The sequence below is a fragment of the Nicotiana tomentosiformis genome, chromosome 7 (assembly GCF_000390325.3).
Source record: "Nicotiana tomentosiformis chromosome 7, ASM39032v3, whole genome shotgun sequence".
In the NCBI taxonomy this organism is placed as follows: Eukaryota; Viridiplantae; Streptophyta; class Magnoliopsida; order Solanales; family Solanaceae; genus Nicotiana; species Nicotiana tomentosiformis.
This window is the reverse complement of record NC_090818.1, coordinates 29,817,385-29,889,473: the sequence shown is the minus strand read 5'-3', so window position 1 is coordinate 29,889,473 and position 72,089 is coordinate 29,817,385. Positions and strand designations below refer to the sequence as shown.

At 37.0% G+C, this 72,089-nt stretch overlaps 2 protein-coding genes, 1 long non-coding RNA gene and 1 pseudogene across 3 annotated transcripts; 3 read left to right on the top strand and 1 right to left on the bottom strand.

Annotated features, from left to right (window-relative positions):
- Window positions 1–2,521: 2,521 nt before the first annotated feature.
- LOC104094959 (F-box/kelch-repeat protein At3g06240-like) lies at window positions 2,522–3,508 on the bottom strand. The gene has a single exon (XM_009600983.4). The coding sequence runs from the start codon at window positions 3,506–3,508 to the stop codon at window positions 2,522–2,524; it is 987 nt and encodes a 328-aa protein (XP_009599278.1).
- Window positions 3,509–6,363: 2,855 nt separating this feature from the next.
- On the top strand, window positions 6,364–11,759 carry LOC104094958 (cytochrome P450 CYP72A219-like; annotated as a pseudogene).
- An 11,979-nt stretch (window positions 11,760–23,738) lies between these two features.
- Window positions 23,739–25,809, top strand: LOC117279282 (uncharacterized). Its single transcript, XR_004509697.2, has 3 exons — window positions 23,739–23,804; window positions 24,577–24,637; window positions 25,244–25,809. It is a non-coding gene; the product is annotated as an uncharacterized lncRNA (long non-coding RNA).
- Window positions 25,810–52,116: 26,307 nt separating this feature from the next.
- On the top strand, window positions 52,117–62,660 carry LOC104108547 (cytochrome P450 CYP72A219-like). Its single transcript, XM_009617613.4, has 5 exons — window positions 52,117–52,440; window positions 58,633–58,853; window positions 59,240–59,484; window positions 59,641–60,025; window positions 62,095–62,660. Exons 1-5 carry the CDS (start codon window positions 52,173–52,175, stop codon window positions 62,518–62,520), a joined length of 1,545 nt encoding a protein of 514 aa, XP_009615908.1. The 5' UTR covers window positions 52,117–52,172; the 3' UTR covers window positions 62,521–62,660.
- The last annotated feature ends 9,429 nt before the right edge of the window (window positions 62,661–72,089 follow it).

Sequence of the window (72,089 nt, the reverse complement as noted above, 5' to 3'; positions counted from 1 at the left end):
GCTATGTATCTCGACCATGCTGGGCTCGCTCATAGGCGCTCGGCCACAGTAGGCTCGGTATATAACTTTCCATCTGATCAGAGGTTGCCCAATAGGGGCCTGCCCATCGATTATAGCTCGATGGTAATGAAAATACTGTAATACTGTATATATAGGCTTGCTGCTCTCTTGACTGGAAGAAGACAATACTAAAATTGAATATAGAGTCTCGATAAGGAATAATATTGTAACTTATGAGACTAGAATAGTGTGAATAAATTCATGAATATGAACTTCTCTTTTTGTCTCATTACTAACACATGTAGCTACGAGATCATGCCAAAATGAAGGAAGGCTTAGCCTTAACATACCTTATCACAATCTTTGTAATAACCAAGTTGAACTCACCTCTTCGCACCTTAATCTACAAGAATGATAATAATACTATCGTTAAGTTACGAAAGGTACAACTATCGCACAACGAACGACAAACTTATTTTGTATTAAAACGGGCAGCATCTCCCCTATAATCCTTACTTTCTCCAAATTCAAGATAACACCAACAATACAAGAACAGAACAATAACAACATATATACATCATTTTCCAGCCCTATATACACCATCAAATACTACAAAACAGCCCAACACACCCCAATCTCTTCATACACAAAACGATCACCGTAGTAGTGTCAAACGACGCGGAAATGTTATGACGAATGACCAGCCAATCACCCTACATTTATATGGTGTTTATAAACCCCCTTCCTCCTCCAAAACTCCACAAAATAGTAGTAAAACACGCAGCCCAACAGCAACACAAAACAGTCCACAAAACAGTCCGCTACAAGTGAATAAGTCGAACTCACGGCTTCCGATCACCGTCCCGTGAGTTCTTACAAGTATAGAACGACTTACCACGAATTTTCAGAAGAAAAACTGGATGAAAGAGAGCAGTAAACTCACCTTATTTGTTGGATAACTCAGCTCCTATCTTGGTTCTTCAAACTCTAGGTTTTACCTCCAATTAGAACTTGAAAGGGAGTAAAAATCAATTAGGGTTTATGGGAAATTTTTGGGAGGATTCTTTGCAGAGCTTATGTCTGGTTATTATGCTCTATTTTAAGTCTAATATATGAAGAAAATAGGCCCTTAAAAGGCCTCTTTGGACGACCATAAATGGCCCATTTTTGGGCTTTCATTTAAGCAAGTAGGTGACACACCTACTTGTCACCTAGCAGCTTGCGCAGTATCGCACAAATGCCCATATCTTTCTACTCCAATGTTGTATTGACAAACGGTTTAATGCGTTGGAAAATAAACTCATAGATCTTTAATTTGATGGGTGGAACACCCTATAACTCTAAGTATATTGGGAGAAAATCGCAGTTACATTTGACCCAAAATTTCAGTAAAACCTATGAGTGTAACTTGTGATGACTTTCATCGACTTTTGTTCCACAACTCGCTTGACATTAAAACATAACACACGGATGTCATACGACTAATATAAATCATAACATAATCTCCTTATCATGTTAATCACCCTAGTCTCACCCCAAAGGTACATGTTATAACATTCCCAACTTGTCGACTTTCGACGAAACATTATTTTATTTAATTGCTTTAGCTTCTGAACTGTCCAACCCTCTTTGTACTTGTTGTTCATGATCTTCAATATTTGTAACCTCAGAGGTAACATGATTAACTTACTTTATATACTTTTAAATATTATCTCATTTTTGGTCCTACATTAGTTTGCTTACGACGCATTTTTACGTACGAAAATATAGGGTGTAACATCACTCCCCCCTTGGGAACATTCGTCCTCGAATGTTTACTCTTAGAGACTTTGGAAAATTTTGCCAAAGTATCCTTCGTACACTAGGTTAAAACCAACCTGCACGTAGCCAGAAACATACTATGCATGCCACATATGGCCAATCTTTATAAATAGCAGCAATTTGCCTCACCGACCGTAAATCATAAATATTGAAAGTGAAAAATAAAAGCTTACCTGATGACCTGCTAGCCTACATAGAGCTATGTTGTAGCGTCCCATCTCGAACCATATCTTCAGTTTGAAATAGGTGGGGGTATTTAGACTTCATTTCTTCCTCCGATTCCCACGTCATCTCTTCTACATTCTTGCTCCTCCATAAAATATTGTTGCATGTCGTTGTGGCAAACTCTGATGCGAAAAGTATATGCGACATGAAAAAATGCTGCTGCTAAAAGCTAAATTAAGGCAACAAACCATAAATTATTTATTCTGTTATTAAAAAATCATGAAATTGTGGCTAATTAGAACCTACACGCTAGTGAGCTTTATCAAAAAACTTATTGGACCAAAGGAGTTGAACAATAGTATTCTTTAGTAGGTTTGCATTAGTCTCATGTAAAGTATGTCAACTCAAAAAATCAACTCAGCTATTTTATTTATTGTGCATTTAGCAAAAACCTCAAGACAGCGCATGCTATAGATTCAACTAGAGCATGACTAGAGGCTACAATAGACTATGCTAATCTTTTTGATAAAGTAGGCTAGGAAGGTCTTTTGACTTGCCTCTTCTTCTGTTTTATCTTGCTCGGCCTCTTCGCTTTCATTCTTGACATGTACATCAATCTATGGAAGGAAGATGCAATTTGCAATCTTCTTTTAGTTTTTCCCTTTAATAACTTCTTCCTCCCACCTTTCAGCTCCTTCTTGCGTAATTCAGATGACTCTTCACAAGCGTCTCCACCATAATAATCTGTCCGTTTGTCAAGTAAAACAAGGCTCTCTTTGTAAGTATTAACATAAAGTGCATTGTCAAATGGTTCACAGTCAGTGCTATAAATACAAAGACAATTCATTTTTTTAACTTCAAGATCATATGAAACCAAGAATGGATGGTAGGCCGTCCACAAAATTTCTCCATTTTTCCTTGAAGCCATTGGCTGAAACAAGTAATGGGTAACTTGATGCTCATCTGGAACAGAGTCACCATAAAGCATCGAGAAAAATTCATCGGCAACAACGCTGAATTTAATGCCTCGACAGATGCTGAATTGTTTCACCCATGAATATGATTTCGGGTCACCATTCCCTTTCATAATCCAAATATCAATTGTTGTCTCGCCATCTACCAAACCATGAGCCAAACAAAATGACTCCTGTGATTCAAAAAGGGCAAACTCAAAATCATAAAACCAAGGCTTTTCAACTAAACTAGCGGGTAACATTATCTCCCGGAACATCTCATCATACATATCAAATAGGACAATCACATGCTTACACTTTCCTCCGCTCTTATGTGCTCCTTTCCCTTTAGAGGCAACCCAATGACAAGCCCCATTTACATAAACTCTTGCTGGTACCCGCGGCAAGATATCATAAAAAGGAGCAACAAGAGTAATGTCTTCCCAAACACCAGTGCTTAACTTATAAAGCTCAACATTAGGTGATCCCAACTTAATATTATGACAAGTGTGGGCTATTCTTACCACTTTGTAGTCATTAGTAACAGAATCAAATCCAAACCCCAGCATATGATAAACCGGACCAGGACGATGATGTTCCTCTAAAAAATAAAACCATCTGTCTCAGAAACAAAAATTGGTTTAGGGAGTTCTACCGACTTTCTAATGGATGGGTTCCAAAGATAGATAAGGTTTGCATAACCATTTTGCTGGTCGAAAAGGCACAAAAGACCATTACAAGTTTACAACTACCCACAACATTAAAGTGATGGTAGTGGCATTCAAATGGCACATAAAAGTGGGCATACTGATCAAAATTTTCATTGTCAAGGAATAATTCATATTTCTCTTTAATGGGGTCTCCAGAGAAACGTCGTACTAAGATGTGATCGTCTTGGTTTCGGTTGAGGTGTGTGGAGATAAAAGTAGGGCTATTAATAAGAGAATACCATGACTTACACACACACATCTGAATCGAAGGATGGAGTTAATGGGTAGTCTCCGGATGATTTCAATCACCAATTCTTGCGGCAAATACTCGGACATGTTGAAAATCACTTCAAAAAAGTATCAAAATTCTTTATTTCCTTTCTCCTACTTATGTGTATTTCTAATGCTTGTCTGTGTTCTTTACTAAACCCTTATTAAACCCAGGAAACGCGGCTGCTATATATGTTCTTTACCGACTACAGTTTTTGTTTTGATTATTTTCCTTTTAACCCCTTAAAACGAAGTTCATACTAATTGGAGTGTTCTAAAACCAATTGAAAATTTTCGAGAGGAGTAAATCGGAAAATAGAGAATTTTTCGCTCAACTACAAAAAATTATCAAATGGAGAAAATTTTAAATTTTCAGAAAAAATTCCCCTCAAGCAGATATATTATGTTGTTGTTTAATGTTTATTGTTTGTTTTCACTCCTCTATTTCTTTTTATGCGTTTATATCCATTAAAAGCAAATATATTATTTGAAAAAAAGTTAAAATTGACGAACGTTATTATTAGTGTTTTATTAGTATTATTTTTTCTTTTTTCGGGTTAATAACTTAAAAGAGAAGGACCTTCATCAAGTATTTGACGTATTTTGAGTAGTTTCAGTTTCATTAGAAAGTTTATTAAAGATTTATATTTCATAAAATTGTAGTTAACTTTGAAATTATTTAATGTTGAATTGGTAAACATTATATGTGACTAAATCAAATTGAGTAAGAAGAAGGATTACGCTTGTTCCTAATCATATAAGCAATGGTCGGTACTGCATCGCATATGGAAATGTTTTTTAGTCAGAGTTAGATGTATATAACAGTTGTTCATGCATTATATGCCCACAAAAGAAAAGGAAAAGACATGACCAAATAACTCGATCCACAAAGTTTATATATTGGGACCGTTTGTGCATTGGTAAGTGGTTATATATATAAAGAGAGAAAGAGAGAGGCTAGGAGATACACATATTTTTGATTGAACCGCCAAATATGTAACTTTAATTCCCATACAAACAATTGCTAGGTGCTTAGTTGCCGCCTTCATACCTTTTTAGTATATTTTTTCGTCATCTTCCTTAGATCCTGTTACTTTTACTTCTTCGTTTTTGTCCATCCTCTACAAGTCTACAGCTGTATCTTCCTAGTTCCTAACATTAGAGTAACATCATTTTATATTTAAAAATCTCAAGCCGGACATTCTTAAAATTAAGAGTTAATATCCTAAAATCTCTTATGCTATCAATTTTTTGGCATTTACATATTTAAATTATTGGGTGTCCCAAAACCCTCTTAACTATATTTTCTTTCATATTAAAACTCTCACATTGCTTACCTGGCATAACATGTATAATAACATGCTTGAGAACGTATGACTTGTTGAAAAAAGCCATTAAGATATTTCACCTAACAGAATATAACGACTAATTAGTCACTTTTTCAAAATTAGTTTTTAAATTTTCTCCTTATTTGCTTTATATTGACCTTTCGGCCTCAATTTTTCGTCATTCTTCCTTCTTTTTTCATCTTTCTTCTTCATTTTCTCATCTTTCGTCTTCTGCACTCCATATGGGTTCCCTCTGAATTTTTTTCTCCCTCTCTTATTTCCTCTTCTTAACCATATTGTTGAAAGAATACCATTTAAATCTTCTTATTAAACCTAATACCTCGTAGAGAATAAAGTTGAATCTCTTGAGCCTTGTTTTGTGTGATCTAGAATTAGAGATTGTAGTTGCTGGCCGATTGGTTTCTTATTTGTGGAATATTATGTTGTGTAATCTTGTTTATGAGATGGGTTTTTCATAAATGTAACATTATATGCCCTTTTTTGTATGTGTTGCAAAGTAAATATAAACAAAGACTTATTCAAGTGGAGTCTAGTATAAAACACAATTACAATATTGGATCTAAAAATAACACATTATATTATATCCTATTTTTGGCCAAAACTCGTAGAATTAATCAGTCATCCGAGAGTAATGCATCATGAGTAAGCTACATCAAACTTTAGTGCAAACTACAAGTTAATATAGTTATACAGACGCACCTCTAATAATAATTCGATAGGGGTTTTCAAATATAGGAGAATATAGTTCAAAGGAATTTTGAGGACACCAGATAGTTTAAGTAGGCAACTGATAAAAAGTGATAGTTTAGAGGGGTTTTAGGCTGAGTTAAATAGTCACGTGTACTGTTGCATGACACATTTTTTTGATAATTAGGAGCTTGTACTAGGCACACCTCTAAGATGCAACGAGGAGACTTTAATATGAAGGGCAATTTAGTTTAATAGGATTTTGGGGCACCCGATAGTTAAAGTATGTAACTGCCAAAAAAATTGATAGTTTAAGGAGGTTTAGGATATTAACTCTAAAGTTAATTAAGAGGATTTTCTGTTATTAGGCTTTTAGTTATTCCTCCTCTCTTCCCCGTGGGACGACTTTTTCCACTCGAACTGCCAAAGATTCCAATCGGCATGAACATATAAAAAGATAAGTTACAAAGTTCCTTTTCAGTCAAACTTAAGATCTTCTCCCTCCTTACTCCTAAAATTTAGTTGCTCTTAAGTGTATATATTTATTGAAACGCGAATGATCCTCTTGCATGATACAAATTAAAACACATTTTGTCGTTGTTGCTTCTTGGTCCGCTCATCAACTTGAGGTTGAAAACCGAGTATTTGAACATTGAAATTGGAGTTGAAAAAAGAGTATTAAAAGTTGATATTGAGTTTTGGAGGTTAATTTCACTTAGAAAAAAAAAAGTTTTATATCCAAACGGCTGGCTTGATCTGTCTGTTGACTAAGTCCCTCATCTGTGGTTTTATAGGTTCAGTAGTTTCTGCCAGAGTCAAGTTTTTTGTCTTTGGAACTTGTCCGAGTCAAACACAAGGAATCTGGATTTCAGCAAATCTGCAGATGCCCCTGTTGTTAGCTTATAATCATATAGTATTAAAAATAAATGTGGTCCGAGGATTAGAAGGTAACAGGGAACATGAGCGGATTGCTCAACCAGTCCTTCCATCAGACTTTTGTTCTTAAGGATTCCGAACAAAATATATGATTATTTTTAACATCTATATCCAACATATGTGCCGAGGTTAACGGGGTCCGATCACCCCTCTGCTCAATACATAGGAATAAAAAGCAGAGATCACAAAGCTATTAAGCCTACGTTTCTAGGGGCCGGGAATGAAAATGGAGAACTTCTACAGCATGTTTGCAGCAACAATGTGTGGGATCATTTTCTTAGTATATACATTGAAAGTGTTGAATTTGGTATGGTTTAGGCCAAAGAAATTGGAGAAGTTCCTCATACAACAGGGCCTCAGGGGAAATTCTTATAGGCTCCTCCATGGAGACTTGAAAGAGCTCTCTAACAGCATCAAGAAAGCACAGTCCAAGCCTCTTAATAATCTGTCAAATGATATTGCCCCAAGTATCATTCCTTATTTTATTCAAATCATTAGTAAATATGGTATGTGTAGTTAGTACTATGTAATAATGTCCTAATTTTATTGGGAAAAATATCACTTTTACCCGAAAATATTTACATTCGATGACCGCAAAAGTGTATAAAATTTATATATTTTTGTATATAATCATACATAAATATATATATATATACAAAAAATATATATTTTTCGGCTATTATTTTAAGAGCAGCTATATAATATCATTTTCCCATTTTATTGTTGTAGGAATAGGAACTATTTGGATTTAAGTTGTGAATAGAAGCTTTTGCTGACTCAAAGATTGTGTATATATATGCAGGGAAAAAATGCTTTGTATGGTTTGGACCAAAACCAATGATATTGATAATGGAGAGTGAACTAATTAGAGAGATATTTGCTAAGAATTATGTGTATCAGAAGCCTCACCACAGCAATCCAGTGGCCAATCTGATGGTTAGAGGCATTGCAAACTATGAGGAAGATAAATGGGCAAAACACAGGAAGATCTTAAAGCCACTCTTCCATATGTAGAAGTTAAAGGTTCTACTACCTTAGCTTATCTATTCTAATGCATGATATGCTTTTTTTCATCCTCCTACTTGTTGAAAATAAAATATGTAAATTAAGCACTACTTAAAAAGTAGTATTATGTTCTTTCTAACAGGTTAAACTTTTAAAAATGACCATACAATCCGCAAGGTAAAAGAGTGAGCAAAAGATCCTAGGTTCAATTCTCTTCGCCACCCAAAGCAAAAATTATTTTATCGTATGACCCAAGAAATGAATCAGACCCGTACGTGAAGGGTGTGATGAGACAAAACATAATTAAGGGGAAATTGTGCGCTATGTAACGAATTAAGCCTTTTAATGAATGGTTACACAATTCAAAATTACTATTATTGGACTTTGGAGCATTATAGAGTAGCTATTAATATTCTTTGAATTGTAAACTTATACAATTAAGTGAAAAGTCTGATTTATCTCAAAGATTAAGCTTTTAGATGAGATGATTGTACAATTCAAAACTACTAACGGACCTTGTAGCATTATATCATACTGCTATTAATATTCTTTACACATAATGAAATTATAAATAAGCTTTCTACATTAGCTTGTCATTAATAAGTTACACAGACGAAATGAATGATTTCTATAACTAACGAGATATATACATTTTGCTTTTGTTTTGCAAGTAGCTTATGCTGCCAGCTTTTTATTTAAGCTGTATAGAGATGCTAAATGAATGGGAGCAGATTGTACCAGGGCAAGGATCAAAAGAGTTGGATGTTTGGCCTCATCTTCAGAAATTAACAAGTGATATGATTTCTCGCACAGCATTTGGTAGTAGCTACGAAGAAGGCAGAAGAATATTTGAACTTCAAAAAGAACTAGCTGAGATTATTATGAAGCAGTTTAATTCCATTTATATCCCAGGATCAAGGTTATTTTAGCATCTACTTTGTTTAATTTTATTATTGCTGCCACTAATTAGGACAACTAAACTTTTTATCATGACTAGAATTGTCTAGAGTTTATCTTACTCGAGTAGAGTTATGGGAAGTATACGCTTTTTAGTCCCCAAAATATCGATAGATTCTGATTTTGATCCTGTTGATGTTTGGTTAAACACATATACCGTTCAATAAATTGAAATGTGAACTTTTGATCCTTGTGCTTGTGATCTTCATAAATTTAATCAATTATTAACAACTAAATCATTTAATTGTCTGTGTTATGTCAAATTTGTAATGTTATTCTGTATTTTAGGGCAATATAGTTCTTGAAATAAAATAAATATAACATATTTCCTATACAGAATGACGAAAAACACATATTTTGCTAAATTGAAGGCTTAATACGAATATCCAAAGGATCAATTTTGCAGTTATGTAGAGCTATTCACTTTGCAAAGCCAATAATTGTTACATGTGTGATTTTCTATTGTTAAGTTACAACTTTAATTTGCAGATTTTTGCCCACCAAAAGCAACAAGAAATTGAAAGAAACTGAAAGGGAAGTTCAAGAATCGATTAGGCGTATTATTGACAACAGACTAAAGGCAAAAGATGCAGGGCAGGCTTTTGGTGATGACCTATTAGGTACACTACTGGAATCAAATTCCAATGAAATTGAAGAGCAAGGAAGCAAGGAATTTGGATTGACTATTCCTGAAGTAATTCAAGAGTGCAAATTATTTTATTTTGCTGGTCAAGAGACAACATCAGTGTGGCTTGTTTGGACTATGATTTTGTTGTCTAGGCATCAAGATTGGCAGGCAAAAGCTAGAGAGGAAGTTTTACAAGCCTTTGGAAATGATGAACCAGCTTTTGATGAATTAAGCCGGTTAAAAATTGTAAGTTCTTTCACCATAACTTGGAAAAATAACTCATGCATACATAGACCAGAGGAAACCTAAGATACTAAGCATGTGTTTGGCCATAGATTCCCAAATTTATTCTGAAAAATCTGATTTGGGTGAAGTTTGGTTTGAAGATGAAAATGTGTTTGGACATCTGTTTCGGGTGAAGTTTGGTTTGGAAAAACATGAAACATGACTAATACATATAAGTTCTAAAAACTATCACAAATACCCAACATTACCATTATCAATAATATTCATTATATTATCGCAAACCATAGTCCTGAACATAAATAAATTTGATACAAAATTATCATTTTTATAATGAACTACATGATACACTATTAGATGACCGAGAAGACGAAGCAACATCATTATAAAATAATAAATGATGGGCTCTTTTATAAAATATAAAAGTTTGGGGCAATTTTTAAAAAATATAATAGTGATATTTTAGCCCAAAACCAGCTATTGGGATTTGGCCAAACTGTAGGCAAAATCTATGGCCAAACATGTGTTTGCCAAATAAAACTCAAGTTTATTTTGGCAAAATTTATGGCCAAACCCAAGTTTATTTTGGCAAAATCTATGGCCAAACCCAAGTTTAAATTGCAGTCATTATCGTAATCAAGATTTGGTATATCAGTTGGAAAATTTTACTGGTACATAGAGTCATCTAAGCAGTGGCAGAGACAGGATTTCCTGCTAAGAGGGTCAAAAAAGAAAAAAGTTAAAAAATATTGTAGCTAGTAGGAATTGAACCAATAACCTTACAAATGTTTTGAACCCCCTTGACTATTAAGCTATGCTTTTGGATTGTGTCAAGGGGATACAAAACATATTATATAGAGGTGATACAGTTTAGTTTTTCGACGAAAGGGATTGGGGTGAACCCTTCCACCCCTAGATCCGCCTTTGCATCTAAGTTGTAATGGCAACTTGCCTGGCGAGATAAGTGCGTAAGAACATTTTGTCTAAAGTTTAGCTTCTATAGACCGAGAGCGTTACTTGGAAAATAAAAAAATTTCAGGTAAGTTACATGTTACAACTGGTTAAAATACGTAAAAAGTTCATTGTGTATATGAGCTAAATTCATCTTTTGTTTAAACCAGCATATCTAAGGACAATATCAAAGATCATCTATTAGCTTCTAGTTACCTACCATATGTTATAAAGGATTAATGCTTCTCTTGACTTAACCATCATAAGCAAACATATACAAAGGACTAATGGGCAGTCTGATGCACAAGGTATTCCGCGTCACGCAGGATCCGGGGAAGGGCCACACCCCAAGGGGTGTGATGTAGACAACGTACCCTAATGCAAGCAGTAGTGGCTACTTTCACGGCTTGAACTCGTGACCTATAGGTCACACAGAGATAACTTTACTGTTGTTCCAAGGCTCCCTTCACCAATAGAGAAGCTAAATTAGGGGATAAACTTTCTTAAAGTTCTGTAGTATACTTCTATTGACTACGCTCGTTTTAGTTTATTGCAGATTGATTAATGAGAGGATCATTTCTTACCTCGATAATTCAATATATATTTTCAGGTGACAATGATCTTGTACGAGTCCTTAAGACTATATCCACCACTAGCAACACGCATCCGAAGGACTAATGAAGAAACTAAATTAGGGGATGTTCATCTACCAACTGGATCACTGCTCTTCATACCAACAATCTTATTACATCACGAGGAGGAAATTTGGGGCGAAGATGCAAAGGAGTTCAAGCCTGAGAGATTTAACGAAGGTGTCTTAAAGGCAACAAAGGGGCAAATGACATTCTTTCCATTTGGGGCAGGACCGCGAATATGCATTGGACAAAACTTCGCAATGTTAGAAGCGAAAATGGCTATAGCCTTGAGCCTACAACGCTTCTCTTTTGAGCTATCTCCATCTTACACACATGCTCCACATTCTATTGTAGCTTTGCAACCTAAGTTTGGTGCTCCGCTTATTCTTCATAGGCTCTAGTTTTGGCGACAAACTACCCCACTATTTTGTCGTATCTAGGGCAGGAAAAATTGAACTCGTTACTTTCGACTTAAACTATGTATGCATAGAGTTAATTTCACTGATGGTCATTGAACTATCTTTTAATTTCACTAAAGTTATTTAACTATTTTTTATTACTTAAAAATAACTAAACTTTATCATTGTCACTTAAAAGTCATTTTGCCTCAAACCCCTGCCATAAATATTGTTGAGGTTTTTGTTATTTAAAGATGAAATAGTCTTAAAATGAGGGTGAATGGAAAATGGAGGAAAAATAAAATTTTTAAGTAAAATTTTAAGTTTTTCCCTCTTGACAATGAGACATTGTCCCATATTGGAAGAGGAAAAGATCACGAGTGGATATGTATTCACTATTGGTGGAGGAGCGGTATCTTGGAAGTCGTCCAAACAAACATGTATTGCCCGCTCTACAATGGAGGCTGAATTCATAGCCTTAGATAAAGCCGGTGAAGAAGCTGAATGGCTCCGGAATTTCTTGGAAGACATTCCATTTTGGCCCAAACCGTTGACATCAATATGCATACATTGTGATAGTCAAGCGGCAATTGGAAGGGCTGGGAGCGTCATGTATAACGGTAAATCTCGTCATATACGACGAAGACATAAAACCGTTAGGCAATTACTCTCTAGAGGAATTATCACAATTGACTATGTAAAGTCAAGTGATAATGTGTCGGATCCACTTACAAAAGGCCTAACTAGAGAGGTAGTTGAGAAATCATCAAGGGGAATGGGGCTATGGCCGAGAACAAGTCATTGTGGCGGTAACTCTACCTAGAAGACTGGAGATCCCAAGATCTAGGTTCAAGGAGATCAAACAAAGTCATTAATGACGGTTCAACATTGTCAAATAAAATTTTAGTCCGTTCTCGTGATGAGACAATGTTCAGTACCAAGGATAAAGCATTAAGGCTTTTTAATGATTTCTAAATTTGATACGGGGTATATCAAATAGTGTATCTACAGGATGACACGTTTAGGAATCACCTATGTAAGTGTGAAGTGTTAGCCGCTTCAAGGAGAACTTTGTAAGGCCAGTTCTCTACGCACTTATGAAACCAGGCGGTGTTCATGGCTGAAACGAACACAACAATGAGAACCAAAGACGGTTAAGGGTTGATTGTGTGACTTATGGTTGTCTAGGTATACACCAAAGATCGACGGTTCAAAGATAGCCATTCTTACGGCTAATCGAATATTAAATCGAGTGCCCCATAGCAAAACACAATCCATTCCATATGAAAAATGGAAAGGAAGGAAGCCCAACTTGAATTATTTTAAAGTGTGGGGGTGTTTGGCAAAAGTGCAAGTTCCTAAACCCAAAAGGGTAAAGATAGGACCGAAAACCGTTGATTGTGTTTTCATAGGATATGCGACAAATAGTAAAGCATATCGATTTCTGGTTCATAAATCAGAAAATCCCGACATTCATAATAATACAGTTATAGAATCAGATAATGCTGAGTTCTTTGAAAATATATATCCGTATAAAAAGGAATGTGAGTCGTTTGGTGAAGGGTCTAAACGACCTCGGGAAGAAGCAAAAGAAAGTACATGTAATCAGGAGGATCCAAGACATAGTAAACGTCAAAGAACTTCTACTTCATTTGGACCAGATTTTGTGACTTTCTTATTGGAGAATGAGCCTCAAACATTTAAAGAAGCTATGACTTCTTCCGAATCATTGTTTTGGAAAGAGGCAGTCAATAGTGAAATAGAATCCATATTGAACAACCATACATGGGAATTGGTTGATCTTCCTCCTGGAAATAAACCTTTGGGTTCTAAATGGATTTTTAAGAGAAAAATCAAAGATGATGGCACTATTGATAAATTCAAGGCAAGACTCGTAGTCAAAGGGTATAGACAACGAGAAGGTCTAGACTACTTTGATACATACTCTCCAGTTACAAGAATTACGTCCATACGGATGTTAGTAGCATTAGCTGCAGTGTATGGTCTTGAAATTCATCAAATGGATGTTAAGACGGCCTTCTTAAATGGAGAGTTGGAGGAAGAAATTTACATGGAACAACCTGAAGGGTTTGTGGTTCCAGGTAAAGAAAAGAAGGTATGTAGACTTGTTAAGTCTCTTTACGGACTAAAACAAGCACCCAAACAATGGCATGCCAAATTTGACCAAACAATATTGTCAAATGATTTTAAGATAAATGAATGTGATAAATGTGTGTACATTAAAAATGTTCCAAATCACATAGTCATTATTTGCCTATATGTGGATGATATGCTGATAGTGAGTAATGACATTGCCAACATAAATGCTACTAAGCGTATGCTCAATAGCAAGTTTGATATGAAAGACTTGGGATTTGCTGATTTAATTCTGGGAATTAAGATCCATAAGACTCCTCAAGGTCTGGCATTGTCACAATCTCATTATATTAAGACAGTACTTGAAAAATTCAAGCACTTGGGCTTTAAAGTTGCAAAGACTCCAATTGACGTGAATCTTGCATTAGCAAAGAATAAAGGCCAAAGCATATCACAATTGGATTATGCTCGTGTGTTGGGATGCTTAATGTATATCATGAATTGTACACGACCAGATATAGCTTGTGCTATAAGTAAACTGAGTCGATATACGAGCAATCCAGGCCAATCTCATTGGATGGCAATGAAACGAGTTTTGGGATATTTAGAACATACCCAGAACTTTGAATTGCACTACAGTAATTTCCCTGCGGTGATTGAGGGATACTGTGATGCAAATTGGATCACCGGTTCAACTGATTCTAAGTCCACGAGTGGATATGTATTCACTATTGGTGGAGGAGCGGTATCTTGGAAGTCGTCCAAACAAACATGTATTGCCCGCTCTACAATGGAGGCTGAATTCATAGCCTTAGATAAAGCCGGTGAAGAAGCTGAATGGCTCCGGAATTTCTTGGAAGACATTCCATTTTGGCCCAAACCGTTGGCACCAATATGCATACATTGTGATAGTCAAGCGGCAATTGGAAGGGCTGGGAGCGTTATGTATAACGGTAAATCTCGTCATATACGACGAAGACATAAAACCGTTAGGCAATTACTCTCTAGAGGAATTATCACGATTGACTATGTAAAGTCAAGTGATAATGTGTCGGATCCACTTACAAAAGGCCTAACTAGAGAGGTAGTTGAGAAATCATCAAGGGGAATGGGGCTATGGCCGAGAACAAGTCATTGTGGCGGTAACTCTACCTAGAAGACTGGAGATCCCAAGATCTAGGTTCAAGGAGATCAAACAAAGTCATTAATGACGGTTCAACATTGTCAAATAAAATTTTAGTCCGTTCTCGTGATGAGACAATGTTCAGTACCAAGGATAAAGCATTAAGGCTTTTTAATGATTTCTAAATTTGATACGGGGTATATCAAATAGTGTATCTACAGGATGACACGTTTAGGAATCACCTATGTAAGTGTGAAGTGTTAGCCGCTTCAAGGAGAACTTTGTAAGGCCAGTTCTCTACGCACTTATGAAACCAGGCGGTGTTCATGGCTGAAACGAACACAACAATGAGAACCAAAGATGGTTAAGGGTTGATTGTGTGACTTATGGTTGTCTAGGTATACACCAAAGTTTGACAGTTCAAAGATATCAAATCTACCGATTGACCGAGTATATCTGACATAAGTTCACTACGGAAAGTTCAAAGGGAAACCTACTTATCCAGATGCGATTAATCCTTGATTGCAAATCACACAGTTTTTCCATGCATACTTCCGTGATATAGCCATTCCCCATTCATGTGGGGGATTGTTGAGTTTTTGTTATTTAAAGATGAAATAGTCTTAAAATGAGGGTGAATGGGAAATGGAGGGAAAATGAAATTTTTGAGTAAAATTTTAAGTTTCCCCTCTTGACAATGAGACATTGTCCCATATTGGAAGAGGAAAAGATTTTTGGTGGGTGTATATATAATTGCTCTTCTTGTAGCTCTTAAAGAGTTAAGAAGAAAGCAAGCCTCGTGCTGTCGTCGTCGCTCGCTCGCTCGGCTCTGCTTCGGCTTCGGATTTGGATTTGGTCAAATGATCGATTGATTGATTAATTTTTTGGACCAAATTTATTTGTTAATAGTAAATATTAACGTAAGATTATCCTCATTTGTAACGGATATGTTCCAATCCATGTATTGACCACCAGCTGCAATAGCAGCCGCCTAATGCACTTCCCACCATGACCAAGTGCTTGCTCCACAAACAAGCTAGTGCATGCTCCACCATGGAGGATGGAGGGTCGTTCATCTTCAAAACTGGCTGCTATATATATGTGCAGCAGCTGTTGAAGAAAGACACGAACGAAAAATGAAAAACACCAACAAAACTGAAAAAACGCTCAACTTTGGCTATACATTGCACTCCTTCCTCTCAGCATTTCCATACGAATTTCTGAGTTTCTACTCCTTCGTTCTGCATTGTTTTAACTTCAAACAAAGCAACTGTAAGTGTGATTTGCTACCGAACTTTGTGTTCGCTGAAACACTGGGGTTTGAAGTACCGCTACACTAGTGTGTGATGCGTTCTATCCTGGGAAAAAATAATCCATTACCTTGGGTGCTAGGAGGGGATTAAATTCCTTAAGGAAACACTGTGAATTCAGTGGGCTCGAATTAAAAACTGTTTCATTACGATAACTTATATTTTGCAGAATTATTATTTACAAATACAGCAATATTGGCGGGACTAACAATCTTAAGGAATTTAATATTTATTTCTGTATTTGTGTTATTCTTATTATTCTGCAAACTAAAACCTTTGTGGTTTTGTGTACTCCCGTTTTGGAGAGTAAAGCCTTCGTGGCGTTTTGTTAGAGATTAAAATCTACATGATTTTTACTCTAGTTTGAAAACGTTTATTAAACGTTTGTTTGTGTCATTCTTTTACAGGAATGACGACTGAAAGCGAAAACCAAGCTGTTCTGACGGTAACTGCCAACGCATCGACAAGTCGAACACCGGCGTTAGCACCGGTAGAAAAACTCAGAAAATTTTCCGGGATTGATTTCAAGCGCTGGCAGCAGAAGATGTTCTTCTACTTAACTACGTTATGTCTACAGAAGTTCATCAAAGAAGATGTTCCTGATCTGCCAGATAAAACTCCAGAGAATGAACGCTTTATCGTGATTGAAGCGTGGAAGCATTCTGATTTTTTATGCAAGAATTATATTCTTAGCGGACTGGATGATAATCTGTATAATGTATACAGTAGCATGGAGACGTCAAAAGAATTGTGGAATACGCTTGAAAAGAAATATAAAACTGAAGATGCCGGGATGAAGAAATTCGTTGCTGCAAAATTTTTGGACTACAAAATGGTAGATAGCAAGTCTGTTATTACCCAAGTTCAGGAATTGCAAGTGATTATTCATGATCTACTTGCTGAAGGTCTTGTCATCAATGAAGCATTCCAAGTAGCAGCAATGATTGAGAAGTTGCCTCCGATGTGGAAGGACTTCAAAAATTATTTGAAACACAAACGAAAGGAAATATCCCTTGAAGATCTCATTGTTCGGTTGAGAATCGAAGAGGACAATAAAGCTGCTGAAAGGAGAGGCCGTGGAAATTCAACAATAATGGGAGCAAATATTGTTGAAGATAACAAAAAGAGGAAGAAGGCTTCTGGTCCGAAATACAACCCAAACAAGAAGCGGTTCAGTGGAAACTGCTACAACTGTGGGAAAATCGAACACAAATCTACGGAGTGTCGTGCTCCGAAGAAAGACAAGAAAAAGGGTCAAGCAAATATGGTAGTAAAGCATGATGATGTTGATAACTTGTGTGCCATACTTTCTGAATGTAACTTGGTGGGAAATCCTAAACTGTGGTGGTTTGATTCAGGAGCCACTCGCCATGTTTGTGCAGTTAGAGAAGCTTTTGCTACTTATGCTCCTGCTGGACCCGGAGAGACAATTTATATGGGAAATGCTTCAACAGCAAAAGTTGAAGGATATGGGAAGATATTTCTGAAAATGACTTCTGGCAAGATCATGACTTTGAACAATGTCCTTCATGTTCCCGAAATGAGAAAGAATTTAGTCTCTACTGGACTTCTTGTTAAGCACGGTTTTAAGTGCGTTTTTGTGTCCAACAAGGTTGTCATAAGTAAGAATGAAATATTTGTAGGAAAAGGTTACCTCACCGAGGGCCTTTTCAATCTAAATGTAATGGTTGTGGAAAACAATAATAATATTTCAGCTTCTTCTTACTTACTTGAGTCAAATGATTTATGGCATGTACGTTTGGGTCATGTCAATTATAAAACCTTGTGGAAAATGATTAACTTAGAAGTACTGCCTAAGTTTGAATGCGAAAAATCAAAATGTCAAACATGTGTGGAATCTAAGTATGTTAAACATCCTTATAAGTCAGTTGAAAGGAATTCAAATCCTTTAGACTTAATTCACACAGATATTTGTGACATGAAGTCAACACCATCTCGCGGTGAAAAGAAGTATTTCATAACTTTTATTGACGATGGTAGTCGATATTGCTATGTTTACTTACTGAATAGTAAAGATGAAGCAATAGATGCATTCAGGCAATACAAAAATGAAGTTGAAACGCAACTTAACAAGAAAGTAAAAATGATAAGAAGTGATAGGGGTGGTGAATATGAATCTCCTTTTGAAGAAATATGTTTAGACTATGGAATTATTCATCAAACAACAGCCCCTTACACGCCCCAATCTAATGGGATTGCGGAAAGAAAGAATCGCACATTAAAGGAGATGATGAATGCGTTGTTGATAAGTTCTGGTTTGCCACAGAACTTGTGGGGGGAAGCCATTCTTACGGCTAATCGAATATTAAATCGAGTGCCCCATAGCAAAACACAATCCATTCCATATGAAAAATGGAAAGGAAGGAAGCCCAACTTGAATTATTTTAAAGTGTGGGGGTGTTTGGCAAAAGTGCAAGTTCCTAAACCCAAAAGGGTAAAGATAGGACCGAAAACCGTTGATTGTGTTTTCATAGGATATGCGACAAATAGTAAAGCATATCGATTTCTGGTTCATAAATCAGAAAATCCCGACATTCATAATAATACGGTTATAGAATCAGATAATGCTGAGTTCTTTGAAAATATATATCCGTATAAAAAGGAATGTGAGTCGTTTGGTGAAGGATCTAAACGACCTCGGGAAGAAACAAAAGAAAGTACATGTAATCAAGAGGATCCAAGACGTAGTAAACGTCAAAGAACTTCTACTTCATTTGGACCAGATTTTGTGACTTTCTTATTGGAGAATGAGCCTCAAACATTTAAAGAAGCTATGACTTCTTCCGAATTATTGTTTTGGAAAGAGGTAGTCAATAGTGAAATAGAATCCATATTGAACAACCATACATGGGAATTGGTTGATCTTTCTCCTGGAAATAAACCTTTGGGTTCTAAATGGATTTTTAAGAGAAAAATCAAAGATGATGGCACTATTGATAAATTCAAGGCAAGACTCGTAGTCAGAGGGTATAGACAATGAGAAGGTCTAGACTACTTTGATACATACTCTCCAATTTTAAGAATTACGTCCATACGGATGTTAGTAGCATTAGCTGCAGTGTATGGTCTTGAAATTCATCAAATGGATGTTAAGACGGCCTTCTTAAATGGAGAGTTGGAGGAAGAAATTTACATGGAACAACCTGAAGGGTTTGTGATTCCAGGTAAAGAAAAGAAGGTATGTAGACTTGTTAAGTCTCTTTACGGACTAAAACAAGCACCCAAACAATGGCATGCCAAATTTGACCAAACAATGTTGTCAAATGGTTTTAAGATAAATGAATGTGATAAATGTGTGTACATTAAAAATGTTCCAAATCACATAGTCATTGTTTGCCTATGTGTGGATGATATGCTGATAGTGAGTAATGACATTGCTAACATAAATGCTACTAAGCGTATGCTCAATAGCAAGTTTGATATGAAAGACTTGGGATTTGCTGATTTAATTCAGGGAATTAAGATCCATAAGACTCCTCAAGGTCTGGCATTGTCACAATCTCATTATATTAAGACAGTACTTGAAAAATTCAAGCACTTGGGCTTTAAAGTTGCAAAGACTCTAATTAACGTGAATCTTGCATTAGCAAAGAATAAAGGCCAAAGCATATCACAATTGGATTATGCTCGTGTGTTGGGATGCTTAATGTATATCATGAATCGTACACGACCAGATATAGCTTGTGCTATAAGTAAACTGAGTCGATATACGAGCAATCCAGGTCAATCTCATTGGATGGCAATGAAACGAGTTTTGGGATATTTAGAACATACCCAGAACTTTGACATGCACTACAGTAATTTCCCTGCGGTGATTGAGGGATACTGTGATGCAAATTGGATCACCGGTTCAACTGATTCTAAGTCCACGAGTGGATATGTATTCACTATTGGTGGAGGAGCGGTATCTTGGAAGTCGTCCAAACAAACATGTATTGCCCGCTCTACAATGGAGGCTGAATTCATAGCCTTAGATAAAGCCGGTGAAGAAGCTGAATGGCTCCGGAATTTCTTGGAAGACATTCCATTTTGGCCCAAACCGTTGGCACCAATATGCATACATTGTGATAGTCAAGCGGCAATTGGAAGGGCTGGGAGTGTTATGTATAACGGTAAATCTCGTCATATACGACGAAGACATAAAACCGTTAGGCAATTACTCTCTAGAGGAATTATCACGATTGACTATGTAAAGTCAAGTGATAATGTGTCGGATCCACTTACAAAAGGCCTAACTAGAGAGGTAGTTGAGAAATCATCAAGGGGAATGGGGCTATGGCCGAGAACAAGTCATTGTGGCGGTAACTCTACCTAGAAGACTGGAGATCCCAAGATCTAGGTTCAAGGAGATCAAACAAAGTCATTAATGACGGTTCAACATTGTCAAATAAAATTTTAGTCCGTTTTCGTGATGAGACAATGTTCAGTACCAAGGATAAAGCATTAAGGCTTTTTAATGATTTCTAAATTTGATACGGGGTATATCAAATAGTGTATCTACAGGATGATACGTTTAGGAAACACCTATGTAAGTGTGAAGTGTTAGCCGCTTCAAGGAGAACTTTGTAAGGCCAGTTCTCTACGCACTTATGAAACCAGGCGGTGTTCATGGCTGAAACGAACACAACAATGAGAACCAAAGATGGTTAAGGGTTGATTGTGTGACTTATGGCTGTCTAGGTATACACCAAAGTTCGACGGTTCAAAGATATCAAATCTACCGATTGACCGAGTATATCCGACATAAGTTCACTACGGAAAGTTCATAGGGAAACCTACTTATCCAGATGCGATTAATCCTTGCTTGGAAATCACACAGTTTTTTCATGCATACTTCCGTGATATAGCCATTCCCCATTCATGTGGGGGGTTGTTGAGGTTTTTGTTATTTAAAGATGAAATAGTCTTAAAATGAAGGTGAATGGGAAATGGAGGGAAAATAAAATTTTTGAGTAAAATTTTAAGTTTTCCCCTCTTGACAATGAGACATTGTCCCATATTGGAAGAGGAAAAGATTTTTGGTGGGTATATATATAATTGCTCTTCTTGTAGCTCTGAAAGAGTTAAGAAGGAAGCAAGCCTCGCGCCGTCGTCGTCGCTCGCTCGCTCGGCTCGGCTTCGGCTTCGGCTTCGGATTTGGCTTTGGATTTGGATTTAGTCAAATGATCGATTGATTGATTAATTTTTTGGACTAAATTTATTTGTTAATAGTAAATATTAACGTAAGATTATCCGCATTTATAACGGATATGTTCCAATCCGTGTATTGACCACCAGCTGTAATAGTAGCCGTCTAATGCTCTTCCCACCATGGCCAAGTGCTTGCTCCACAAACAAGCTAGTGCATGCTCCACCATGGAGAATGGAGGGTCGTTCATCTTCAAAACTGGCTGCTATATATATGCGCAGCAGCTGTTGAATAAAGACAAGAACGAAAAACGAAATACACCAACAAAACTGAAAAAACGCTCAACTTTGGCTATACATTGCACTCCTTCCTCTCAGCATTTTCATACGAATTTCTGAGTTTCTACTCCTTCGTTCTGCATTATTTTAACTTCAAACAAAGCAACTGTAAGTGTGATTTGCTATCGAATTTTGTGTTCGCTGAAACACTGGGGTTTGAAGTACCGCTACACCAGTGTGTGATTCGTTCTATCCTGGGAGGAAATAATCCATTACCTTGGGTACTAGGAGGGGATTAAATTCCTTAAGGAAACACTGTGAATTCAGTGGGCTCGAATTAATTACTGTTTCATTACGATAACTTATATTTTGCAGAATTATTATTTACAAATACAGCAATATTGGCGGGACTAACAAATATGACATGGCATTAACTTTTATGATAAAAATCAGAAATTCAATACCACATAAGCTAATATGGGTCATACCCATTTTAGATCCATTTTTCCTTTAATGTGATTTGTTCTTACTTCCAAATGAGTTTCGATTAAAAAAAAATATTAACTCCATATTAGTTTAAAATGATTATCTTATACTACAAAGTTTTGTCTTTTCTGTCACAGCACATTCATAATTATTCTATACTAAAATAATCTATGCTAAAAAATTCTTATCTTGTTTGTATGTCACATCCGAGTTATTTTATAACTCTACTGAAGCTAAAATACTATTATATACAATAATATTTTAAAATGACTCGGATGGGGCATACAAACAAAATAAGAATTTTTTAGCATAGATTATTTTAGTATAGAATAATTATGAATGACTCGGATGGGGCATACAAACAAAATAAAAAAATTTTAGTATAGATTATTTTAGTATAGAGTAATTATGAATGACTCGGATGGGGCATACAAACAAAATAAGAATTTTCTAGCACATTAGTTTGGATACAATAATATTTTAGCTTCAGCAGAGTTATAAAATGACTCGGATGGGCCATACAAACAAAATAAGAATTTTCTAGCATAGATTATTTTAGTATAGAATAATTATGAATGTACATTATGTAACAAAAAAGGAAAAACTTTGTAGTATACGATAATCATTTTAAACTAATGTGGAACTTAATATTTTTTTTTATCGAAACCTATTTGTATTATGGATCAAATCACATTAAAGGATAATGAGATATAAAATGGGTATGACCCATATTAGCTTATGTGGCATTTATTTTTGGATTTTTATCTTAAAATTTAATGCCATGTCATATTTATGGTAGGAGTTTGAGGCAAAAAATGACTTTTAAGTGACAATAATAAAGTTTAATTACTTTTAAGTGATAAAAAATAGTTAAATAACTTTAAAGAAATTGAAAGATAGTTTAATGACCATTAATGAAATTTGCAAAAAAATATATTTGAATTGTATACATACGATAAGATCACAAACATTCTAAATTCACTTACTCTAAATTTTGAGTTCGCCTCAACTTGCAAGAGTACGTTAGCCCAGGGCTTAAGTTTCCGCTAGTATTTATCCAACAAATTTGAGCTGAGATTTTGTGTTATCGGCTGAACTTTATGCCCTTTTGTGTTTATCATTGCCCACAATAGCATGTATTCTTTTGTGAAATGGTTGTAATACTTCACATTCAAGTTGGAAGTATTTTTGTCATTTAATATTACTTAAACTAAAAATAATACCTAGCCAATTAAATGGGCAAAAGCCCATTGTAAAGTGACGGCAAAACAGAAAAGGGTCAAGGGAAAGGGAAACGAAGCATTCTGCTTCAGGAAACGAAGAAAACAAAAGCTGAGAAGGAAAGAAAGAGAAAAGAAGAAAAGAGAGGAAGAAGAAGAAAGCTTTGGATTATGCACTGATAGGTCTAATTTTGGAGGAATAAAGTATATTAAATAGTTTGAAATTTATAGATTTTGGACTAGTTCTATGAGAATATAAATCCACAAATTAAGACTCAAACATGAACCCTGATGATTGGGTATTCTAAATTAGCTATGAATTAGCTTAAACAGGGAAATTAACATGAGATCGATATTATGTAATTATATATTGATTGGAGGAATTTGTACGAATTGCTCGAGGTGAAGCATTTGGTACTTCGGCACGAGTAATGTAAGTAGTAATCTTACCGCAATTTGTGTTTTCATAACTTGCATGATTTACACATGATTTTTAATATGAATATATTACCGATTATTTTGAGTTACATGTGGGACAAGTCTTTTACTCGATATGATACCGAAATAGTTATTTGAGCTAATTACCGTTATTTTAAATATTGTCGTTGTCACTAGATCTGTTTTACCGTTACTTGAATTTACTGTTATCTAATAAAATTTTATGATTTGATAAGAACCGAAATACCCTATATTATTTTAAAATATTTTCTACGAGTATACGGATTACAGAGACAAGTATAAATGGGAGTAGACATTGAAGGATCCCGTAACTAACGGCGGGTTCGTTAGACCTGGTGCACCTTATAATTACCGATTACCGTTATAGCCCTCGCTAGTGGAAAGGTAGAACTAGCATACCATTACCGATTTCCCTCGAGTAGGGACTACCGTTATATTTGACTTCTTGCGAAGATATCCACAGTTATACCGATTACATGATTCGTTCATTGAAACCTCCCAAATGTGAATATTGATATTATACAATGGTTACCGAGCTTGTTATTGAATTGTTAATTGTATTATACTACAAGAAAAAGATGATGAGACTGAATTTTTTTTTATTATTTCCGAAAGGGTATTTTTATGAGATTTTTTGTTTAATATACTAGTATGTTTTCTGACTTGTCCCCAATAAAAAAACGGTTGTGGTTAAGTGTTATTACTCACTGAGCAAGCGACTCATTCTCCCCTAATTTTTTTTACAGAGACAGCAGTTGACGCGGGCGAGGATTTCGTTAATTAGAGCTCACAGGTTGATAGTTCTTGGTGAGCCTCGCATTTGTTCGCGTGGGCGGAGATTTTATTTTTATTGTTATGATCTTTTCTTTGAACTCTTAGAGTCACTCCATAATCATTCTTTTAGAGTCTTGAGTATTTTCTTGTTATTATAAACTTATGTTGAGTATCGCTCATTCTTATCAAAGTTGGAGATAAAGTAGTATTTCTAGTTGTTAGTAGGTGGACTATTAATGGTAGATATTTGTTTTGGTTAATTGATAAAATCATTGTCGTTTGAATTGATATTAGGATGTTTGGTTGTTGATTTGAGATAGGGAAATATTTGGAAAAATCCAAAAACAGGGATAACTCTGTCCGATTTTCTGTAAAATATCGATGAGGCTTACATGAGGGCACTTGCTGCTAAGTGCCGGTCATGATCCTAAATTGGGTCGTGACAACGTTGGTATCAGATCTTAGGCTTTAAGTCTCGAGTCATAGAGCAATGTTTAGTAGAGTCTTGTTCATGGGTATGTAGGCGTCCATACTTATGATCTTGAGGCTACTGAACATCTAGGAATGTTTTCCCTTATTTCATTATTTGATCGTGCGTTGAGATAACTCGAGATTGACTTTGGAGTATTTCTTTCGCAGATGGCTAGGACACGCACACCCTCATCTGCTGGGCGTGGTACTACCCGGGGTGGTGGTCAAGTTGGGGTTCATCAAACTAGAAGACAGACTTCTCCTCAACCTGAAGTTGGGAATATTGGTCAACCCCAAGCTGCTATGCGAGATCAAGTGCAAGGGCAGGGAGTTCAGGATGCTCCACCACCAGTGCCAACTGTTGTACCTACTGTTGCCTTACCTGCATACACAGTGGCAAGTTTATTGAATGTGTTAGAGGCATTGGTTCCTACTCAGGGTGGAATTTCAACTCCTCAGGCTACTTTATAGACACAAGCACCTGTACAGACTCAGACTTTCGGGAATAAGGAAGTATCCCTACAAGAGTTCCTGAAATTGAAATCACCAAAATTCACAGGTTCTGATAATTCGGCAGATCCTCAAAGTTTCTTAGATGGGACACTCAAGGCATTACATGCTCCAGGATGTTCTAGTGAGAGAGTCGTGGAGCTCGCAGCATACAAACTAGAGGATTTGGCTAACACATGGTATGAAACTGTATTGCTAGGAAGGCCAGCAGGAGCAACACCACTGACATGGGATGAATTCACTAAATTGTTCATGAATCATTTGTTTCCGGACAGCCTGATGCAAAAATATGCTAGAGATTTTGAGAGATTTGTTCAGACTCCATATATGGGTGTGTCAACATATAACACCAAGTTTTTTAAGCTGGCTAGATATGCCCTTTACTTAGTGCATACCGAAGAAGCTCGAGTTCAGAGGTTTGTTGATGGATTAGTTGGTCGTTTATACACTGCAGTAACCCCACAGATGAAAACTTTATCCTACACTGATGCAGTCGACCTTGATAGAAAGATTGAAACCAAGGGACGTGAGGAGCGTGCAGCTAGTGATTTACGTAAGAAGGCCAAGACAGGAGGGTCTTTCAGTGGCAATTTTAGTGAAAATCGAAGAGCAGGAAATCAGGGACAACAACAACAGGGTTCTCAGACAGGGACACACTTGTCTTCACAGTCCACATATAGGCCACATTATAGACAAGGTACTAGGGCACCATCATCATCTGTACATCGTAATTCTGGGCAGATATATGCCACTACTCCAGTCTGTCAGACTTGTGGTAAATCACATTTGGGCCACTGTCGTGTTCTGACTGGAGAGTGCTTTCGGTGTGGCTAGTTGGGACATCACTTGAGGGATTACCCTCAGCCTCCGAGGAATTTCAGCCAAGCTTCTATTCAGTCAGCTGCACCTACTCAGACCACTCATAATACTTCAGGTGCTACAGGTACAGGAAATAGAGGTCGAGGTGCTGGAGATCGTGCTACTGTGAATCAAGGACAAGGGAATGTTGGTAGAGGTCAAGCGAGAGTTTTTCCATTTACTAGACAGGATGCTCAGGCCTCGAATGCTGTGGTTACATGTATTCTTTCTGTCTGTTCATTTGATGCACTTGCGTTGATTGATCTGGGATGTACTCACTCTTATGTGTCCTCGTACTTTGCTTTGAGGTTTAGTAGACAACCTGAGCTATTGAATGGTAATTTTCTAGTTGCTACTCCTGTTGGAGAGTCTCTATTAGTTGAATACGTATATCGTGCTTGCCAGATTCGGATTGAGGGTAGAGATACTCTAGCTGACCTTATTATACTTGATATGATTGACTTTGACATGCTGATGGGAATGGATTGGTTATCTTCTTTCTATGCTATCGTCGATTGTCATGCAAAGATAGTCAAGTTTGAAATACCAAACGAACTCAGTTTTGCTCTAAAAGGGGGTCAGGTTCCAGAGATCTGCAAAGTTGTATCTTTTATGAAAGCTCAACGGCTTTTGAAGAAAGGTTGCTTGGGTCTCTTAGCTATTGTGAATGACACAAGAAAGGAAACAGTTAGTATAGAAAATGTACCAGTAGTGAGAGAATTTCTGATGTATTTCCTGAGGATTTACCAGGATTGCCTCCAGTACGAGAAATAGATTTTTGGTATTGATTTGCCACATGACACACAGCCCATATCAATACCGACATATCGGATGGCACCAGCAGAGTTGAAGGAGCTAAAACAACAACTGCAGGATTTGTTAGATAAGAGTTTTATTAGATCGAGTATATCTCTATGGGGTGCACCAGTACTGTTCGTAAAGAAGAAAGACAGATCCCTGAGAATGTGCATTGACTACATGCAGTTGAACAAGATAACAATACGCAATAAATATCATTTGCCTCGTATAGATGACATGTTTGATCAGTTACAAGGAGTTGCCCACTTTTCAATGATTGACCTCCATTCTGGTTATCATCAACTTAGAATCAAAGATGAAGATATTTTTAAGACTGCTTTCAGAACTCGATACGGGCACTATGGGTTCCTTGTGATGCCTTTCGGACTGACTAATGCTCCAGCTGCATTCATGGATTTAATGAATAGGGTGTTCAAGCCGTTTCTAGATAGATTTGTAATAGTATTTATTAATGATATCCTGATATATTCTCGTAGCCAAGGAGAACACGAGAATCATCTCAGGACTGTGTTGCAGACATTGTGAGAACATCAGTTTTATGCTAAGTTCTCGAAGTGTGAATTTTGTCTAGACTCGGTACAATTTTCGGGGCATGTTGTATCCAAAGATGGAATTATGGTAGATCCTAAGAAGACAGAAGTTGTGCATAAATGGCCCAGGCCTACTTCTCCTACAGAGATTCGCAGCTTTTTAGGCTTAGCAGGCTATTACAGGCGTTTTGTGCAGGATTTCTCCAGAATAGCAATGCCACTGACTAAGCTAACTTAAAAAAAATGCAAAGTTTTAGTAGACAAAGGAATGTGAGCTGAGCTTTCAGAAACTCAAAACGTGTCTGACAACTGCACCAATATTAGCCTTACCATCAGGTTCTGGAGGATTTACAGTATTCTGTGATGCCTCGAATGTGGGATTAGGATGTGTTCTCATACAAAATGGTTGTATTATAGCTTATGCTTCGAGACAATTGAAAAAGCACGAGAAAAACTATCATACACATGATTTGGAGATGGCTGCAGTGGTATTTGCTCTAAATAATTGGAGGCATTACCTATACGGCGAAACTTGTGAGATTTATACTGACCATAAAAGTCTTAAGTATATCTTTCAGCAGAGAGATCTAATCTTCGGCAGCATCGGTGGATGGAACTACTCAAGGATTATGACTGTTCTATTTTGTATCATCCTGGAAAAGCCAATGTGGTGGCTGATGCATTGAGTAAAAAATTTATGGGGAGTTTGGCATATATAGCTCATACAAAGAAACTTTTGGCCAAGGATATTCAGAGACTAGAAGGTACAGGTATCAGATATAGTGTCGGAACTTCAAAGGCATTGTTGGCTTGTGCTCACGCTACATCTTCATTAGTTGAGCGCATTAATGCCACCCAATATGAGGATGAGCGATTTTGCAAATACAAAGATGAGGCCTTAGCTGGTAAAAGTAAGGATATGATTATTGAAAGTGATGGTGTTCTTCGAATGGGTGACAGGCTATGTGTAGCAAACGTAGATGGGTTGAGGCATGCTATTCTTGAAGAAGCTCACAACTCTAGATACACTATACATCCTGGATCCACAAAAATATATCATGACCTAAAGTAATTTTATTGGTGGGAAGGTATGAAGAAAGATGTTGCTAACTTTGTTTCTAGCTGTTTGACTTGCCAGTAGGTCAAGGCTGAGCATCAGCGACCTGCAGGTCTACTACAACAAATTGAGATTCCAGAGTGGAAATGGGAAAGAATCACCATAGATTTTGTGACTAGCCTACCCCGTACTCTTAGAGGTTATGATTCTGTGTGGGTAATTGTAGATCAACTGACAAAACCAACACACATTTTGCTTGTGAAGACTACATATGGTGGAGTGAGGTATGCACAGATATTTATGAACGAAATTGTCCGACTTCACGGAGTTCCAATATCCATCATCTCTGATAGAGGGTCACAATTTACCTCACACTTTTGGAAATATTTTCAAGAAGCATTGGGTACATGAGTAGATCTTAGTACTGCATTTCATCCACAAACAAACGGGCAGTCTAAACGTACTATACAAATCTTGGAGGATATGTTAAGAGCTCGCATTCTTGAGTTTGGAGGTAGTTGGGATGCTTATCTACCTTTAGCTAAATTTGCTTACAACAATAGCTTTCAGTCCAGTATTCAAATGGCACCGTACAAAGCATTGTATGGTAGAAGATGTCGTTCTCCTATCGGATGGTTTGAAGCTGGTGAGACTAACTTATTGGGACCCGACCTAGTACAAAAAGCTATGGACAAGGTCCAGTTGATCAGACAAAGATTGCTTACAACTCAAAGTAGACAAAAGTCTTATGCTGATAAGAGAAGAAGAGATTTAGTATTCACAATTGGGGACAAAGTGTTCCTACGACTCTCCCCTATGAAAGGTGTGATGCGGTTTGGGAAACAAGACAAGTTGAGCCCCAGGTTTATAGGACCGTATGAGATACTAGATCGAGTGGGAGCTGCGGCTTATCGTTTGGCACTCCCTCCTGAGTTATCCTTTATTCATCCAGTGTTTCATATCTCAATGCTAAGGAAATGTATATCAGACTCATCTCAGGTGCTTGAAGCACCTGCCATACCGCTTGATGAGAAGTTGTCTTACGAGGAGGAGCCGGTCGCTATTATTGATAGGCAAGTAAGAAAGCTACGGTCAAAAAAAATTGAGTTCGTAAAAGTCTTATGGCAAAATCATACAGTTGAAGAAGCTACTTGGGAAATAGAAGATGCCATGAGAGTCAAGTACCCCCATTTGTTTCAGTCTACAAGTATGCACTTGTTATAAATTTGGGGACCGAATTTCATAAGGTGGGGTGAATGTAATACTTCACATTCAAGTTGGGGTATTTTTGTCTTTTAATATTACTTAAACTAAAAAAAAAACCTAGCCAATTAAATGGGCAAAAGCCCGTTGTAAAGTGACGGCAAAACATAAAAGGGTCAAAGGAAAGGGAAACGAAGCATTCTGCTTCAGGAAACGAAGAAAACAAAGGCACAGAAGGAAAGAAAGAGAAAAGTAGAAAAGAGAGGAAGAAGAGGAAGAAAGCTTTGGACAAAGGCTTTAAGAAGAATTGGGATTGAAATTAAAAGTATAAAGTTCTCCTTCGTCTCAAGAGGTTAACCTTCTTCTTATCAGTTGAATTATTTCACTACATCTACGCGATTTCATGTAGTACAAAAGAATTCAATATCAATTTTCTTTTTTATTAATAAATAAATAAATAATTGCTATGGACAGTAAGGCTATAAAGATTTGGTTTAAGTACTGATAAGTCTAATTTTGGAGGAATAAAGTATATTAAATAGTTTGAAATTTATAGATTTTGGACTAGTTCTATGAGAATATAAATTCACAAATTAAGACTCAAACATGAACCCTGATGATTGGTTATTCTAAATTAGCTATGAATTAGCTTAAACAGGGAAATTAACATGAGATCGATATTATGTAATTATATATTGATTGGAGGAATTTGTACGAATTGTTCGAGGTGAAGCATTTGGTACTTCGGCACGAGTAATGTGAGTAGTAATCTTACCGCAATTTGTGTTTTCATAACTTGCATGATTTACACATGATTTTTAATATGAATATGTTACCGATTATTTTGAGTTACATGTGGGACAAGTCTTTTACTCGATATGATACCGAAATAGTTATTTGAGCTAATTACCGTTGTTTTAAATATTGTCGTTGTCACTAGATCTGTTTTACCGTTACTTGAATTTACTGTTATCGAAATGAAATTTTATAATTTGATAAGAACAGAAATGCCCTATATTGTTTTAAAATATTTTCTACGAGTATGTACGGATTACAGAGACAAGTATAAATGGGAGTAGACATTGAAGGACCCCGTAGCTAACGGCGGGTTCGTTAGACCTGGTGCACCTTATAATTACCGATTACCGTTATAGCCCTCGCTAGTGAAAAGGTAGAACTAGCATACCGTTACCGATTTCCCTCGAGTAGGGACTACCGTTATATTTGACTTCTTGCGAAGAAATCCACAATTATACCGATTTCATGATTCGTTCATTGAAACCTCCCAAATGTGAATGTTGATATTATACCATAGTTACCGAGCTTATTATTGAATTGTTAATTCTATTATACTACAAGAAAAATATGATGAGACTGAATTTTCTTTTATTGTTTCTGAAAGGGCATTTTTATGAGATTTTTTGTTTAATATACTAGCATGTTTTCTGACTTGTTCCCAATAAAAAAAAACGGTTGTGGTTAAATGTTATTACTCACTGAGCTAGCAACTCATTCCCCCCTAATTATTTTTACAGAGACAGCAGTTGATGCGGGCGAGGATTTCGTTAATTAGAACGCACATGTTGATAGTTCTTGGCGAGCCTCGCACTTGTTCGCGTGGGCCGAGATTTTATTTTTATTGTTATGGTCTTTTCTTTGAACTCTTAGAGTCGCTCCATAGTCATTCTTTTAGAGTCTTGAGTATTCTTTTGTTATTATAGACTTATGTTGAGTATCGCTCATTCTTATCAAAGTTGGAGATAAAGTAGTATTTCTAGTTGTTAGTGGGTGGACTATTAATGGTAGATATTTATTTTGGTTAACTGATAAAATCATTGTTGTTTGAATTGATATTAGGATGTTTGGTTGTTGATTTGAGACAGAGAAATTTTTGGGATAGTCCAAAAACAGGGAAAATTCTGTCCGATTTTTTGTAAAATATTGATGACACTTACTTAGGGGCACTCGCTCTTAAGTGCCGGTCATGATCCTAAATTGGATGGTGACAATTAAATTTCAGAGTTTGATTGTGACAAACTAGACTTGGTTTGATTCTTGTAGTTGGGTCTCTTGAATAATTGATGAAGATAAAAACGAAAAAAATGTTCACATAACGAAAATATCACAGAACTTCCTGATTTTCTTTCACTTGCTTTCAGATATCTATATTTATATATTTATCTATATCTATACAAGCACACGAAGGCTCTTAGCGAAATATCGTTCGCCTTTTTTTACCCCTTTAAAATATAATCACATTGGACAAAATACTCATTTGATTATACTAATATTTAGGACCTAATAATTCTTTGAAATTTAGTTATTAAATCTTTACTTATTTAAACTAGGTACCTAAAATGTAGGACTCTAAAATCCATTTATTGTACCTTAAATAATAATTAAGAAGTCAATTATTTGGATCGTTAGTACAATTTGTAGCCGTGCTTTTGAAGTAATTTCTATATGGCAATTGTAAAATGACATCCTAGCTAATGGTACTTTATCATGATGAAGAAAATAGTTTTTTAGCATCAATGAGTAATATTTTAGAAGAACCTTTTTTACTTCACTTAGTATTTGCAACAAAGTATATTAATTTATCGTAATTACGTGATAAATAATGTGAAACTAAAATTAAAACTAGTAAATATATAGGAAAATAACGTTTCACTTAATTTTGTCTTCTTCAATCAATAGACTATTATAAAAGTACGAAACTACAATGCAAAATTGGTCGATATTTTTGTCATATAAAATAAATTTTACATTGGATAAAATTAATGTTCAAATAATATTTTTAATATTTAGGACGTTAAAATTAATTAAAATTTTGACTATTACATTTTTTCTTATTTGAACTATATAAGAACTTCTAATATTTATAAGTTGATTAATTTAATTTTCACAAGAATGTTATGAAATAAAGACTGTAAAGTAAAGACAAGTATAGAGAGAAACTGATATATTATTCAAACTTCTCTACATAATGAACTGAATTCTCCTATATTTATAGAAGAAAGGAAGCTGCTGTGTAAGCTGCTACTGCAAGTTGCTGTGTAAGATGCTGCTGCAAGCTGCTGTGTAAGCTGCTATTCTAAGTTGTTGTGTCAGATATAGATAATCTTCTACCATGGGCAATATTTATCCATAACGGAGTACCGAAATGATAAGCTTATTCAGGAGGCTTATTTCCAATAGAGTACTAAATAGATAAACATATTTACGGCGGAGTCTCATATGGATAAGCTTCTTCAGGAAGCTTATTTACAACGGAGTACTAAATGAACATCCATAATATAATATATTTATAACACTCCCCTTTGGATATTCATAAAAAGATAATGTGCCTCATTAAAACCTTACTAGGAAAAAATCCCATGGAAAAAAATCCTAGTGAAGGAAAAAGAGTACACATATTTAGTAATACGCATTGCTAGCTGCCTCATTAAAAATCTTATAAGGAAAACCCTGTGGGAAAAAACCTTAGTAAAGAAAAAAGAGTACATCGCGTATTTTACTCCCCCTGATGAAAATCTTATTTTAAATATTTAAGTCTCCACATTCCAATCTTGTATACCATCTTCTCAAAAGTTGAAGTTGGTAAAGATTTAGTGAATAAATCTGTCGGATTGTCATTTGAACGGATTTGTTGCACATCAATGTCACCATTTTTTTGAAGATCATGTGTGTAGAATAATTTTGGTGAAATGTGCTTCGTTCTATAAATCCCCCTTCAACTGGACTATGCATGCAGCATTGTCTTCGTATAAAATTGTGGGTCTTTTCTCACATTCCAAACCACATTTTTCTCGAATAAAATAAATTATTGATCTCAACCATATGCATTCCTTACTTGCTTCATGAATAGCTATTATTTCAGTATAATTTGAAGAAGTAGCAATAATAGATTGTTTTGTGGAGCGCCATGATATGATAGTACCTCCACATATAAAAACGTACCCGGTATGAGATCTAGCTTTATAGGGATCAGATAAATAACCTGCATCTGCATAACCAACAAGATCTGCACTATCTTTGTTAGCATAAAACAAACCCATATCAAGAGTTCCCTTTAAATATCGTAATATATTCTTAATCCCGTTCCAATGTCTCCGTGTAGGAGAAGAACTATATCTTGCTAGTAAATTAACAAAAAATGCTATGTCAGGCTTTGTAGCATTAGCAAGATACATTAGTGCACCAATTGCACTGAGATAGGGCACTTCGGGACCAAAGAGTTCCTCATCCTCTTCTGGAGGTCGGAATAAATCTTTATTCACTTTAAGTGATCGAATAACCATTGGTGTACTTAATGGGTACGCTTTGTCCATGTAAAAGTGTTTTAAGACCCTTTCTGTATAGGCAGATTGATGAATAAAGATCCCGTCTGCTAAATGTTCAATTTGCAGACCAAGACAAAGTTTTGTCTTTCCAAGATCTTTCATCTCAAATTCTTTCTTAAGATATTCAATTGCCTTTTGAAGCTCTTCTGAAGTTCCAACAAGATTTATGTCATCAACATAAACAGCAAGTATAACAAATTCTGAAGCCATTTTCTTTATAAAAATACATGGACAAATAACATCATTTATGTAACCCTCTTTCAGCAAATATTCACTGAGGCGATTATACCACATGCGCCCAGATTGCTTTAAACCGTACAAAGATCTTTATAATCTGATTGAGTATATTTCCCGAGATTTTGAATATGCTTTAGGCATTTTAAATCCTTCAGGGATTTTCATGTAAATTTCATTATCAAGTGACCCGTATAGATAATCTGTAACCACATCCATTAGATCTTTGTAATCTGATTGAGTACATTTCCCGAGATTTTGAATATGCTTCAGGTATTTTAAATCCTTCAGGGATTTTCATATAAATTTCATTATCAAGTGACTCGTACAAATAAGCTATAACCACATCCATTAGATGTATTTCAAGCCTTTCACGTAAGGCTAAACTGATGAGATATCGAAATGTTATGGCATCCATAACTGGTGAATACGTTTCTTCATAATCGACACCGGGTCGTTGTGAGAATCCTTGTGCAACAAGGCGAGCCTTGTATCTTTCAACTTCATTTTTATCATTTCTTTTTCGCACAAAAACCCATTTATGACCAACTGGCTTTATACCAGCAGGTGTTTGGTCTACTGGTCCAAAGACCTCTCTTTTAGCAAGTGACTTCAATTGCGATTGAATTGACTCTTGCCATTTTGGCCAATCAGATCTTTGTCGACATTCTTCGATAGATCGGGGTTCAAGATTCTCACTATCTTGCATAATGTTAAGTGCAACATTATATGCAAAAATATTATCCACCACTATTTTAGATCGATTTAAATTAATCCCATCACCAGTATAACCTATTAAAAGTTCCTCACTCACTTGAGTCTCGGGTTCATTGATTTCTTCAGGAGTCTCAGAACTAATCAGATCTTGGGTCTCTTCAGGAGATCCCTTCATAATATCATTTTGATCATTTGTCAATTTTCTTTTTCTAGGATTTCGATCCTTAGAACCCAAAGGTCTACCACGCTTCAGGCGTCCTTTAGGTTCACTAGCTCTCATGCTAGTAGATGGTCCTTCTGGGACATCAATTCAGATAGGCACATTCTTTGCAGGGATATGCGACTTAGTTATCCTTTTCAAATCAGTAAATACATCTAGCATTCGATTTGCTATATTCTGTAAATGGATGATCTTCTAGACCTCCTGATTACATATAGGGGTACGTGAATCAAAGTGAGATAATGATGAAACTTTCCACACAGTTTCTCTTTTGATTTCCTTTTTCTCTCCCCCTAATTGTGAAAAATTGTTTCATCAAATCGACAATCTGCAAATCGAGCAGTAAATAAATCTCCCGTCAATGGTTCAAGATAGCGAATAATAGAGGGTGATTCAAACCCAATATATATTCCTAACCTTCTTTGGGGGCCATCTCACTGCGCTGTGGTGGTGCTACTGGCACATATACAGCACATCCAAAAATTTATAGACGGGCAATATTTGGTTCATAACCAAAAACTAATTGTGACGGAGAATATTTATTATAATGTGTTGGTATAAGACGGATAAGTGATGCTGCGTGCAAGATAGCATGGCTCCAAACAGTAGTGGGCAATTTTGTTTTCATAAGTAATGGTCTTGCTATCAATTGAAGCCGTTTAATAAATGACTCTGCAAGGCCATTTTGAGTATGAACATAAGCTACAGGATATTCAATTTTTATTCCAACTGATAGACAGTAATTATCAAAAGTTTGAGATGAGAAATCTCCAGCATTATCAAGGCGAATAGCCTTTATAGGATAATCTGGGAATTGTGCCCTTAATCGAATTATTTGGGCTAATAACTTTGCAAACGCCAGGTTACGAGATGATAGTAGGCACACATGAGACCATCTTGAAGATGCATATATTAGGACCATAAAATATCTAAACAACCCACTTGGTGGGTGAATAGGTCCACATATATCCCCATGTGTGCGTTCTAAAAAGGCAGGGGACTCAATGCCAACCTTCATTGGTGATGGTCTAGTGATCAGTTTGACTTGATAACAAGCATCATAAGAAAATTCATCATTTGTAAGAATCTTCAGGTTCTTTAATGGATGCCCACTCGAATTTTCAGTAATTCGTCTCATTATTATTGATCCAGAATGGCCCAAACGGCCATGCCAAAGCACAAAAGTATTTGAATCAGTAAACTTCTGGTTTATGATAGAGTGTGCTTCAACTGTACTAATCTTTGAATAGTATAAGCCAGAAGATAAAGTTGGTAACTTTTCTACAATGCATTTCTGGCCAGAAATATTCTTTGTAATGCAAAGATATTCCACGTTCATTTCATCTATCGTCTCAACATGATACCCATTTCGGCGGATATCCATAAAACTCAACAAGTTTCTTCGGGACTTGGAGGAGAATAATGCATTGTCTATAATAAGTTTTGTTCCCTTAGACAGAAATACAGTAGCTCTTCCGGAGCCTTCAATCAAACTTATATTACCAGAAATTGTAGAAACATTTACTTTTTCCTTATGCAAATAAGAAAAGTATTTCTGATCCTTGAATATGGCATGAATTATTCAACTATCAATTACACAAATATCTTCATGATTGGTCTTTGATCCAAATATAATTTGAGGATTATCCATATTCTTCAAAATGACATAAACAAAATAAATATGATAGTAAACATCATTTTCAAAGCATAACTTTTATTTATGTGCAACAATTACATAACCATACTATCTACTACAAACAACAAAAATTAAAATATTTACATTTCTACAGATTCACTACCGATAACATGGCTTGTTTCTCCTTCCGGGAGTGCAAAATAATCAGCTACATCTAAATGCATGAAGTCTAGATTATCTTCAGAAATAAAATTTGCTTCAGCATTTTTCTCTGTCTTCTTCAGGGAGGCTTGATACAGCTCAACCAGGTGCTTTGGCGTACGACATGTACGTGACTAGTTCCCTTTTTCTCCACATCTATAGCATGCATTTTCTAGCTTTGCTGCTTGCACCGCTTCATGCTTTTGTTCCTTCCTTTTCCACTGCTGGTGGTGAGGAGGGTTCTTTGGTGCATTGTTATTACCATGATTAGAGTTTCCTCCCCGACCACGGCCATGACCACGACTGGGGCAACGTCCTCTTCCACGCTTAGGTTGGTGGAAGTTCGTCTCATTCACTTCAGGGAATGGACAAGAACCAATAGGTCGGCTTTCATGATTTTTCATTAATAGCCCATTATGTTGCTTGGCTACAAGAAGATGTGAGATAAGTTCAGAATACTTTTTGAATCCCATCTCTCGATATTGCTGCTGCAGGAGCATATTCAAGGCATGAAAAGTGGTGAAAGTTTTCTCCAACATATCATGATGAGTAATATTGTCACCACATAGTTTCAATTGGGAAATAATTCTGAACATAACAGAATTATACTCACTGATAGATTTAAAATCTTATAGCCTTAGATGAGTCCAATCATAACGTGCCTGTGGAAGAACGGCCATCTTCAGGTGGTCATATCTATCTTTGAAATTATTCCACAGTATGACTGGATCTTTAACAGTAAGATATTCTATTTTAAGGCCCTCATCAAGGTGATGGCGTAGGAATATCATTGCTTTGGCACGGTCTTGGTTTGATGCCTGATTTTTATCTTTGATGGTGTCTTCCAGACCCATCGCATCAAGATGAATTTCGGCATCAAGCACCCAAGACATGTAGCTTTTGCCCGATATATCCAGGGCTACAAACTCAAGTTTAGAAAGATTTGACATTATTTAGAAAAAGAAAGTTCGTACCTCTGATACTTTCAAAGTATTTTCTCGAGATGGCAGAGTCTCGTGCTGATAACGTGTTATGAAATAAAGACAGTAAAGTAAAGACAAGTATAGAGAGAAACTGATATATTATTCAAACTTCAAACTTATGTACATAATGAACTGAATTCTCCTCTATTTATAGAAGAAAGGAAGCTGTTGTGTAAGATGCTTGTAAGCTGCTACTCTAAGCTGTTGTGCCAGATATAGATAATCTTCTACCATTAGTAATATTTATCCATAACGTAGTACCGAAAGGATAAGCTTCTTCAGGAGGCTTATTTCCAATAGAATACTAAATAGATAAACATATTTACGGCGGAGTCTCATATGGATAAGCTTCTTCAGGAAGCTTATTTACAACAGAGTACTAAATGAACATCCATAATATAATATATTTATAACAAAGAATACATAATTTTAGGAATTGTTATTTCACTTGGAATAATAATAATTAAGGTGACATAAGAATTCTTCCACTTCGAGTTTTCAAGAGATAAAAACTTAAAGCAAAACTCAGGAGCTCATAATTATTTTCAAATTAGCCAAAAAATTAAAGATTTAAGGTGGGTAATATTAAAAATGTTAGCTATTTCAAACTATTCTTTTTTACAAAATGTTAATAAAACACTTTCCAAATTAAAAGTGTTGTTATAGAGTTTTGTAATTTTTCATAGTGTCGATAAATCTATCTAGCAGATAGATATTACATGTAATCGTAAATAAATATCAAATTAGGGATATGTAGCTAACAGATATACAACACATCACTATTGACCTAAGTGAAGCGACGATGTTTATTAGTATGTATAATCTCTTTATCACGATAATGATTGAATCTATCACTTTATCATGATAAATCTATTGCTAACAAAAGTATAAATAATAAGGTTCTTTTATTGAGTTAGATAAATGTGATTAATGTTCATCATTTTTTCAGGAATTTGGACTTTTTAAATTTTCATTTAATAATTTAGACACTTTTGTAAATAATATCTATGTAATTTTTATAAAAGTTTGTTTACCCGAAAAATAGATAGAGTTGAATTTATACGTAGTTCTAAGGATACGTGGTATAACTTGGTACAAATTGGAAAAGTAAGTAAAAAATATCGAATATTGACTGTAAAAAAGAATGAAATATAAACCAAATCGAGTAGAGAATGATTTATAAATAAGCAAGATGAATCAATGTCCAAAGGCCAAAAACGAATAATCTCTACTATCCTTCTGTGTAAATATCAATAATCTTTGAAATGTGAGAGTGTATTCATGTCTCAATGTTCAACGTGTCCTTTACAGAAATGGTAGCCACTCTTCATATAGTGGAGGGATCCTACTTTGGATATAATTAAAAATACATAGTGGGATCCCACGATAGATTAGTTAATTAGTTTCTTCTTAATTCCCGCCGAGATTCTCTCTCTTGGTGCGGCTACAACGGCTCTTTGTTTCTTAGCTCAATCTTGGTCGGTCTTGGAACTTGGTCGATCTCTGGATCTCGAACTCGATATTGACTCAAGCTCGATATTGTGTTGAGCTCGGTATCGACTGATCTGGATCTCGTGTTTGATAACACCACTTCATATCATAGTTCGATTTGGACTCGAGCTCGATATTAACTTCGAGTTCGGTATTAATCGGTCCCTGAATCTTGAGCTCGATAACCTGGCTTCAGATCTCATCTCAATATTATGATGACGACCCTAGGTCCATCATGTTCCAATCTCGACTAATTACACGAAGGGCAAAATCGGTTTTGACCGTATACAGATAGTCCTCTCGTTTCTAGGGAGGAATGCGGCGAGAAACGACATGAGTTTTCGAATTCCAACTAGGTGGGTAATGATATAAGCGATGAGCCCGATTATGACGTATGCAACAAACGTCCATTCGGTCCAGTTACCAAGACAGTAAATATTTGTCAGTCATTGGTTTGCCACTACCGGTTCTGAACCGTCATCATCAGGCCTATAAATATTCAAACTTTTTACTAAAAAAAATTTCCTCTACTCTCGTATCTTCTTCAAAAATCCTTCTGCTTCATATACTTTACATCACAAACAAACCCAATTCTATTTTCCTATATTCATCAATGGCGAAAATTTCCAAAACGGTGTCGCAGAAAGAGGTCGTTTCTTCATCGCGGCCTACCAGCAGCGAGGATATGGCGGAGCCCTGCCCCGAGGAGTTCGCTCCGGTAGGGTGCTCGACTGTCATTGATTTCAAAGTCGAAAAACCCTCTTCGGTACCGGGCCGATGTGAGCTGGTCTCGAGGTACTAGTGTTCAATCACCGAGAACATTCTAGAAAAGGTAAAAAAAAGAATGTAACTAGGGTGACAAAAACGTGGTAGTTCCATCGCCCGAAGAATCAATTACTACCCACGTGGAAGGATTCTTAAGTGTTTATACTTACCCTTTCACGTTGGGTCCATTAGATCCCGTTATCGTCGCTTTTTGTAAAAGATACGATGTGACCCTTGGCCAGATTAATCCTTCGTTTTGGAGAATAGTGATTCTTCTCAAGCAAAATCGAGGGGTGTCTATTCACCCTCGATCACCTTACGTGCCTATATAGTCCCCGACTCTATCGAGGAGGGCTGATCAAGTTAGCTTGCCGAGCCACTAAAGTGCTATTCTCAAGTATAGATGAAACTCGAGATCGAGGTTAGATAGGCTGGTTTGTTCGAGTCAAAACCTCGGACCTAATTTCTGTCGCCGATATGCCGTTTTCTGAGAAATGGAATATGAGCCGTGAGTATTTACTTCCTTTCCAACATTTTAATATGGGGCCGTCTTTTATTCTCTTGATCCACTCTTTCTTTTCTGTTACAGATGTGGCACAGATGCCGGAACTGATCCCGGACCTTAAGCAATAGGTTGAAGGTTTCGTGCTGCAGAGATCGTACTCTGAGCATGCTTGGGTGGAGCTATCAAAGGGTCGATGGGAGGCCCATAGCCACGGTAAGTCTCTTTCTCAATTCTGTTTGTATCTCGATCTTCTTCACTTACATACCCTCCTTTTTTCTTTTGTAGGGCTCGAGAAAGATGTTGTTCTGAGGCCCCTGCCTCGAAGCAGGTTAAAGAGAGGAAAAGAAAAGATGCACAGAGTTCTCCAGTCTCGGACAAGAAAAACTCGGTGAAGAGAACTCGCAAACCAAAGGGGGGCTCTGATATCATGCCTCTGGACTCGATCCGCCAATTAAGGGACGAGCAAGAAGAAGAAGAAGAAGAAGAAGAAGAAGAAGAAGAAGAAGAAGAAGAAGAAGAAGAAGAAGAAGAAGAAGAAGAAGAAGAAGAGGGGGAGGAGGAGTTAGCCTGTGTATGGGCCAATGTTATGATACAACAATCCTCCGAATCAGTGGAGGTTAACACGGGAGTTCTGGCCGTGATTCTCGAACAAGGAAAAGCTGAAAATATTCGATCTCGAGCTGAGATGGTTTAGGGAGAGACCGAGGGCAGGACATCTCGGGCAGAAGATATTTCGAGGGACAAGCTCAGGATAGTTAATATTACTGGATCCCCTCAGATATCGAATGTTATGATCCGTGAGGCCAGCATGTTGGAAGGTCGATCCTACGAGAGCATTCAGGAGCCGACTGATATCCACGGTTTTCTGGATGGGATCGAGTCAGCTGCCTCGGAGGAGGTTATCTGGTTTGGCGGATTACCAATACCAAAGAAAGCATCATGGTCGGGCTCCGCAGGGTCTTCATCAGTTTTGAAACTGGTAGAACGATTCCCGGCCCCGAGTATTGATCCCGATCGTAGGCGGAGGGTAGTGCTCTCCATCCCGGAAGATACCCTAATTTTCTCCCCCCCCCCCTCCCCCGTGAGGGTTTCCAGTTACCTTCGGTCCTTGGTGACCGAAGAGGATCAATCAGTGATGAATGCGGTAGGACCCGCCTGCCTTTTTTCAACGAGGCCCAGCATGCTCTGAATCAGGTAACTTCGATGGAATATTTGTTATTTCTCTTATATTTAGATATGCAGCTAATTCTAACATTTTCCTATGTTTGTAGGCTTCGGTGCTGCATCACGAGGCCTTCCTCCGAGTCCGAGAGGAGCACGAGGCTGAGGTTCGAAACCTCACTGAGAAGAGTGACTCTTACAAGCTTCTTAGTGAGAAACTTTGAGCAGATTTGACAGCAGCTCGGGAAGATTACGAGGAGATGGCTGAGCAGGTATTCTGACCATGATAGTGAAAATGAATTGGAGATAACTACTAATGATCTGATTCTGTAGGTTCGGCAGAGGATCGAGTAGATCGGATAGCTTAACTCACACGTAGATGGGCTACTGGCTGAGGCAGAAGAATTTAAAAGGAATATGTATATCCTTGCCTCGAAAAAGGAAGTCGTTCAAGCTCAGTTGGAGTTGTCTGAGGCCCAACTTTGATCTGCAAAAGAAAATGCCTCGGGGCTGATCAAGAGGATGAAGGAGCTTCAACATCGGTTAGATTTGGCTATTTCTGATAAAGCAAGCTTGGCTGATGAACTTGAAGTGTCCAGATCTGAGGTGATCGAGGCCAATAAAAGAGCTGATGCTAAAGTGGGCCAGTTCAGGATCGATGTTGAGGTCAACCAAGCCAAAGCCAAGAGCATGGTCGAGCACGCTAAATGGCAGGCTCAGAGAGAAGCACTCGAGGAGGTCAGTGCTCAGGGCTTTGATGTTGGGGTCGAGATTGAAATTGCCAAGGCAGAGGAAAACAAGGCTCGAATGCTGGCCTTCCCTGAGGAAGAATCCGATAGCTCGAGCAAATCTGAAGGTGGGGAAGATGCCGAGAACGCGGCCTCCGATGAAGATCAAGCCATTTAGGACCTTAGGTAGTTGTTGTTATTTCTTTTGAGGTTGCTTTCGATCTTTGTAAAGAACTTCCTTCGGGCCGAGTTGCCTTTGTACAAGATTTGTATATAAAACTTTTCCCTTTGAAGCAAAATAGCCTTTTAAGCTTGATATGTAGTCTCCGATTCGGGGCGATAGTTCGAATTTGAATCACTGTAGCCTTCGGGCTTTGTGTTCGAGTGAGAATGATTTCTCAGACTCGAATTAATGTAGCCCTTAGGTTTAATGGTCGAGTGAGTGTTTGCTCGAACTCGAATTAATATAGCCCTTAGGCTTAATGGTCGAGTGAGTGTTTACTCGAACTCGAATTAATGTAGCCCTTAGGCTTAATGGTCGAGTGAGTGTTTGCTCGAACTCGAGCTAATGTAGCCCCTAGGCTTAATGGTCGAGTGAGTTTTTGTTCAAACTCGAATTAATTTAGCCCTTAGGCTTAATGGTCGAGTGAGTGTTTGCTTGAACTCGAATTAATGTAGTCCTTAGGCTTAATGGTCGAGTGAGTGTTTGCTCGAACTCGAATTAATGTAGCCCTTAGGCTTAATGGTCGAGTGAGTGTTTGCTCGAACTCGAATTAATGTAGCCCTTAGGCTTAATGGTCGAGTGAGTGTTTTCTCGAACTCGAATTAATATAGCCCTTAGGCTTAATGATCGAGTGAGTGTTTGCTCGAACTCGAATTAATATAGCCCTTAGGCTTAATGGCCGAGTGAGTGTTTGCTTGAACTCAAATTAATGTAGCCCTTAGGATTAATGGTCGAGTGAGTGTTTGCTCGAACTCTAGCTAATTTAGCCCTTAGGCTTAATGGTTGATTGAGTGTTTACTCGAACTCGAATTAATGAAGCCCTTAGGCTTAATGGTCGAGTGAGTGTTTGCTCGAACTCGGATTAATGTAGCCCTTAGGCTTAATGGTCAAGTGAGTGTTTGCTCGAACTCGAGCTAATGTAGCCCTTAGGCTTAATAGTCGAGTGGGTGTTTGTTCGAACTCGAATTAATATAGCCCTCAGGCTTAATGGCCGAGTGAGCATTTGCTCGAACTCGAAGTAATGTAGCCCTTAGGATTTGTTATCGAGTGAGTATTTGCTTGAACTCGCATTAAGAGTAGCCCTTAGGCTTAATAGTCGAGTGAGCGTTTGCTCGAATTAAGAGTAGCCCTTAGGCTTTATGGTCGAGTGAGTGTTTGCTCGAACTCGAAATGAAAACAGCCCTTAGGCTTTATGGTCGAGTGAGTATTTGCTCGAAATCGAAGTAATTTAACCCTTAGGCTTTATGGTTGAGTGAGTGTTTGCTCGAACTCGAAGTAATGTAGCCCTTAGGCTTTATGGTCAAGTGAGTGTTTGCTCGAACTCGAATTAAGAGTAGCCCTTAAATGAAAATAGCCCTTAGGCTTTATGGTCGAGTGAGTGTTTGCTCGAACTCAAAATGAAAATAGCCCTTAGGCTTTATGGTCGAGTGAGTGTTTGCTCGAACTCGAAGTAATGTAGCCCTTAGGCTTTATGGTCGAGTGAGTGTTTTCTCAAACTCGAAATAATGAGTAGCCCTTGGGCTTTATGGTCGAGTGAGTGTTTGCCTGAACTCAAAATAATGTAGCCCTTAGGCTTTATGGAGCTCGATCTCGTTGATTTTTCAGTTAGCAGTCCCCGATTTATGGGGTAAGTTTTCAAACTCCGGTCATGGTCGGCCCTTAAGCCTGTTTGAACATGAAAAAGAAAGATCTTTCTGAGATATGAGATATCGGTAAAGAAGAAATTTCTCTTTATAAGTTATTATACATGTATTTATGTTTTGTGCCAGGGATCGAGCAAACTACGCGGGCATGGTTCATTTGACCATTTGGCCCTTACACGTTTTCCTATCGAGACCCTGTTTGACATGAAGTGACTTTCTTGCATCGAACTTGACTTATTCGAGGGCAATGCCCCCCAGTATTCGAGGTTAATTGTAAAGAGGCCTCGGATACTGTTGAATTGTTCTAAGTTAGCACGATCAATGGTTGCCTCATTAAAAACCTTGCCGAAAAACCCATTTGGAACAAAACCGGTCTAAGGGAAAAAGAATGCAATGCGTGCTTTTAGGCCTAAAGGCTTCGAGTTGAATAATCCATCCCTGTTTCTAGTCGAACACCTGCAAGTGTTAGTTTTGAAATATAAATGAACATGGGAGGGTCGTACCTTAGCATTAGTATCGTTTTAGGTGCGACACATTCCAATTGCTTGGTAGTTGTTTGCCATTTATCACACCGAGCTTGTAGGATCCTTTTTCGATGATTTCGAGAACCTGATATGGTCCTTCCCAGTTCGGACCCAGTTTTCCTTCATTCAGATTTCGGGTATTGAGGGTGACTTTCCTTAGCACCAAGTCCCTGATTTTAAAATGACAAAGGTTGGTTCTTCGATTATAGTATCTTTCGATCCGCTGTTTTTGGGCAGCCAATCGGACGAGAGCGGCTTATCGTTTTTCATCCAATAATTCTAGGCTCGTGTTCATGGTCTCGTTATTCGACTCATTTGTCGCATATCGAAACCTGATGCTAGGTTCTCCGACCTCCGCCGAGATAAGAGCTTCGGCGCCATAAACCAACAAGAATGGTGTTGCTCGGGTACTGTATTTCGATATTGTGCGGTATGCCCATAGGACTTCGGGTATTATTTCTCTCCATTTTCCTTTAGCGTCGGTTAGTCTTTTCTTAAGATTTTGGATGATGGTTTTGTTGGTCGATTCGGCATGTCCGTTCCCGCTGGGATGATAAGGTGTTGATAGGATCCTTTTGATTTTGTGATCCTCGAGAAATTTAGTTACTTTGCTGCCGATGAATTGCTTTCCATTATCACATACAATCTCGGATGGCATCCCAAATCGGCATATGATGTGGTCCCAAATGAAGTCTATCACTTCCTTTTCTCTCACTTTCTCGAAAGCCTGTGCTTTAACCCATTTAGAGAAATAATTAGTCATAAACAAAATAAATTAAGCCTTACCTTGGGCCGATGGGAGGGGGCCAACGATGTCCATCCCTCATTTCATGAAAGGCCATGGAGATAAGACCGAGTGGAGAAGTTCCCCGAGTTGATGAATCATTGGCGCATACCTTTGACACTTGTCAAATTTTTGAACGAACTACCTCGCATCCTTGTCCTTATCGATCTAATAATATCCTGCTCTGATTATTTTGTGGACCAACGGATCGGCACCAGAATGATTTCCACAAGTTCCCTCGTAAATCTCACGTAGGATGTAGTCGGTTCTCCCAGCCCCAAACATATTGCCAGTAGTCCATCGAACATCCTCCTAAATTGTGTTACTTCTTTGGACAAGGTGAATTGTGTTGCTTTTGTGCGCAGAGCCCTCGTTTCTTTTGGATCTGATGGAAGCTTCCCGTTCTTGAAGTACTCTATATATTTGTTTCTCCAATCCCAGGTTAAACTTGTGGAGTTTATTTCGGCGTGCCCTTCTTCGATCACCGATCTTATGAGTTGTACGACAGTCCCCGAGCTGAGTTCATCATCTTCGACCGACAAACCTAAGTTTGCAAGAGCGTCGGCCTCGTTGTTCTGTTCTCGGGGTACATGTTGCAAAGTCCATTCCTTAAATCGATGTAGAGTCACCTGTAGTTTATCCAAGTACCTCTGCATTCGATCTTCTCAGACTTCAAAAGTCCTATTATCTTGGTTTACCACTAGAAGGGAATCACACTTAGCCTCTACGACTTCAGCTCCCAAGATTCTAGCTAGTTCTAGACCTGCAATCACGGCCTCATACTCGACTTCATTGTTAGTCAATTTTATAGTTCTGATAGACTGTCTAACTACATTACCTGTGGGTTATTTTAGTACGATGCCCAGTCTGGACCCCTTCGCGTTTGAGGCACCATCTGTAAAGAGGGTCCAGACTCCCGAAGGGGTACCCGATTTTATCAGTAGTTCCTTTTCAATCTCGAGTATGAAGGCCGACATAAAGTCAACCACGAAATCCGCTAAGATTTGAGATTTGATAGCGGTTCGGGGTCGATACTCGATGTCGTACCCGCTGATTTCTATGGCCCATTTGGCCAATCGACCTGAAAGCTCGGGTTTGTGCAAAATATTTTGAAGAGAATAAGTTGTTACAACATGTATCAAATGGCACTGGATATATGGTTTTAGTTTCCTAGAGGCGCTTATTAAAGTAAGCGCTAATTTTTCTAAGTATGGATATCTAGTTTCAGCCTCGCCTAAAGTTCGACTGACATAATAAATAGGGAATTGCGTACTTCGTTCTTCTCGAATTAGGACTCCACTTACCGCTATCTCCGAGACAGCTAAATACAGATAAAGCTATTCGTCTATCTTCGGGGTATGAAGCAATGGTGGGCTCGATAAATACCATTTTAGTTCTTCCAAAGCCTGCTGACATTCCGATGTCCATGCAAAATTGCTTTTCTTCTTAAGCAGAGAGAAAAATTGGTGGCTCCTATCTGAGGATCTCGAAATGAATCGTCCTAAGGCAGCTATCTATCCCGTTAGCCTCTGTACGACCTTTACATTATCTACCACTGTGATGTCCTCGATAGCTTTGATTTTATCGGGGTTAATCTTGATTCCTTGATTGGACACCATGAAACCAAAAAAGTTGCCCGAGCCAACCCCGAATGCACACTTTTCGGGGTTGAGCTTCATATTGTACTCCCTCAGTATGTCGAAAGTTTCCTGCAAATGCTTTAAATAGTCCTCTTCTCGCAGGGATTTAACTAACATGTCATCAATATAAACTTCCATTGATTTTCCTATTTTCTTTTCGAACATTCGGTTTACTAGGCGTTGATAAGTTGCACCAGCATTTTTTAGATCGAATGACATTACATTATAACAGTAGGTACCGTACTTGTGATAAACGAGGTCTTTTCCTGATCCTCCGGGTTCATCTGTATTTGGTTGTACTCGGAATAGGCATCGAGAAAGCTGAGAGTCTCGTGGCCGGCCGTGGCATCGATCATACGATCGATATTAGACAAAGGAAAAGAAACCTTAGGGCATGCTTTATCCAGGTCTTTATAATCTATACACATTCTAAGTTTGTTCCCTTTTTTAGGGACTGCCACCATATTTTCTAGCCATTCGGTGTATTTTACTTCCCGAATAGATCCTATTTTAAGAAGTTTGGTTACCTCGTCTTTGATGAAGGCATGTTTGACCTCAGACTAGGGCCTTCTTTTTTGTTTTACCGGATGGAATTTTGGGTCCAAGCTTAGTCTATGAGTGGTGATTCCTGGTGGAATCCCTGTCATGTCAAGATAGGACCAAGCGAAACAGTTCATGTTAGCTATAAGAAATTGAATAAGCTTTTTCGTGAGCTCGGGATCTAACCCCGTGCCCAGGTATACCTTTCGTTCGGGCAGATGTTTGATTAACGTGATTTGCTCCAGTTCTTCGACCATTGATTGGGTAGCGTCGGAATCATCGGGGACCCCGAAGGATCGAGGGACCCCATGTTCATCATCTTCATCAGTTTTCTGATTCTCTAGTTGGGTCGAGGCTGACATTTGTGATTGCTATTTGGTATCCCGTTCCCCCTTCGAATCCGATCCTTTTGTCGATGATAGTGAAGATATCAGAATTACTTCATCGATGACAAGCATTTCTTTTGCGGCGGGTTGCTCTCCGCAGACCTTTTTGACCCCATCTGATGTTGGGAATTTCAGAACCTGATGGAGGGTCGAGGGTACATCTCTCATATTGTGGATCCACGGTCTTCCAAAAAGGGCGTTATACCTCATTTCACCTTCGATTACGTGAAACTTCATTTCTTGGATGGTTCTGGCCATGTTTATTGGCAGAATTATCTCGCCCTTAGTAGTTTCACATGCCATATTGAATCCGTTTAGAACCAGGGTTGCTGGCATGACCTGGTCCTGTAGATCGAGCTGCTCCACGACCTTCAATCTAATAATGTTGGCCGAACTACCTGGATCAATTAACACACGCTTAACTTGAGTTTTATTCATAAGTACATATATTACCAGTTCGTCGTTGTAGGGTTGCATGACTCATTCTGCGTCTTCATCATTAAAGGACAAAGTTTCTATGGGTGCATAATCCTGAGTCCGAGATCGCTTCTCTCTTACAATCAACATCTTAGTGCGTTTAAGCACTGACCCCTGGGGGATATTGATCCCACCGATGATCATGTGGATGAGTTGTTGTGGCTCTTCTTGTTCGTTTTGTCTACTAAAATCCCTGTTTTTGAAATGGTTTTTGGCCCGGTCACTTAAAAATTCTCGAAGGTTCCCTTTATTGAATAACCGGGCTATCTCCTCTCTCAGTTGCCTGCAATCTTCCGTTCTGTGGCCATGAGTGCCATGATATTCGCATATTTGATTGGGATTCCTTTGGGCTGGGTTGGTCTGCAGAGGTCGAGGCCATTTAGTATCTTTGATGCGTCTGATAGCCGACACGATGGCAGATGTATTGATGTTGAAGTTATATTCTGATAACCGTGGTGCTTCCTTAGGTCTGGTATGCCTGTCGAACCCATTCCTTTTCATCAGCTCCCGAGACCTTTGGCCTCGATCACTTCTTTTATCGCCTTGTATGAGGTTACGTCTTGGTTCGTTACCCCCAATGATCTCCACTATACGGCCAGTATCGGTCCTTGATCGTCCTTGGTTCTCGATTGATGTCCCTTTTAATAACGGACCCAGAACCCAACTGGTCATCTTCGACTCTAATTTTTGATTGATACCGATTGTGTACATCGGCCCAGGTAACAGTTGGGTACTCGATCAGGTTCTGCTTCAACCATCGTGAAGCCATCGAGCTTCATTCATTTATGATACTTATGGCTCCAGCATGTGCTTTTACGAAAGAATCTGCAAGCATAGTAAAAGAATCGATTAAGTTAGGTGATAAATTATGATACCATATCATTTCTCCCTTTGAAATGGTTTCACCAATTTTTTTCAATAATACAGATTCGATCTCGTCGTTTTCTAGATCGTTCCCTTTAATGGCACATGTATAAGAGGTGACGTATTCGTTGGGTCGGTCGTTCCATTATATTTAGGAATTTCGGGCATGCGGAACTTCTTGGGAATCGATTTCGGAGCCGCACTCGGGGGAAGGGATATTGTACGAATATTTTGGTATCCAAGCCTTTCAATACTGGTGGTGCCCCCGGGATCTGATCAACCCTGAAGTTATACGTTTCTACTTTTTTGTCGTTTGCTTTAATCCTCCTTTCTCCTGACTCTATTCGTTTCGTCAGTTTCTCGAGTATCTTAACAATTTCGGGATTAGTCCCCGATTCTTACTCATTTGACCTTACTACAGCTGGCCCCGTTCTGTGGGTGACTTCTCGGGATGGATTGGGCTTCGGCCTGCTCGGTGCCTGGGTTTGGCTCTGCAACTGAGCTATCGCTACCTGTTGAGCTTGTAATATTTTGAAAATCATACGCAAGCTGATTCCGTTTTCCTCAACGTTTTGGGTATTTCGAGCTGCAGATCGAGTTCCACCATGAATGCTATTTTCAAGGTCGGAGCGTTGGTTTGCCTCGATGGCCACATGTGAATTAATGTCTATTGGCACTTCGACCCGAGCTCCAGCGGCATCGACGAGTGGCCTTTCATCCCGGAGCGTCAAGTTGTTGTTCTCATCTTGTAGGCCAGCTTCGTTGTTGATAGGTAGGGCCATTAATTGAGAATTCGTCGTTTTCAGTCTGAAATCAAAAACACTTCCAAGGACAAGCGTAAAATAGTGTGTTTCACAGAGATTCGTACCAAATAACCACTATTATCCTTAGCCCACGGTGGGCGCCAAACTGTTTACCCGAAAATGGATAGAGTTGAATTTACATGTAGTTCTAAAGATACGTGGTATAACTTGGTACAAATTGGAAAAGTAAGTAGAAACATATCGAATATTGACTGTAAAAAATAATAAAATACAAACCAAATCGAGTGGAGAATGATTTATAAACAACCAAGATGAATCAATGTCTAAAGCCTAAAAACGAATAATCTCTACTATCCTTCTGTGTAAATATCAATAATCTTTGAAATGTGAGAGTGTATTCATGTCTCAATGTTCAACGTGTCCTTTACAGAAATGATAGCCACTCTTCATATAGTGGAGGGATCCTACTTTAGATATAATTAAAAATACATAGTGGGGATCTCATGATAAATTAGTTAATTAATTTTTTTTAATCTCCGCCGAGATTCTCTCCCTTGGTGCGGCTACAACGGCTCTTTGTTTCTTAGCTCGATCTTGGTCAGTTTTGGAACTTGGTCGATCTCTGGATCTCGAACTCAATATTGACTCGAGCTCGATATTGTGTTGAGCTCGGTATCGACTGATCTGGATCTCGAGTTCGATAACACCACTTCGCATCATAGTTCGATTTGGACTCGAGCTCGATATTGACTTCGAGCTCGGTATTGATCTGTCCCTGAATCTTGAGCTCGATAACCTGGCTTCAGATCTCATCTCAATATTATGATGACGACCCTCGGTCCATTATGTTCCAATCTCGACTAATTATATGAAGGGCAAAACCGGTTTTGACAGTATACAAAGTTATATTTATTGATATGAAATATAAATGTATAATGTCTCTCGAAGCCCATTTTAACTCCCAATTACCTCTACGCTGTATGAGAGATAACTAAGTGAAAATCAAACAGACAAGATATTGCGTCCAAAATACTCCATGTATTATGTATTACACTCTATGAATTAAGCACTATTACTATGTCAAGAGTCAATGAAGTTTTTCTTAACTACGGCTTTGTAAAATACTTTGAATTATTAAGTATTGTAACTTATATGGAGTAATATTTTATGTAATTTTTAAATATATAAATCTTATTTAAAAAATTTAAAGAAAGATTCCTTTGACTTTCTTTGTATATACTCTCAGAGGAAGGAGCTGAGAGAAGCTTAGTTGTCACTTCTGAGGGTGGAGATGCTGTGCAACACAATAGCAGTAGTCAGTGTTGCAATTTTTCTGGTATATACATGGAAAGTGTTGAATTGGGTTTGGTTTAGGCCAAAGAAATTGGAGAAATGCTTAAGACAGAGGGGTCTTAAGGGAAATCCTTACAAGCTACTCTATGGAGATCTAAACGAACTGACAAAAAGCATAATAGAAGCCAAGTCTAAGCCCATCAATTTCTCTGATGATATTGCTCAAAGGCTCATCCCTTTTTTCCTCAACGCCATCAATAAAAATGGTACGTTTCTTTTTCTCGATCTCTCACAATTTTTTATGTTTCCCACTTATTTTTATTTATTTAAGAATATAATAAATATAAAAGTTAAATAAAATTATAATTAATTATTATATCAACAAAATATTATAGAAAAAAAATGAAATTTATATGCTGTTGCAAAAAAAAAAAAATGTTTGATGAAACACATTCTAATATTAGTAGCAATGAAGAGTTGACGATGTTGTGAGCAGAGATTTGAACTTGATGGTTTCAAGATTATAATCATTTTAAGTTATTTGGTTCTAAATTAATAATTTGTACTCCATATTTATTAATTTCTTAAACCAAATACATGATTTGAACAAAAGCTATTGGGTTCGACCAAATCTTTTGAACCCGCAACCAACACTGTTGCTCCGCCCCTGGTTGTGAGGTGGTGGTTGTTCTGCACCGGTGATTGGTGATATTTTTTGCAGTAGTGACTAGCGGCGATGACTATGCAGTTATAATTAGTAGCAGATGTAATTGTGTGGTGATCGATAAAATAATGAATAATAACTAGTGATGAAAGTTGTTGATAATGGTGGGATGAAAGTTGATAATAGTAGTGGTAGGTGATGAAGGTATCGTGGCGAAGATAATTAGAAGAAATGAATAATGAATAGAATAGTGATAAAAAGTCATCGCAATCTTTTTTTAAGTATACATCTCATTACTGATTATAAATTAGTCTATTGAGATGAGATTCTCTAATACAGCTGTAACAAAAAAATCTTTTAAATAAAAATAATTTTATTGATGAATTTTTGTGGATACAATTTTGTTGTATTTGATCTCCGTAAAAAGGAAGAACGTCTCTTAGGCACTTCGATATCTTTGAGAAAGATAATATTTGCTGTCTTTAATATTTTTATAAATATTTCATGAATTTATGGAATTTCTGCTATAATCAGATGGATATATACAATTTGTAATGATCAATGAGGTGTTATCATCACCCTTACACATCCATGTGTAAGGATAGATGTAGCGTGTTACCGACGAATTCAATTGAATTCATAATTTTGGACGCAGAGTAAAAATTTATATTTAAAAATTAAAATTATAACAATAATAAATATGAACTATAACTTTAAAAATATAATAGATTTAATGCTAAAAATATTAAAAGTTAAACTCATGAATCGAAGTGATAGCTGAAATTTTAATTTCTTAAGTCATATATTCCAATACGAACATGTAAGAGCTCTTCCCAGGTCCTTTTTGTATACTTGAAAAGTTGACGTTGTGCTTGACCCATTGTTCAATAAATTTTATCAAAACCGCCCCTAGATTATACAATAAACTTGAGTTTCATCCTTTATTTATTCTTATGAACAGAAAACATCCTTCAACTATAACAAAGTGAGCAGATGCATCCTACATCTACTCCAACATTTAAAGCTAACGGTTGTCTAACTATTCCCTCCTCTCCTCCCCTCAAATAGTCAAATTCTCCGCTCATTTGTTACGCTTCAATGACCACTCCAATCAACAACCTTCTCTTCTTTCTTGTCTCCGTCCGTTTAGGTTTAATTGGTCATTTGGTATTAATCTTTTAATAATAATTTGTTACTTCTGTTGTAATTTATGTGGACGAGATGACAAGTAATCTTTATCCTACATTGCTTTCATGGTAGACACATCGAGTTGTCTCAATGAGCTGTTTGATTCAACATTTTGTATTTGAAAAAGTGAGTTGTGAAATGCCTATTACCTGTTTGGTAAAATGCCAGAGTGAACTGTTTGATTTTGCTGTGAAATGACTATTGCTTGGTTTTACCGTTAACTACTGATGATTTTATACTTTGCCATTCAGATTGCATGAGGCTAGTAAAGCCTTTGCTTTAGGTCTCCTAAATTCTGGATCCCCAAAAATATTTTTAGTTATGAATTTTTCATCTTATTTTCGCTTAGACAATATTAAAGTTTATAGAAAAAAAATACAAACTCCTCATAAAAGTAGAAAGAAAGGCTATCTATTTTTTAATAATAGAAATATTTTAGAACTTTAAATTAAGCTACTTAAATCTTTATATTGGTAAATAATATTTTTTAAAATAAGATCCAAGGTAACACATTATAAATACGTGGGTAATATCTTATTAACTTGAATTTTCTTATCTAAATATTAATTCTCCATATTATATTTTGTAAGATAACTACACTACAAACAAAAAGAAAGAAAAAAATAAACCAATATCAATATTAATATTATGTTTTGTAAGATAACTACAACGAAAAGAAAAAGAAAAAAGAAAGGCCCCTTTGACTTTAGGCCATGAATTTTATTGAGACATCCTTGATAATTGTCTGTTGGTTAAAAATCCGAAATATCACCCTTATCAGTATATAAAGTGGTAGTGCAGACGGAAGCTCTCAAGAAACTGAAATCATTACTTAAGAAAACAGACACTATGAAGTATATAAAGTGGTAGTGCAGACGGAAGCTCTCAAGAAACTGAAATCATTACTTAAGAAAACAGACACTATGAATTCTTAGTTGGTTGGCCATTGCCTCTTGATAAATGAATGGTACAGTTTGATTTTGACGAAATTTCCCATTTATGCCATAAATACAGTAATGAATTTGGATTACTACGTTACCATCCACATCACCGGCCAAAATTATCTTCAGCCTATTAGTTTCTTTGATTATCCACTACAATTTTTCTTGACTTTTCTTTCTTGCCTATGTTTTCCTCTAGGTTGATCGAATGTTGCCAAGGCGTTACGCTGAGGTCTCTATCCCCTACAACTTTGTAATTAGGTTTTGCCATATATTCCAAGTTTTCATTTTAGCTAGCGATATTTATAGAAAAAAAATACAAACTCCTCGTAAAAGTAGAAAGAAAGGCTATCTATTTTTTAATAATAGAAATATTTTAGAACTTTAAATTAAGCTACTTAAATCTTTATATTGGTAAATACTCCCTCCGTTTCAATTTATGTGAACATATTTCTTTTTTAGTCCGTGCCAAAAAGAATGACTCCTTTCCTTATTTGGAAACAATTTACCTTTATGCAATGATTTATAGCCACACAAAATAGATTGCCTTATTTTACACCACAAGTTCAAAAGTCTTCTCTCTTTTCTTAAACTCCGTGCCCAGTCAAATGGGTTCACATAAATTGAAACGAAGGGAGTAATATTTTTTAAAATAAGATCCAAGGTAACACATTATAAATACGTGGGTAATATCTTATTAACTTGAATTTTCTTATCTAAATATTAATGCTCCATATTATATTTTGTAAGATAACTACACTACAAACAAAAAGAAAAAAAAAAATAAACCAATGTCAATATTAATATTATGTTTTATAAGATAACTACAACGAAAAGAAAAAGAAAAAAGAAAGGCCCCTTTGGCTTTAGGCCATGAATTTTATTGAGACATCCTTGATAATTGCCTGTTGGTTGAAAATCCGAAATATCACCCTTAACAGTATATAAAGTGGTAGTGCAGACGGAAGCTCTCAATAAACTGAAATCATTACTTAAGAAAACAGACACTATGAATTCTTAGTTGGCTGGCCATTGCCTCTTGATAAATGAATGGTACAGTTTGATTTTGACGAAATTTCCCATTTATGCCATAAATACAGTAATGGATTTGGATTACTACGTTACCATCCACATCACCGGCCAAAATTGTCTTCAGCCTATTAATTTCTTTGATTATCCACTACAATCTTTCTTGACTTTTCTTTCTTGCCTATGTTTTCCTCTAGGTTGATCGAATGTTGCCAAGGCGTTACGCTGAGGTCTCTATCCCCTACAACTTTGTAATTAGGTTTTGCCATATATTCCAAGTTTTCATTTTAGCTAGCGATATTTGATTGAACACGGGGTTTGTAAGAACATATGTCATTTGGTACATACCAAAAGTACCATTAGAAGGTGAAGCCAGTAAGACTAATGCTTTAGGCCCCCAAATTTGGTGGTGGTGGGGGGCATTATTAGCAAAAATAGGTTATAGGCTTATAGTTTTGTTTCCCTAAATACTGATTGAGAAAGACATAAACATACTTTACGGAGTTCTATATGGAACCTTTGGACCTGAATTTTATCATTAACTTAAAGTGTAAGATGGGGAGTGCGGACACCATCGTAAGTAAATTCAGTTCCTTTCTCATTTTTCATGCCTTTGTTTCTTATGCCAATGTCTCAACTATTGCTGTTGAACAACATTAATTGATTTGAAGGTTCTTATTACTCATTACATTATGCTCAACAAAAAAGAAAAATTATTTTCCACCACTGCAATGTAGAAATTGGATTTATTTGATGAGAATGTTGATAATCACAAAGTCTCTTGAAGATTTTTTTTAAAAGATGATTACTTCTTATATATAGTAAACCAAGCCAAGTTTCACTTCTGAGTAGATTTAAACAATTTGAAGCGTATGTTCTTCAATATTCCTTAAAACATAATAGTCACTCTAATATTGACGATTTTGACTTATTTTCTGAATTAAAAGTGTTAAATGATTTAGACTTACCCATGATCAACAATGTCTCAAGAAATATTAAACGAATTAGCTATATTATCAATTGAAAAATAATAATTAGAAGAAATCAACAAAAAATAACTTTGTATCTCACAAAGCTAAAAAAATAGACTTCTAATAATCTAAGATTTTCTTTTTAAGTTTAAGGCCTCCCATTAAATTTTGGCTTTAGGCCCCTAATGTGGTTGAGCTGCCCCTACTTGTGGTCTTAAATATGTCATGACATTTCTATGGCTATAAGAGCATTTCATTGAGGATAGAGTGAGAACTGAGAAGTATGCAGAAAGGTATTAATCTTTTCTAAACAGAATAAACAGGGAAGAGTTTCGTATAAAATGGATCTATTAGTATACTAATAGTTACTGTCTTATCGATGATAGAATGGAATGGAACAAGGATTCATGGGGTTGTTCTTAACTAATTTGAGATTGAAGCATTGTTGATTGATCATGTAATAGAATATTTTAACTGGTTCTAACATGTTACTTGCCCTCTTTTCAATTACCTATCCGTGCTTGTTATGAACAGATCTGTGATTTGCTTTTAAATAACATAGTATATAATAAAATATTTTATACTATTTATGCATCAAAGTATGTCTAATTTAATGAACATATGCCTTTGTTTCATGCTACTTTCTCTGCAGTTGCTAGATCCCATGTAGTGCAGCGGGGAAATGGACAATGTATTCTTTGCATATTATTTCCACACACCCGACTTAAGAAAGAAAGAAAAGATTTCTGAAAAATAACAAAAGTAACCTTAGAACTTTGGTCTTAAACATGCGATGACAATTCTATGACTATAAGAGTATGTCATTAAAGATAAAGTGGCGAGTTTGAAGAGCTTCCGAATATAAAAAGGTCTCATTCTTTTTTGGAGCCGTCTTAAAATAAGTATCATATAAAATGGAAGAAATGGAGTATATACTAATAGTGTTAACAAAATTACACTATCTTACCGAGAATAGGGTAAAGGATAGGGATTATACAGACGTCCTCAACTAATTTGAGATTGAAACTTTGTTGATTGATCGAGTTATTGAGTATTTTAACTGATTCTAACATGTCACTTGCCCTCTTTTTCAACTACCTAACCATACTTGTTATATCTGCTGTTTGCTGTTGATTAAATAACGTAGTAGTAGTTTATACTGTGAGTATAAAATAAATCCAATTCAAGGAACAAAAGCCCTTGTTTTACCCTTCTTTCTATGTATTGCCTAGAATCCACGTAGTGCAGCAGAGAATGGACTACATAATCTTTGCATTTTATATCCACCCTTTGTAAATATGAAAAGTTCTATTGAAATCGTGAGGGAAAAATCTTGAAATGCCCACCCTCTATAAAAGAAATATGGATAATAATATAAGGTCTCATATACAAATGTTTGTCAGTAATTAAAGGACGTTAAATCATGAGTAACATATAAGAAGATATCCTAATTCATATGTCCTTCTCTGTTTCTTTCTTTTGTTTCTTCCTTTACTGTTTTCAGTGAAAAACCAGAAATGGCCAAGTCTTGACTCATCCAAAGGGAAGAAAGTCATCAAGTCATGTATTAATATGTATGGTGGATAAATATAGACATTTCTTGTGCCAATTCCAGCATAGTAAAAAAAAAGGATTTTTCTCTAACCCAAAAATGATTACTCGCAGGTAAAACTTCTTTTGTCTGGCTAGGCCCATATCCAGTAGTGTTGATCACAGCTCCTGAACATGTAAAGGAGATTCTGACAAAGAGTTATGTTTATCTAAAGCAAACTCATCCCAATCCATTGACCAAGTTATTGGCTCAAAGTCTTGTAAACCTTGAGGAAGAGAAATGGGCCAAACACAGAAAAATTATCAATCCTGCCTTCCATGTGGAGAAGTTAAAGGTTATACTTCTTTCTCTTATTACTTTCTCTGTTTCATTTTATATTTATTTTGACGGGCAAGTTCAAGAAAGAAAGAAAACTTTGAATCTTGTGGTCTTAAACAAAAGATGCGTATAATGAACAAAAATGTCTTTTAAATCTTATGTTCTTAAATATGCCACGGCGGATATTGGAAGCTAAGGGCTACTATATATAGAAAGTGGCATTCTTTATTAAATAGACTGAAAAGGAAAGTAAGACATATAAATTGAAATAGAGGGAGTACCAAATTTAGAGAAGATGGTAAATTTCAAATGCCTTGGACTTAAGATTGCATATTGAGATGTCTAACCTTAAGAAGTTATCCATTTATAACAAGCTCTGGCTTTTCCATTTGTTTTGTACAGCATATGCTGCCAGCATTTTATCAGAGTTGTAGTGAAATGCTAAGCAAATGGGAGGAGATTGTTCCAAAGGAAACGTCATTCGAATTCGACGTATGGCCAGATCTTCAAGTAATGACCAGTGAAGTCATTTCTCGCACAGCATTTGGGAGTAGCTATCAAGAGGGAAGAATAGTATTTGAACTTCAGAAAGAACAAGCTGAGTATGTAATGGAAAAAGGACGTTCAATTTATGTACCAGGATCAAGGTACAATAATTACTTCTCAGATTTCCACGTTTCATAACTTTCTTTGTCATTAAAAAGGAAATATCTGACTCTTAACAAATTAATACAAAAGGAACTGAACTTACTATGCCTTTCTACGAAAAGACTTATCTTGTTTGCTTAAATTTGTTTTTATAGGTTCCTGCCTACTAAAACGAACAAGAGAATGCTGGAAATCGAAAAGGAAATTCAAACAACAATTAGGCGTATCATTGACAAAAGATTGAGGGCGATGAAAGCGGGGGAGACTAATAATGAAGACTTGTTAGGCATATTACTTGAATCCAATTTGGAAGAAATTGAACTGCATGGAAGCAAAGAGTTTGGAATGACAGCATCAGAAGTGATTGAAGAGTGCAAGTTATTCTATTTTGCTGGCCAAGAGACCACTTCAGTGTTGCTTGTTTGGACAATGATTTTGCTGTGTTTACATCCAGAGTGGCAAGTACTTGCCAGAGAGGAAGTGTTGCAGGTCTTTGGAAATGATAAACCAGATTTGGAAGGACTAAATCGCCTTAAAATTGTAAGTACTTCTCTTCTAGTCTTTTCTAGAGTATGTTTCGTGTCCCCTCAATATTGTCCTATCAAACCCCCTAAGTTGACAAGCAAACTAAGAGGCCGATTTGCTTGAGTACTAATTGAAAGTAGTTATAAGCAGCAAGTGCTGAATAATATTTTTAGGCCAAATACCTGTGCGGCCCCTTAAACTTGGCTCCAGTTTCTATTTTGACACTTCAACTAAGGCCAGTACCTGTTGAGCACTCTACCTTATTTGAAAGTGTACTTATTAAGCACAAAGTATGCCATGGCAAACACAAGTGTTTCTCACTTTCCCAAAGCCTCATGCCAAAACCATATTTTTTTCTTTTTTTAATTATTTGAAAACATATTTTTTACCTGAAATGACCTCACCAACTCCACGACATAACACCGTGAACCACCGGTAGCGTGAACCCAAAATGCCATAACCACCAGCTTCAATGTCTCTGTCTTTCCTTACAAAAATCACAACTATCTTCAACAACACAAAACACATACAGTTGCACCAACAGCTTCACCAAAACTCGACAATCGTCTCACCTCACCTTCACCAAAAAATCTCATACACAGAGAAAATCACCATTAACACAGAACAAAAACCTCCCTTTCAACAACAACAATAACCACCCAGTAAAATCTCACTAATGGAGTTTGGGGAGGGTAGTGCGTACGCAGACCTTACCCCTACCCCGAAGGAGTAGAGAGGCTGTTTCCGAAAGACCCTGGGCTCAAAAAAACAAAAAAACAAAAGGACAAAAAGGAGACAAAAAAACCTCCCTTTCAGATTCTTCAATTTCGTCAAACGTAAACAGAGGAATCAAAGGTACACACAACGATTTAAACAATTCACATTCTTCCCCTCAATAAAAGTCATTGGAACTTGAATTTTTCTTAAATTTCAATCAAAAAATAAGATTTTAAATTTTTGTTCGTAAAATAATTAAAACCCATAAAGGAAAAGAAAAAAGAAAAAAAGAGAGGAAACCCCAAGAAATTTGAGAAAAGCTTGGGATATCCATTTACGTTCTCAAAGGGAAAGAGAATCATAGATTTGGGGAAAACATCAGTATATTTGAGTGAGTCATCTTATCTTTCTGCCTCGTCCAAGTATCAAATCAACATCATTTTTGGTGAAGACAGTGTCGATGGTAGCTACGGTCGAAAGTGATTGAGTAGTTTTTATCTGTACATAGGTGAGGATTACCTGACAATGAATGGTGAAGGAGGAGGAACTGGGAAGAGAAGGGCGAAGAGACGATGGAACTACTTAGGTGGGGGAGGGGATTTTATGTGAAAATAAAATTTCTTTTTTTCTTAAGATTATTTGGACCCAAATGCGACGTGTCTTTGTATCATTCGTCACTTTGCCACCTCATCCGCATGTGACTAACACACGCTTTATTTTTTTGACTGGCAGTAAGTGAGGTGTTTAATAGGTACACTTTCAAATAAGTTGGAGTGTTCAATAGGTACCGGCCTTAGTTGAAGTGTCAAAATGGAAACTGAAGCCAAGTTTAAAAGGCCGCACAAGTATTTGGCCATATTTTTATATGCTGAAACCGATTTTATAACTGATACATTTGAATAGAAGTACAAACAATTGATGTGTTTGGTAAAAAAAAAGTATTCATAATCATTTTTTGTTAAAATTATTAAAACTCCCTTAAAGATACTTATAAAATGTATAAATTAAAAAGTATCTTTACAATGAGAAGGACAAACTACAGAAATGGAATGGACTGTGAGTTACTGCTTTGTTTTGGGAAGGTATTTAGTGGATTATAAAAAATATTAGGGATAAAGTAGTCATAGTTTTGGCCAAACCAAAAGCGCTTATAAGCTGAAATCAACTTATGGCTTTTGGATTATATATACTTCTGGTGTTTTCCAACACGTAGGGCAGCCCGATGCATTAAGCTCCCGCTATGCGCGGGGTCCGGGAAAATGCCATACCACAAGGGTCTATTGGAGCCAAAAATGCTTATAAGCTTGTTAAAGCTTATCCAACTACCCTCTAATCCAACTGCCAAAAATGCAATACTTTTTTCACAGGTGACCATGATCTTGTACGAAACGTTAAGGCTATTCCCACCATTACCTGTATTTGGTAGAAGGACTAAAGAAGAAGTGAAATTGGGAGAGCTAAATCTACCAGATGGAGTGGTACTCCTTATACCTGCAGTTTTGGTACATTATGACAAGGAGATATGGGGTGAAGATGCAAAGGAGTTCAAACCAGAAAGATTCAGTGAAGGTGTGTCAAAGGCAACAAATGGACAAGTCTCATATATACCATTTGGCGGGGGACCTCGAATTTGCATTGGACAGAACTTTGCAATGTTGGAAGCAAAAACGGCAATAACTATGATACTTCAACGATTCTCTTTTGAGCTATCCCCATCTTATACACATGCTCCATTTGCAGTTGTGACTATTCATCCTCAGTATGGTGCTCCTCTGCTTATGCGCAAACTTTAAAATTATATTTTACATCATTGGCATTGTATTCTCCATGCTTTGAATGAGCGATACTAAATTGTCGCGTGATGGCTGAAGTTGCTCTTCGAATTTAAACACTGCAGCTTGGTTAATGTTATCAGAATTGTTCACTTCTTAAATTTTTTTCCTTTCCTTTAGTTGGTGTATTTGTTTAGCTTTTGATAACATTCCATCTAATCTTGTGAAGAGTTTGAATAGTACTTCCTATTGATGCAACTCAAACATTTAGCTACATTTCAAAAAACAATAAGTAGATTGAACTGTGCATATCACTCACATTAAGCTTTGCAAGTCAGTATACAAGCTTTGCAAGTCAGTATACGTGCCCACATCTCAAAGTGTTAAATCGTAAGTAGTCTAAAGGAACACATTACGAACAATTAGGATTCAATGTGCAAAAGGCCTGATATCTCGTTTCCTTATATATATAGTGAAACTCTTTAATTTCTGTTACCACCACCCTTCAAATGAGCAATATGTTTTTTATGCCCACTACTAGTATCACATTAAATTCCAAATCCAGTCTTGTCAAAAGGAAAAAATCCAAATAACCTATTAGGAAAATCAGATGTAGGATTTGGGTGTCTTGTTGTAAAATCATATACGTACGAATGTTTAATGAAAATCATATGCGTATCCTGGCTCACCAAGGTAAATTAATAAGTCATTTTCATAAAACATACGTATATGATTGTACTAGATGCAAATGACAAACACAATTAAATAAATATTCAACATAAATCTCAACAATTGCAGAAATCTCCTATTTCTCCTTGTCTGTTTAACATTTTGGTGAAGGACAATAGTTTGCACAAGAAAGAAGAAACAAGACACTTACTCCATATAGTAAATACAAGTATAAGGAGCTAAATTAATATATGGGACAGGATTATCCCACGGTAACGATCGAATGAATTTAGCATATGTTTTCCATCTCAATCTTTTTAGCAACGTTGAACATCAAAGTCACTTAATTATGTCGGAAGGTCATTCAACTAGATTTCTCAAACTTATGATTGCCAAAAATCTATTTTACCCTCCAAATTATCAACGTTTCTCTTCTTTTTATTTTTTTATTTTTAACTTTTTAATATTGTGATTTTTTCTCTTTTTAATTTATATTATGGACTTACCTATATAATTCATAAATTTTATTTATAAAAAATAAAAAATAAAAATAGTATTTGAGCATTTATAATGTTGGAATAACAAAAATATTGAGCATAGTAGAAAAACAATTTGTTCGTAATAATAATTTTGATATTAACAACAAAATCTCAAAAATTTATTTACATAATTCAGAATGAAAGAAAATAAAAGTTTTAAAATAGATATTCCATGCACGTAATATAAAAACTAACTAATTAAAATAAAGGTATTTATAACAATACATTATATATATTCTTGAATATTATGCTCAATTATATTATTATTCCGACATTATATATGCTAGAAAGTTTTTTTTATTATATTAATAAAATTTATTTATTCTATAGGTAAGTCCATAATGTAGATAAAAAAATCATAATATTAAAAAAGTAAAAAGAAAAAGAAAAAAGTTAATAATTTAAAGAGTAAAATATGTATTTGACAATCAAAAGTTTGAGAAATCTGGTTGAGTGACCTTTTGAGTGCTATAAGCATAATTAAATGACTTTTATGTTACAAATAAAAGAAAGATGACTTTATTAGATAATTTCATATAGTTGAGCGACTATTTAAGTAATGGACTCTTAAAAATTGCAATATACAAATAAATATTAATAATTGTGTATAGAATTCAAAAGAAAAAAGTAAAAATAAAATAGTTAACCATTTTGGATTAAATGCATGGGAGTATCTACAAAAAAACATTTTGTATGGGACGAAAGCTAACTTGGTGATCGTTTGGTAGGATGTATTCGGGAAAATAATATATGTATTAGCTTTAGTATTATTAATTCCTTATTTGATAGTGTTTTTCAACCTATATATGACTAATACTTGTATTGGTTATACACTCTATTCATTATTATTCTTATTCATAGCAAACTATGGTATTAGCAACACCATGATTCTAATACACGGATAAGCATGTATAAAGTCAGAACTGGTTTTAATACACCAAACCAAAAAGTCAATAAGAAATAATCTCAAGATAATTAATTACAACATTACTAATACGCGTTATTCAGTACTATTCTTATACACCCTACCAAACGACCCCTTATTCATTAGCCCCGTAAAACTTTAACACAGTAAAATGTAAGTATGACGTATATCTGTCTCATCCTTAGACTAGTGCCCATCAAGTGTCGATTTATCTTAATTTTTAGTCTTTGATTGTCACTACCAACTATGCCGATGAAAATTCATGAAAAAGTCTTGCCCCTCATTCATGCACTAGTATATATTTTGTGTTTCCATCCTCTTATAAAACTCCACAAATTTGACCAATTGGGAGAAACATCTTTATTCGTTATGTACAATTTCATCAATTACCTCATTTTCTCGTCGATGTTACAGAAAAGCAGGTACTCTTAACTTTTTATACTATTTATTACAAGAGAAAAGAGTATACCTGAGAGAAGTGGGTTGCTCTAGTGGTAAGCACTTTCCACTTCCAACCAACCAACCAAGAGGTTGTGAGTTCGAGTCACCCCAAGAGTAAGTTCTTGGAGGGAGGGAGTCGAGGGTCTATCGGAAACAGCCTCTCAACCCCAGGGTAGGGGTAAGTTCTGTGTATACACTACCCTCCCCAGACCCCACTAGTGAAATTAAAGATGATAGCAGTTGTCTGTGTTACAATTTTGGTGGTAGTATATATATGGAGAGCATTGAATTGGGCATGGTTTAGGCCAAAGAAATTGGAGAAATACTTAAGACTAAGTGGTCTTAAGGGAAACCCTTACAAGCTACTGTATGGAGATTTGAAAGAGTTGACAAATAAACTCAAAGAAGCCAAGTCTAAGCCCATCAATTTCTCTGATGATATTGCTCAAAGGCTTATTCCTTTTTTGTTTGACTCCATCAACAAAAATGGTATGTATCCTTTTTACTGTGGATATTTTCATGTATATTTTACTCCGTATGATCTACTTTCACTTAAAATCATGCATAGTAAAAGCCCTGATTCTTTTTTGAAGAATTAACCTAAATAGTCGTTCACCTAACCGTTTAAACTAAAAATAACCGGCGGAGGTACAATGAAGAATTAACCTAAATACCTGATTCGCACGGGTACTTAGACTAACAACAAAGCAACTCACCTCTCACGCAACTGAATTGTTAAAGAGGACAGAGTTGAGGGCCCACAGCGACCACATTCAAGTTTGAAAATCACTATGGTTCAATTAAATCACTCGATGGTTGCCAAAGTCAACACAAGAGTCACAAAGTCTCTAACTAGAGCTATTTCTTTTAAAAACCTTATTTTTAACCATAAACACGTAGTTAAGTGTATTGGTGCCAAATGAAGCACGATTGATTCTTCGAGCATGACTCAATTAGGTCTTTTTATTCATTACTACTACTATTATTACCTAAACACAAAACAGACTCATTCTCTTAAGAAGGTTGTCACGCCATGTTACATCCCGTACTTTTCTATAGAGGATATGTGACCATAAGACCCTGTAAGTTTAACAACCTTGATACCGTTAGATACATTTTGATATGGCATTTATATTGAATGGAACATTTTTGTAAAAAGTTTAAAAAATATGATTTTATATAGTAATTAATATTATTATAGAATATATTTTAAATTATACACATAATATAAGAAAGTTTATGAGATTTTTCTTTCACATATTATGAACCATAAAATCTCACCAGCTTGGCATGTATTGGTATACAACCTTTTAAGTTGAAGCAAGAACAAGAAATAGTCTTATTGTGTAGTCCTAACAAAGGATGGAACACTCTTTTCTGAATTTCAAATGGTTTGTACAAATTGTACTACCGTACTTCCATTGCTCAATTGTTGTTATGTCTATGGCTGTGTAACGTGAGGCTTCCATAAGAATTTTCAGCCAAGATTTCCTTGCATAGTAACGTTAACCATTCTAAATATGTTTGGAAAGGGAGTTTACTTTGCTGCAAACTTTGTGGGTATACTAAGCGAAGGACTAAGAATTGCTCCTCCAGAAGCCCAGCTACAATATATATGTTTAAAAACGTGATTTTACTTCAACAAAATTTTATACGAAGCTATACTGCGTAATAGCAACGGGATTTACAATTTTAAGAGAGCACAGTGTAATCTTTCTTAAGAGAATCGACTCAGGTATGTTAAGGCTAATTCTTCATTCTTTTGGCATGATTCAAGTAAGGATACGTAAACGTAATACTATTCCATAAGTGGTTCTACTCTTAGCTGTTAAGGATGTCCATGTTATTCATTCCTGTAAAGCGATATTCAAGCATGTCTAAGTATGTTGCTAAGTCTATATTGAGGCGTACGATAAAGATATTAATGTTTATAATATAGTAAGACACGCATCTTCATGCATATTCATTTACCACCGTGCTACGGCCGGTCAGGCAGTTACCACCGGTTGGGCAGTTATGTATCCTTATTTACCATCGGTTGGGAAGTTATGCATATTCATTTACCACCAAGCTACGACCGGTCGGGCAGTCATGCATTTACCACCGAGCTATGGCTGGTTGGGTAGTTACATATTTATCACCGAGCTACGGCCGGTCGGGCAGTTATGCATTTACCACCGTGCTACGGACGGTCGGGTAGTTATCACTGATCAGTTGGGCAGTCATGCATCATACGATATGGATAATAGTCTCAAAGAGAAGCATTATATATATAAGTATAATAAGTATGCATATACGGTGGCACTTCAGAGATTCAGGTTGATTCTTATATGTCTTTAATTAATGTTGTCTTATTGTTATGTTTCAGTTCTGCCTTACATACTCAGTATATTATTCGTACTGACGTCCTTTTGTTGGGGACGCTGCATGCATGCCTGCAGGTATAGATAATCAGTTTGACGAACCCTCATAGTAGACAAGATTGGCATTCAGCAAAGGATCGGTAAGACTCCACCTCATTCGGAGTGCAGCCGAGTCTATGAGTCATCTTGTCAGAATTTTGCTAAAGACTTATAGGTAGGCCGGTACCCTATCCCATTTGATGTCAAATAATCTTAGAGGCTTTGTAGACAGAGTTTCATTTTGTACAGTATGTCAGAGGCCTTGACGGCCCATACGTATTCATAGTTTATGAAAGATGGTTCATTGATACAACGTTTGTCCACTTATAGTTATACATTATGAGTTGTGGCCATGTTGGCCCTTGATAGTTACATAAGAAAAAACAAATGAGTTACATAGTGATTCGCTCGGGTTAGTACGGCACCGGGTGCCAGCCACGCCTCCCCAGGTTGGGGCGTGACACGCCATTCATTGTTGGGTCGAGTCACCTGGTTCACACAATGACTACCTTTAGAAAGAAATGTGACATTAAGAAAACCAAAGGCTTATTATCTACTGTAACATAAAAAAGAAGTTACTAATTCAAAAAGAAGCTACTAAATTAAACACTAGCTAATAAGAAAACAAACATAAAGAAGCTACAAAGCAAAAACTATCGAAAGCATAACGAATATACATAATGAGAGAGAAAAAGAAGATATATACATAATGAGAGAAGAAGAAGAAGAACATAGTATCAAGTTATTACAAGCCAAATGTCTCAGAATCATCAAATAAGATCAAATAAACTCCACCCCCTGAGTAAAAATAATCATTGTCCCCAATGCTTAACAAAATAAGAGTAAAGGAAGGGAACGAGTGAAGAAGACTCCTTATGGCTCATTGGACATCTTTATGTCCCCAGCAATGTCACCACCCTCAGTCTCTTCCAACTGGATCTCATTATCCTCAACTCTAGGAGTGACTGGGTTGGTGAACATCCTCGGCAGTGTCGGCAACAAAGTCTGGCTCCTCAGACTGGCCAGCTGGTGCTACCAGTGCTGATGGTGCTGCAGGATCTGGGCCTGAAGGGTGTGGGTCAATTAGCATGTCAAAAGGGATATCTCCGATCGCAGCAGTCTTTGTAACCTGTCTTTGGAGCTTGTCCACTGATTTCTTACCGGCCTGGGACTTTCTCATTTTCTTGACTTCTTTGCCTAGCTCTTCGATCACTGACCTGTGCTGAACCAGGGTAGCCATGATGGTGTTCTAGTTCTATAGGAGCTTCTTCAGTGTCTCCTCAACTATCGGGGGAACCTGAGGTGCCTGAATATAAGAATGTGCTGCAATAGTACTGGATAAGTCAGACAGCTTTGCAGTGGCTGTCTGTATCCAGTTGTTGAGGCTCGCCAATGTATGAGAGACTCACAACGCAGAAAGTGGAGCAATAGGTATGGGCACCGGCTTCAAAGCCGAGGTGGAAAATGTGGCAGGAACTGCAGTAGGAACTGAAGATAGTGGTGGAGGCATAGCTGCGGTACTTGATGAAGGCTCGACCGAAGTGGATGGAATATCAACTGCCTCTGCAACTACCACCGATGGCTCATCATACTGGCCTGTAGTGGTAGACGACTGACCTTTTCTCTTAGGGTTGTGTGCATCCATCAGTGAGTACCATAAGAAAGGCTTCTTTGCCCGTACCTTTGTATCAAATTCCCCTAGCTCTACCCTCGCATCCGTGAGATACTCTGTAATAGTGTTGGGATACTGGTAGGACGTGTCAGCTTGCCGAGCGATCACAGAGATGTTGGCCAACATCACGGAACCCACGTTGATAGGGTACCCGGCCATGATAGAAGCAACTAGAACTGCCCAAGGAATCGGGAGATAGGTCTTATTCTGACATAGGTCCAGTCTGATGCATACAAAGGTTTGCCACCCCTTTTGTCACATTTGTCCCTTTCTTGATACATTGGCGTAGAATTCCCGGTCAAGGTACTCCTTAGCATCTACCACGCTCTGGGTAAACCACATCCACCATTTGCGTTCTTTAAACTGTCTCAATACTGAAGGGTTATACCTCTCCTGATCTTTCAACTGAAACTGTCGCTCAAAAGTGAGAGACCTCACTGGCCACCATTCACGGAAGCTTAAGAAGGCGGCCAAGTTGACAAACCTGTCTTCCCATACCTCTTTCTTCTTTGACCTTTCAAAGTCGGCAACTGTAGCATCTCCCCCTCTGCCATCATCGGGGATGTCCTGGACTGATGTCTCTGGTGCCTCAGGGGCAAGTATAGTAGATGGCTCAGAAGCCTGACTAGCACTTTTTGACCCCTCGGAAGTGCTGTGAGACGTGGACGACTCGTCCCTGATTTGATACCTCCCTGGCGGCCTTGACTGGACAGCCGGCTGCTCATGTACAACGACTGAGTTTCCCTCTGATGCTTTCCTAGATGGGATATAAGAACTGGTCTCAGAAAGGTCTGCACCTCTCCCTCTGCCGCTTGTATGTTTCTTTGTGATTTCATGCTGTTGGGCACTAGATAAGGGTCTCTTCCCTCGTCCCCAAGAAGGGTCACCCCTTCCTTTCGAAGTGTCGCCTCTGCCTCTAGATCGAACCATTTTTTGTACCAAGCAAAGGCGATTGTTAGTTGCAATTCAAGTTCAGACATACAATGAATGTAAGGACACACCAGAAGACATAGTGAGGAACACAATTGAAACATGCTTGCAGGATAAGGATCTGCGGTCCGCACATTTTTCATTGCAGCCGCAAAATGGGCCTTGCGGGCCGTATAATTTTCTCTTGCGGCCGCAAATGTGAAGTGCGTTCCGCACATTTTTCATTGCGGCCGCAACTCATAAACCACAAATAGTCCAACTCTCTGATGACAGAGAATTGGCTGATGTGCGGCTGCAACATATTTTCTGCGGACCGCACATTTTGTCTTGCAGCCGCACATTGAATCACAAATATTACACTTCTCTAAAGACAGTAAAGTAGCTGTTTTGTGGCCGTAATGGAAATTCCGCAGTCCGCAAAATTTTCCTTGTGGCTGCAGAACCATTCATTCCTAGAGTTACCCTAGACTCAACTTCTATGGACCGCACAATTTCTTGTGCGGCCGCAGATTTCAAACAATTATGAATGATTAGTACATTTATCTAGGGCTTGTAATTGTTTGCACAAATTTTGACATGGAAACAACGTATAAGCATGAAAATCTATTGACCCATTCCCAATGTATTAGATAACCCACTACATATTTACCCCCACATGGTTGTAAATTTGAATTTTACTTACAAATGGTCTAAAATTTGACTAAAAATCTAAAAATCAAAAGAAATAGATTAACAAGATTTTGAAGCATACCAAATGAGTGAGTGTGATGAGTGATTTATCAAAGATGTTGTATGAATGTATAGGTAGACTCAGCAAGAAAGTTCAAAAGGGTATGTGATTTTTGCTCAGAGAGGGAAAAGGGTAACAGTAACCCTAGCCCTCTATTTATACGTATCGAGTATCTAAGGGAAAGAAGAGTGAGTGAGGCCGCATAATTTCAATTGTGGACCGCACTCTGTTACCTGGTAAGCTAAAACATCATTTTGTCTGTGGTCCGCAGATTTTTGTGTGCGGCCGCAGATTCTTGTTGCGGACCGCAGATTTTGTGTTGCGGCCGCAGATCGACCATTTTTCTGATAGGCCAACTTCAGAGAGTTGGCAATTTTCACCTTCCATCTATGCGGTCCGCAAGTTAATTGTGCGGCCGAAGAGCACCTTTTGCTGCAGCAACTATAATTGTGAGGTCCGCTCAATGCAACTGCGGTCCGCAATTCATTCAACACTTAACCAGATTTATGTCCAAAATTCTCGTAAACCACACTCATCCCTGCAACACACTTCAAATCAAGTTAGCACAAAAATAACACCTAACTACAAAAGACACAAAGAAAAGAAAAAGAGACATGGGTTGCCTCCCAAGAAGCGCCTGAGTTAATGTCGCGGCACGACGCAGAATACCATTAGTTGAAATGAATTATTGCCACGACGTGGACATCTCCAACTTTTCCCAAATAGTGCTTCACCCGGTGACCATTGACTCGGAATGCCTCATTGTTTTTATTCTTCAAGTCCAATGCACCAAAAAGTGTCACACCCACAATTTCAAAAGGACCACCCCATTTAGACTTTAGCTTTCCGGGAAACATCCTCAACCTTGAGTTGAAGAACAATATGAGATCGCCCACCTTGAACTCTTTGTTCCAAATGTATTTGTTATGAAGATATTTCGTCTTTTCTTTGTACAAGGACGAACTTGCATAAGCATGATACCGAAACGCATCCAATTCATTCAAATGTGCAACCCTCAAGTTAGCGGCTACATCCCAATCAAGATTCAATTTCTTTAGAGCCCACGTGGCTTTGTGATTAAGTTCCACCAGAAGATGACAAGCTTTTCCGAACACCAACCGGTATGGCGACATTCTGATGGGTATTTTGTAGGCCGTCCGATAAGCCCATAATGCATCATCAAGCTTGTTGGACCAATCCGTCCGGTTAGCATTCACTGTTTTGGACAAAATACTCTTTATCTCCCGGTTGGAGACTTCCACTTGAACGCTAGCTTGTGGAT

Excerpts from the sequence above, each read along its gene's own strand:
- LOC104094959 (XM_009600983.4), bottom strand. The coding sequence starts at position 3,508 with ATGCTGGGGTTTGGATTTGATTCTGTTACTAATGACTACAAAGTGGTA.
- LOC104108547 (XM_009617613.4), top strand. The coding sequence starts at position 52,173 with ATGCTGTGCAACACAATAGCAGTAGTCAGTGTTGCAATTTTTCTGGTA. Across the intron at positions 58,854-59,239 it reads TCCATGTGGAGAAGTTAAAG|CATATGCTGCCAGCATTTTA; the intron begins GTTATACTTCTT and ends TGTTTTGTACAG. Across the intron at positions 60,026-62,094 it reads GACTAAATCGCCTTAAAATT|GTGACCATGATCTTGTACGA; the intron begins GTAAGTACTTCT and ends CTTTTTTCACAG.